At 30.4% G+C, this 65,254-nt stretch overlaps 8 protein-coding genes across 8 annotated transcripts; 1 reads left to right on the forward strand and 7 right to left on the reverse strand.

Moving 5' to 3' along the window:
• Positions 1-321: 321 nt before the first annotated feature.
• LOC127258271 (PWWP domain-containing protein 6-like) lies at positions 322-2,873 on the reverse strand. The gene has a single exon (XM_051285065.1). The coding sequence runs from the start codon at positions 2,871-2,873 to the stop codon at positions 615-617; it is 2,259 nt and encodes a 752-aa protein (XP_051141022.1). The 3' UTR covers positions 322-614.
• An 842-nt stretch (positions 2,874-3,715) lies between these two features.
• LOC127258272 (50S ribosomal protein L12, chloroplastic-like) lies at positions 3,716-4,415 on the reverse strand. The gene has a single exon (XM_051285066.1). The coding sequence runs from the start codon at positions 4,374-4,376 to the stop codon at positions 3,807-3,809; it is 570 nt and encodes a 189-aa protein (XP_051141023.1). The 5' UTR covers positions 4,377-4,415; the 3' UTR covers positions 3,716-3,806.
• Positions 4,416-8,424: 4,009 nt separating this feature from the next.
• Positions 8,425-11,889, reverse strand: LOC127258379 (MYB-like transcription factor EOBII). Its single transcript, XM_051285193.1, has 3 exons — positions 11,757-11,889; positions 11,481-11,610; positions 8,425-9,008 (listed from the first exon to the last, which is right to left on the reverse strand). The coding sequence occupies exons 1-3, from the start codon at positions 11,833-11,835 to the stop codon at positions 8,573-8,575; spliced, it is 645 nt and encodes a 214-aa protein (XP_051141150.1). The 5' UTR covers positions 11,836-11,889; the 3' UTR covers positions 8,425-8,572.
• A 10,736-nt stretch (positions 11,890-22,625) lies between these two features.
• Positions 22,626-27,156, reverse strand: LOC127257973 (polygalacturonase At1g48100). The gene is made up of 4 exons (XM_051284583.1): positions 26,769-27,156; positions 25,578-25,757; positions 25,279-25,486; positions 22,626-23,333 (listed from the first exon to the last, which is right to left on the reverse strand). The coding sequence occupies exons 1-4, from the start codon at positions 27,117-27,119 to the stop codon at positions 22,744-22,746; spliced, it is 1,329 nt and encodes a 442-aa protein (XP_051140540.1). The 5' UTR covers positions 27,120-27,156; the 3' UTR covers positions 22,626-22,743.
• Positions 27,157-33,194: 6,038 nt separating this feature from the next.
• On the reverse strand, positions 33,195-38,307 carry LOC127257972 (ATP-dependent RNA helicase-like protein DB10). The gene is made up of 8 exons (XM_051284582.1): positions 38,061-38,307; positions 37,263-37,615; positions 36,987-37,127; positions 36,420-36,488; positions 35,643-35,912; positions 34,810-35,160; positions 34,358-34,635; positions 33,195-34,075 (listed from the first exon to the last, which is right to left on the reverse strand). The coding sequence occupies exons 2-8, from the start codon at positions 37,569-37,571 to the stop codon at positions 33,496-33,498; spliced, it is 1,998 nt and encodes a 665-aa protein (XP_051140539.1). The 5' UTR covers positions 37,572-37,615; positions 38,061-38,307; the 3' UTR covers positions 33,195-33,495.
• A 2,198-nt stretch (positions 38,308-40,505) lies between these two features.
• LOC127258081 (transcription factor MYB98) lies at positions 40,506-43,495 on the forward strand. The gene is made up of 4 exons (XM_051284722.1): positions 40,506-41,529; positions 41,680-41,806; positions 42,953-43,120; positions 43,163-43,495. The coding sequence occupies exons 1-4, from the start codon at positions 40,862-40,864 to the stop codon at positions 43,493-43,495; spliced, it is 1,296 nt and encodes a 431-aa protein (XP_051140679.1). The 5' UTR covers positions 40,506-40,861.
• A 657-nt stretch (positions 43,496-44,152) lies between these two features.
• On the reverse strand, positions 44,153-45,317 carry LOC127258092 (glutaredoxin). The gene is made up of 4 exons (XM_051284740.1): positions 45,150-45,317; positions 44,882-44,970; positions 44,501-44,599; positions 44,153-44,421 (listed from the first exon to the last, which is right to left on the reverse strand). The coding sequence occupies exons 1-4, from the start codon at positions 45,203-45,205 to the stop codon at positions 44,342-44,344; spliced, it is 324 nt and encodes a 107-aa protein (XP_051140697.1). The 5' UTR covers positions 45,206-45,317; the 3' UTR covers positions 44,153-44,341.
• Positions 45,318-47,195: 1,878 nt separating this feature from the next.
• On the reverse strand, positions 47,196-50,673 carry LOC127258091 (isocitrate dehydrogenase [NADP]-like). Its single transcript, XM_051284739.1, has 15 exons — positions 50,344-50,673; positions 50,208-50,251; positions 50,006-50,115; positions 49,366-49,403; positions 49,219-49,296; positions 49,048-49,101; positions 48,868-48,969; positions 48,695-48,783; positions 48,506-48,609; positions 48,338-48,406; positions 48,130-48,245; positions 47,999-48,033; positions 47,766-47,908; positions 47,571-47,693; positions 47,196-47,470 (listed from the first exon to the last, which is right to left on the reverse strand). Exons 1-15 carry the CDS (start codon positions 50,597-50,599, stop codon positions 47,389-47,391), a joined length of 1,443 nt encoding a protein of 480 aa, XP_051140696.1. The 5' UTR covers positions 50,600-50,673; the 3' UTR covers positions 47,196-47,388.
• Positions 50,674-65,254: the final 14,581 nt, after the last annotated feature.

The raw sequence follows: 65,254 nt of genomic DNA on the forward strand, positions 1-65,254 counted from the left end.
AGGAAGCCTATTTTCAAGCAAAACTAATTGCACCACTACCAACATGTTTCAATCACTTTCCCTGATGATAATGGTATTTCCAAGCTCACTGATACTATATTATAGGATTCTCTCTGCATAATCTCCGGTAATATGTTAATTCCATGTTTATTACTCTTCTCAAGGCTGTGATGGCATAGCTACCATTTATGCCTCCCCTCTCAAAAGCCTGAACCAAAAAGACAAGGTGACTTTCATCTTTCCGTATCTTTTGTGCAAATGCCATGCTAGAGTGGCCATTCCTGGATCATTAGCCTAAAATTCTTTGTTTCAGTAGGCTTATCCTGAGATGGCCAACAAACCAATTTCCACACGTGGTGAAGAAGCTCGAGAGTCTTGCAGTTGCAGGTGAAAGAGGATATTCATCCAGGCAAGTAAAATTTCATTTCCTAGGATCAGATTAACTGTTGCAGGATAACACTACTACTAACTGCTGTCCTATTACTACATCATGCGGCAATTCTAACACTGAGAGATGCAAAAAGCCAAAAGTTAAGAGGCGTAGCCAAAGTTAACACTAACCTACATAGAGATATCTGTTGCTCCAGGAAGGTTTGGGCAATTTTGAACATTCTTTAAGACGACGAATTCGCCTCCAAGACTCCCACCACCTTCACACCGAGTGTTTCCAGAGTCTCTAGGAGATTCTTCAAAGCATCCTTCAAGTCAGACTCAGCATCTGGCGAAAATTTTGGGTGATTGTCCAGAATTCTGATCATTCCGTCAAGTTTTTTCCTGATAACTTGAACATCAGACCAACAAATATCTTCCTCTGTTACTTGGCAGCAGTCCTTTTTCTCAGTAACCTCCTTACAAGGAGATGGATTCTTCAGATGATTCCCACCCAAAGTGTACTGCAACGAATAGTCCACGACATTCTTGACACCAAAAGGCCTCTGATTTATTGATGACTTGAAGGCATCCTCTGCGTCCGAGCCCTTCATATAAACAATCTTTACAGAGTTCGAATCCGTTGCCACAGTGGTTTCCTCTACGCTCAAAGCCCCAAACTGCCTGTACAGCTTCACAACATGTTCCTTTGATGGCAAAGGAAATTCAGGTGAGAAAGTCAGGGTAAGGCAAGATGATGCATTTTCATCTCTTTTCTCCTCGTCATATCTTATCATAGAAACCTCTGAAGCTTTCCTTGAAATTTTTGATTTCCTTTCAGTCTTCACCGCCTTACTAGTTTTGGGGCCTGATTTTGCATTTCTGTGTTCTAGACCAGCTTCTTGATTCCTTATAGATCCTTTCCTCTTCCTGTTTGTTTTGCATTTCTGAAACAGCTTATAGTCCGGCCCGTATAAGTATGATGAGCTTCTAAATGCAGAAGCAAATGCCTGTACCATGTCGAGCGAACCCGCCCTGCTTAAATAAAGAGCATCTAGTGCAGCAGACTCGAGTTCTGACAGCAATCCATCCGCAGGTACGTCGACAACATCAGATTCATCAAAACTCATCTTCTTACACTTCTTGGCTGCAGGTGAAGGATTCACAGTAGCAGATGCGTTATGAAGAATTCCATCAACATGAAATTCAGAAACAGGTGAAGTTGCTGAAAGGCCTCCGGAAGCTTTCTTGATATGGCTCTCCGAAGAATCTACCTTAGAAATTCTCGACTTGCTGACCTGCGATTGAGGGCTCGTATAAGGAGGAGATAAGTATTTACTCTTCTTCCTTTCCCTAGTTGAAGATAACTTCTGAGCACCTGCAGAAGTATCAGCTTCATCTTTCTCCCGTTTCCCAGATAAGGTACCTTTGTTTGCACAATTCCCATTTCCGATCCCTCCATTTAGTACACTCCCAGTTCTTACTTCACGGGATTCAGACCCTTCTTTCAAAGAATCCTTGTCAACTTCTTTACCCTCTTTAACAGCATATTGGTTCTTCATGGGCTTCACTTTGACATTGTCATCCACAAGTCCAGAAACTCTTCTTTTCTTCCTTCTATGACTACTCTTGTCGTCTGATAAGACCGACACCGTACCATTCTCCAACCTCTGTATAGGGACATCAATTGTGAAACTAAAATCAGTAGAATCTTTGTCCGTTTTTTCGCCATTCTCCCCCATGCTAATATGAAGGGATTCGCAGCACTTAGGCAACCGATAACCACCTTTCGCCTGGTAGAACACAGACAGCCAACTTCTTAAGACTGCAAACTCAAGCTCATTCTCAACCATAACACCTCTAGCAATCAAAACCACCTTAGAGAGTATATCCTCAGGACTATAGTTAGCCACAGAAAGCCTACTTATATCCACCTCGGGCGCAAGAACTCCTTCTTTGACGCCGGCATTTGACACCACTGGTTTAGCAAGCCTATCTCTAATCTCTACTGGCAGGCATTTACATGTCATCTTCAACTCCACAACTCGACAAACCTCGTCGACAGCACTCTTTACGGCAATGGCGAAGCTCCTGGAACTACCATCAACTGACAACTCTTTGAAATTTTCGACCAAATGTTTCAACTGATTAGGTAAGCACCAAGAACAAGAACCATCTCCGAAAAATGCTACTAAGAGACGACCCTCAATGCCGTGTTTAAGTGCAAATTCAGAGGCATCCTGTGGGTCGTAGATCTGTCCTGGCAACCATGGATGAGACTTCATTTTGGCCCATACAAAGTCACCCACTTTAAAGCCATGTTCATCATCTAGTTTCACGACATTCCCATCTCCTTTATCCTCGACATCTTTGACCTTTTCATTGATGTTCACAAGTGCACTACATGAAGGGATGTCTTCATTAAGACCAGCAAAGGAATGAACCTTAACCATATCTACCACAACGTTGTTGGAACTCCCTACTCCAATGTTCTCTGCCTCCATATCTTAATTATTCTGCCATTGATTTCAAAAAATAAAACAAAATGAAATTCTCTGGTGCATCTATAGCGAACAAAAACAGTTCAGATTGTCCGCCGAAGCGGGAAAAGCTTGAAGTTGGGAAACAACAAATGTAAAATTTGACCCTCCAAATCGAGTTTTAAAAAAGAAAAAAATGTAAAATCTTCAGACACATTCAATCACATATATGGATAGATACTTACGAATGTAGTAGTACTTACCAAAATGTTAAAGGAACCTCTTTTCAAGCAGTGAAATTTAGAGAAGCATAATCACCAAGCTTGCATCGGCAGGGAGGGAGCTCGCAAAAACTAGGGTTTTAAAAGAGAGGCGAGGAATTCAAATGAGAGCGGAAGCGGAGCGTCGGAGTGTGTTTTTTTGAGATAGAAACATTTTTACTCAAAATAAATGCATGCTGGGAAGCCTGCCTTGAAAGCACTATTTTCTGCAGGAGGTACTTTTTGAACTGTTAATTTAATTTAAATTTTTAATTATTTACACCGGCGATAGTGTAGTTTTAATACGTACTCGCCCGCCGCTGCGTGGATCTATATCTGCAGACTAGAGAGATGGCGCGTGCATTTCAACCTTTCTCGTCGCGCGTGGACCCGTCCGTGACTGGACGGACGGTGATTGACAGCTGCCGGTTCACATTCCGGTTCAGAGCAGGGTTTGGGCATTGTTTCCGAGAACTGTGCAAGGTTTTCTCGAAATTGGTTTTTTTTTTTTTTAAAGGTAAATTTATTGCAACTTTGGTATGACAAACTTGAATAATATTGGTAAGTATTGGGTTTGCATATGCCCAAAATAGTTTAGAGAATATATATACGTAAGGGTGTAATTCATTGTGCATAATGTGATGAGTAAATTACACACAGGATGTTACAAAATTCCTACCAGTTTTTGTGTTTTGTGTTAAGCAATGGTGACCTTCGCGCCGGCTTCTTCTAGCTGCTTTTTGGCTTCCTCCGCCTCCTCCTTGGAAACCGCTTCCTTGAATTTCTTCGGCGTTCCTTCGATCAAATCCTTGGCTTCCTTGAGAGGTAAATTTGTGAGAGCTCTAACTACTTTAATTGTTGCAATTCTCGCATTGCTCGGAACCTCCTCGATCACCACGTCGAACTCTGTCTTCTCTTCGACGACGGCAGGCGCTTCGGCCGAAGCAGGCGCCGCGGCGACGGCGGCGACTGGTGCGAAGGAGGCAGCAGAGACGCCGAGCTTATCCTGGAGGTACTCAACGAGCTTCTGAGCATCAGCTAGGGTTAGATTCGAGATCTGGTCGCCTAGCTCGACGACTTTCTCCGGAGCATCGACTGCGGCGATTGGACGGATGGAGGCGACGCGGCGGCGGCGGAGGCGGAAAATATCGGTGGAGATAATTGAGAATTCGATCGATTGGTTGCGAAATTGCGGTTCCGTATGAGCGGTTGAAGGCTTTTGATAACAGGGAGAGCCGAGAGCGAAGGAGGATAGAGCAGACGCCATTGGATGAGCTCAGTATAAGATTGCAAAATGAAGAAGATAAGGCTACTGCAGCAAATAAAATTCGAGCTCTTAAACGAATTTACAAAAATACCCTCCGAGGATTAACATTGGGCCGGCCCAATTTCAATGCCTAAGATCCAAGCGGAAGCCCAATTTGAAAGTGGCCCAATTAGAAGCCCAACAGAAAAATTAATTAAATGCGATGAAAACTTTCGTTTTATTTTATTAAAAAAGAAAAAGAAATCGTTAGAGTCTCATTTGCATGCGGTCATATATAGCCGACACGACATGTGATTCATATTTATCTTTCACGTGCTACTCTATCCCTTTCATTTTCCACAACAAACACGTGGGGAAATAAAACGAATGGCTCACATTTGAGTAGGTTTATAAGGATTTTAATTTAATATTTTTTTAAAAAAATTATATATATCTCGAAGAAACGATTGAGACTAGTACATATTCAAAGTGTCTTTGGTTAAATTGAATAGTGTTGGGGTTAATCAATATAATGGAGGTTCCAAAAGGGTTTTATTTTACTTTAGAGTTTTATAAAGTGGTAGGCAAAAAAGCCCACAAGTGAGAGTTTCTTGAATTTGTGTGGTCAGCAGAACTCCAAATTAAATGGCGTGTGATTAATTAATGATTTGATTCAAATGTGAGTTTAATGTAAAATTAATTAATTAGTTAAAGTAGCTAGGGGGTGGGGGGTGGGGGGTGGGGGGGGGGGGGGTAGACATTCATAGTGACGCGCGAGTTAGTTAGGCATATGGAGGAGTAGTGGAAGTAGAGATGATATGATATGTTTGCATGGAGATATTATATGAAGATATATGTATATATAATATATATATATATATAGAGAGAGAGAGAGAGAGAGAGAGAGAGAGAGAGAGAGAGAGAGAGGGTTTGGGCAAGCAAAGGGATAGTCGTATGAAGAAAGCAAATATTGATTTTTGCCAAAATAGGTTTGCAAACTTTCCACGTGCCTATTTACACTCACTCCTATTAGGTATTTGTTTCCCCCATGCATCCTTTTTATAATGAGTATATCTATTTTATGCTATCTCCGTCACATTTACAATATCTGATACACTATAGATACGATATTTTAAAAGGGATGTAATTAGTAGATAATTAAGAATATATTAGTGAAAATAATTATCCTATAATATAAATAATTATAAATTAAGATTAAGATAACTAATTTGTTTAATTAAAATTTTAAAAAAATTAATTAAAAAATTTAAAAATGAGATTAAAGTGTGTAATTATTTTCCAAAAAAGAAAAGTGATATGGAATGTGGGACGAACAAAAACGACAACATGAACATGGTACGTGGGACGGATGAGTATAAAATTAGAAAAGACCACTTTAAATTGAGAATGAAAAAATACAAACAAACACCGCCCGGCCTTGTAAGTTGTAATCATTATTCTGTTTCACCCACATAGCCACATACATCTATGAAGGGCTGTATGGATGAAAACGTGCAAGTGAATAATACTGCACGCAGTAAAATATCCGAAACGCGTGGAGTTAAAATATCGCAAGCATATTATTTATTGCACATGATACATATAATTATAATACTTACTATGTTTCTTTACCCAAATTTGTCTTAATTTTACTATTTGAATTATGCGTTGTTCAGAAAAAATACATATATATTTTTTTCATAAAATATTTCATAAAATATTAATTTAATATCAAAATCAAACCAAATTTTTTCAAACTCAACCAAAAGAAACACACCTTAAAATATTTCTTATATGTACGTGCATCCATGGATCTCTGCTCATGCCACTCACCAATAAACTTTGTCTACAGATGTCTCATGCGAAAAAAAAAAATACTCTCTCTGTTCCATAATTATGTATCTATTTGCTTTTTGCACGGGGTTTTAAAAATATTAGTATTATATTAGGATGTAGTAGCAATAAAGTAGAAATGACTAAAGTAACCTTATTAGTATTGTGTGATATAAATGTAACGATATTTGTGTAATATATTGTAAGTTGTAAGAGTATTTATAATGTTAGGTAGATCGTACAATTACTAAAAAAGAAAATGAATACTTTGTTATGAGACAGACTAAATAGAAAAATGGATAGTTTATTATGGAACGGATGAAGTATATTTTTTTCGAAAAACGCAGAATTCAAGTAATAAAAATCTGTGATTTTTGGCACAAGAAACATACCCTAAATTCATGTATATATTTTTTTAGAGTTTTTAAAAAATTTTAAATATAGATAAAAAATTAATACTTCATCTATCGTTCAAATCGATGTTTATTTTCCTTTTTAAGTTGTCATAAAAAAATATTTACATTTCCTTTTTAAGTAAAAAAAATATTATACTTTGTATTTTTTTACTATAAAAATAAAAAATTATAATTATTACTCATTTTTATTAAAAAAATTCGTGTCCGATTATATGAGCAGGTTTGTATAACAGAGAGAATATTTGCTTTGACTTTTGTTAAAATATATAAATAATTTTTAATTAATATTAATTAATAAAAATCAAATCTTCAAAAAATTTGTACATGATGAGTAAGAGCCTTATATATTACTATCTCCGTCCCACACCGTGTCTGCTACACTGTAAACACGATATTTTAGGAGGGGTGTAATTAGTAGATAATTAAGAATGTATTAGTGAAAATAATTATCCAATAATATAAATAATTATAAATTAAGATTAAGATAACTAATTAATTTAACTAAAATTTTAAAAAAAATTAAAAAGTTTAAAATAAGATTAAAGTGTGTAATCATTTTCAAAAAAAAGGAAAGTGACATGGTATGTGGGACGGACAGAAACGGCAACGTGGACATAGTACGTGGGACGGAGGGAGTACTACATTAGACACCTATTTTCTTTCAACTATTTTCAAACAATTCAAATTTTCAATCGTCTAGTAAGGAATGACCGGGTAGCGTTAATAGTGAATTTGTAATCGTGAAGTCATGGGTTCAAACCCCAACGCCTAGTTTGCAGGTTATTAAATTTGGTCGAAATTTATTCGGTGCGCACTTTCGGATAGCAACGGCGGTTCCCACATTATTAAAAAAATAAAAAAATTCAATAAATCTTAAGCAACCATTTCATAGGTTGATAAACTATTCAAGATTTGGACACTTTCCCAATATATATTTGATATAATAAACTCTTTTTGTCTACACTAGTAAATATTTTATTTGTCATTTTAGTATATTCAAATTAATTTTATTATTTTTTTAAAAAATAATTCTAAATTAAATATTAAATACTTAGGGGTGGACATGGTTTGGATATTTGCAAATATGTCGGTATTTGATATCCGAACCGAACCGAACAAATACCCGAAACCGCGAATCGTATTCGAATCGAAAATTTCAGTTAACTGAAAATATTTGTAATATTTGCAAATAATTCGAACATAACAGAAATTAAAAAAATAATATATTAAAAAATAATTAAAATTTTAATTAAATCAAAATATTTGCAAATATTTCAAATATCCGAACCGAAACCGAATTGAATATAATTATTAATATAAATTTTAAAATATAATAACATAAATATATAAATAAATTCGGAAACCGAAACCGAACCGAATCAAACCGAACAAATATCAAATATGCAGTATTTGTATTCGAACCGAATTTATTCAATTAACTGAAAATTCGATTCAACGATTCTGACGGTTCGATTTTTTTAACCACCGAAGTTGCTACAATTTTTAAAAAGGTGTACGGAAATACAAAGCAACATACCATAGACAGCCAGTTGATAAGGTCGGTTGATGAAGTCATTATTAACTGAGTGTTGTCGTAATCTAAATACTATATTGTACTATTAAACTACACGTCAACAAAAATGAAAAAGTACAATACTTGATTAGACCCACTTAGGTAACCTATAAATTAATCCATAATTAGCTTCCCAAATCTCAAAATTAATTAATTAATAACCCAATCATTTTGGATGTGATCATTCAAATTATGCATCATATTATCTTTATATATATATATATATATTCATATACAATCAGTGCATCGATCATATACAGCACAAACACAGAAACTACATATAAAAACTCTCTACCAAAACAAAAAGCAAAAATAAAAACTATAAAAGATTTGATTAATTAATTAATTAACTATAATCAAGCTTAATTAATTTTTTCCATAATCCATAATAAAATCTACTCTCCATTAAGCAAGTGCATAGGCCAAAGATCGTCGTCCATGCTCCAAAGGCTCAACTGATCGTTCAAGTTCGATTGGTCCGTCGCCGTCGGAAAATTCGCCGCCGCGCAGCTCTGAAACGCAGCTCCGGCTGCGGCGGCGTCCATGCTTCCGGCGGCGGCCTCCAAGGAAGAGAACGATTGGTCGACGGCATGGTCGGCCCCGCCGTAGGAGATGTGGCTGCAGTGGCTTGTGCTGGGCTGATCATTTGTGTTAATTCTCTGATAATCATGGTCGCCGGCGACGGCGACGGCGACGGCGCCGGCGCTTTGCGCTGCGGTGTTTGGATCCGCGTGTTCGCCGTGCTTCATGTGCTTTTGAATTCGGGTCCTCCAATAATTCTTTATTTCATTATCGGTCCTTCCGGGAAGATATTTTGCAATTTTCGACCACCTTCATTCATAGCATAATATAGAATATATGAGAAATGAATTAATTGACCTAAAAATTAGGTGGAGATAGGAAAAATGGGAGTGGGGCCATGTAGCAACTAAAAACATTGCATTTTGAAGATGATTAGAGAGTGCATGTTCTATGGTTGAAATTTAACATATCTATATAATAATTAAATATAAATTTAAATTAAATTTGGGCATATCCTACTACTAATTTTCTCATTACAAAAAAAATAACATATTTATAACGAAATTTCATCCCTAAAGTTCAAGTAGCTAACGTCATTAGTAACGAAAAAAATAGATTTAGTGACAAAAAAATTTTGTTACAAAAATGATTTTTTCTTGTAGTGTCTCCTCGTGCCCTCCTCCCTCGTAGGAAAAATATGTATGTTAGATTATCAATTTTATTATGTGAATATTACATTGTAGTTAATTTGTGACTTTGGTTCTAAAAATATATGTAGTGATCTAAATTTACAGGATTAAAATATTTATGAGCCAATTGTAACTTGGACGACTAAGATACAATATAGTAGTGACATAATGGAACTATTCATCATGTATATATATCTATAAAAAAATTTCCCTGCAATCATATACAAGCAAGGTGTTGTTTAGCTTGAAAATATATAATATTTCTTTTTTATTTATTATGGTTGATATTGTTTTTTTTTTTTTTTTATTCAGAAAAAGTTGTAAATTAAAAATATAGAAAAATAATCCCAAGCCCCTGTTAACAGTCCCTTAATGATTTGCTTTCATGTTGTGACAAAATGATAAAAACATATATATTTTTACCATGATACATGTAATATGATAGTATATAATTAAACGAAAGACATGATCACTTTATGGCCATGTATATATATATATATATATATATTGTAATTATTTTCAAGTGGTTCTTCTACTAATAAATTAATAACACACAAACATGAAATCATGCAAAAAGTTCAACCTCAAACATAAATGTGTGTATCTGTACAACACTTGATGTTTAGTTTCTTTCACCTTTATTCTACAAAACCCCCCTTGAAAATGACTACTAATATCTATATATATATATTACTATGGCCATGCTCATGATACATATACATAAATGTGTGTGTGTGTATTTGATGTTTTTGTGATGTTAAATTGACCCTTTTTTTTTAACTTTTGTTTTGAGGGTGGGAGAGGGGTTTTAGGTAAACAAAAAAAAAAAAAAATATATATATATATATATATATATAATAATTATGAGGAAAGAATAATAAGTAGTGAAAGCAGAAAGAATTTAATTTAGGCAAGTTGGGGAGGTTTTACTATTTATCCAGAAAGGTTACGACAATGCATGGGAGCCAACAGCTGCTTACTACACTAAGGTAGGTGCTCGTCCTTGTCACACCATCTACACCGTTCCCCAATACTAATCGACGGTGGAGATCGGCCCGGGCGCGGAGCTCCCGGGAGCGGCCAAGAATGAGTCGACATAGCCAACAAGTGGGGAAGTGCATGTGTTGATAATGTTATATGTGACTTGATGAAAAGGGACTTTCTATTTTCGGAAAAATTCTATCCCTTACATCATCACTCCCTTCTTTATTCACAACGTGTTTCTCTCTCTCTCTAACTCTCTAACCCTCTCTCTCTCTCTCTCTCTTAGTTTTTAAATTCATCTTTTCTTCCTCATCTTTATCAAGATTCTGTTTACACTAACAAATATTATTTCAGAAGGGAAACTATGTGTAAGCTCATGTAAAAATCTTACATGATCATTTTCATTTGGGTGAAAAAAAAAATAATTATTATTATTATTTCTTTAAGAATTTGAACATATATAGATCATCTACCTTAATTAGCACAAATGGGATCGTTGAAAATTAGTCAAATAATACTATTCGAAAAATATATAGAGAGAAAATTTAATTTGGTGGCCAAGATCGAAGTGCAAAACTAATTAAGTTCATTATATAAACAATTGATGAATAATTTGCAGCCAATCATCTGAATTTCCTCACGTTTAGAATTTCTGTATATAGCCTTTATTTTACCCATGCCTCGATAAAAATAATACTATTCTGTTTCAAATATATCACAAATTAATTTTACCATGTTGCCAAATTATACATAAGACAATAAATAATTTGTGGCTCACTTTTTCTCCCCACTGAAAAGTAAGTTTATGATATATTGATATTCCCATAAATAAATAAATAAATAAAGTAAGTTTATGATATATTGATATTCCCATAAATTAAAAAGAAAAAAAGAAAAAAAAAAAACTAAGTTTATGATATGCATGCATACGGTTGGATCAATTTCTTGGCAGAGAATGAGCCCTATTTTTTGCTAAATTTATTTAGCTTATTTATTTCCTTCGTTTGCTACTTTTTCCTTTTGCAACTTAATAACAAAAATCACATATAAAATAAAAATAAAACAAAAATAAAATAAAATAAAAATAATATAATGATTATATATATACCTGTTTCCCCATTTAGCATGCAACTCCATGATCAAATGCTGCTCCTCCGGCGTGATATTTCCGCGCCTAACGTCTGGCCGGAGGTAGTTCAGCCATCGCAGCCGGCAGCTTTTTCCCGTGCGCTTTAACCCTAAACATGTTTAATATACATATATATGTATATTCTTATTAGGGTTTTCTTTAAATAAATTGTAAGAGATTAATGAATTAGGGTTTTTATCGAATTGTATGGACACACACACATATATATATATATGTATATAAATTGAAAATTACCGGCAGATCGAGCGAGGGAGTTCCAAACACCTTCGCCGTGATTAGCGATGTAATTTATAAGAATGAGATCTTCTTCCATAGTCCATGGCCCTTTCCTCACTTCAACTTCTTGATGGTGATGATGATGATGATGTTGATGAGATTTGCATGCTTTCTTGTCCATTCATTAGATGATCAAGAGATTTAGAGTGAGAAATAAAAGAGAGAGAGAGAGAGAGAGAGAAAAAAAAAAAAAAGAAAAAGAAAGAAAGATATTTTTTGGAGATAAAATAATAATGGAAGGGTGAGCTCAATTTATAGAACTTGTGTAGGATAATTTTCTCAATCTTTTGATTGCCTCTTATAATTAAGGATTGCCCTCTAAATGTGCTTTTAACCTAACTTCAATTCAAGATTTAAATTACTTCTTTAATTTGAGATGATTTACAATACACACATACATACATAAATATATATATATTAAAATATTTATGTAACATTATTTATAGGCATATTTGTAAATTCTAGGGACTTTATTACAGCGGGACACAAACCGTAATACGACGTCGTTTACTGTGAACGTGCAGTGGCCACCACTACTTTACCCAATTATTACTATCTGCTTAGTCCTCTCTCTAAATATTTATATGTACCCTGTGGCTTATCTTATTTCTAATTAAATTTAAAAAAAATAAAATTAATTATATATATAGTAAAAAATTTTGACATGACACCCACACAAAAAATTTATCTGCAACTGTAGCGTGACAAGTGAGCTATAAAAAAATATTTAAAAATGTTGTGATATTGACGTTTCTGTGTACGTAACATGATGATCATCGATCTCCAGTGCATATATGTAAATATGTACAGCATATGCTTATTTACCATAATTGGACATATGAATAATTATTTTTAATCGATTTCCAAAACTTATTTCCACTTCAAGAAATGTATTTATTCTTAAATCAATTTTTTTTTTTTTTTTTAAAAACTACACATAATATATATGATTAACTTACTAGCTCAATAAAAGTAACAATTAGTATAAATTTATTTATCTGTATCTTTTTATTGTTTTGATAATATTACATGTAAATCATCGTGTGATGTAAAAATTTAAATATAAAATTTACGTCTTATTTAATGTTATGAATAAGGAATTGGAGTCGGCTTGTTTAATTTACTGTGTATTCTTACATGTTCTTTAGAATTCATATGTTTTTGTTAAAATTATATCATTAATTTTTTTATTCAAAATATCTTAAGAATAGTATTTTTATTTTTATTTTTGAAACGATTACACTCTTAAATTATGGAAGAAAAAAGTTTAAAATTTTAAATTAGCCTGGACTAGGTCTATATGACTATATGCAGGGCCGGGCTCGGACGAAAGGGGCGTCCGTCCAGTCCAGGACCCAATCTAAATTGGGACTCATTATTTAATTATATTATATATACATTATTTATATATATAAGTTTTATTAAAAAAATTAGAGTAAATCATTTATATATATTTAGAGGTCTTTTATTTTTGTTTTAATTATTTTTTTTGCACTAAAAAGATAATAAATATTAGACAAAATTACTATTACTATTATTATTAGGCAAGATTACCAATAACTCCTTTATAATTTCGAAACTCAATGTAAATCCTCTATATACTTTAAAAATTGCATGAACCTCTTATACTTTAAAAAATGTTCTATGAAACTCATTTATATATATATATATATATTTTTTATGATGAGAAGATGATTTTTCATCTATATTTTTTGCATGGTGAGGATTTCATATAGCGTTTGTTAAATATAAAGGAGCGTTACGCAATTTGTACAATATGTGAAAAATTTATGTTAAGTTTCGAAATTAAATTTATGATATAAAAAATGTTTTTTTTTATTTATATTTTATTATAGGTAAAAAATATTATATATATATATATATTTAAGAGTCTCTGACTTTTATTTCGCACCGGGCCCTTCGAAAGTCAGGAAGGGTCCTGACTATACGGAACACTTAAATTGAATATATGAAGTTTAGTTTTAAGAAATCCAAATTAATTTGAATGGACAAAACAATGGGAATTTAACACAAACCTAATTATCTAGAAATAATTGTACTAATTATTAGCACTTATAAAGTAATGAAAAGTGACGTGCAAAAAAGGCTAATTAATTTTAATTAATTGTGACACTGTGGCTTAATTAAGTTAAAGGTTTGACTTAATTCCAAACGGAGATTGTACCAAATTTAGACCACTTCCATACTTCCAATAAATTAATTTTACAATTTTTAATGCAACCATATACAGATAATTAGTAAATCATTTAATTTTATAAATTATGGCCATATTTTTAAGTAGTTTATTTTTATGTTTTAGATTATTACAAAATAGAAGAGTATTAATCAATTTGCTGCTTTACATTCGATGATTTTTAGAACGCCACACAACAGTAAAAAAAAAATAAATAAATAAAAAATAATGTTTTAGAAAAATTTCAACAAAACTAAATAAAATTTAATATTTTTTTACTATAAAAAATAAAATTTAAAGATTAAAAGTATAAATCAATCGTACGGATAAATTTTTTATTATTTTTTATTATTTTTTACATTACAATATAAAAAATTAAGAGAAACAAATTACTATAAAATATACAATTTTTATTATTTTTTACATAAAAAAATACGTATATTTTGAGAGTTGGGGGTCAGTTCTCCTTAATCCTGGTATAGTTCGTAGTGAGTAATCATCAATTAATTTAATTGACATATTATCCACTGAAATTATTTGAAATAAAGTATAGCCGATATATGTAGTTAATTATGTCTAAATTAGGAGATGGTGAGGGAAAAGGACAAATTGAGTGTAGTAATTATGATTTCTTGTCTGGACTTAAGCTATTAATAACCAACTCAAGTCTTGGAGTGACTGATTCCTAACCTATTTAATTAATTAATATATTTGTGTGTGGTTGAGTTTGAATTTTGCTAAATTGGTTTCATGGAAAGAATTCTATTTGGAGGAAAATAATAACGACTTTTAAGAATAGGTTACGTTGTAGATTAAGGTTAATTAATTAATTAATTAATTGCCTGATTTGATAGGCCGCATATGCAATGCAATGCAGTAGTAGTAGATGTTATCCTGATTAAGACTTTCTTAATATCATAATAATAATAATAATAATAATTAAAAATTATATGAAGACAAGTAATTAAACAAACCTTAAATGACATTTGATAATTAATTGTGAAATTGATATCAAAAGCCCAAGGAACGTTGTGGGCTGAAAGTTGCAGACCATGACCCTCCAGCAATGAAAAGCCCATCATACTTATTTGGGATTTGCCATTTGGATTTCTGAATCATTTCTTATTATTATTATTATTATTATTATTATTATGGTATAATAGTATTTTCTTTTTTAAGTATTGGAGCGTGATTACATAGTCTACCAACGGTGTGTTTTTGAATTTTGAGTCACAAATTTAAATAGTAAAAATTTTGAATTTGAATAGTTGTACAATGTAATATAAATAGGTGTTGATGTGATGTTTTGAATGTAAAATTAATTTTTAGTATAATATAAAAATAAAAAAATAGGTGTTTGATTTGATGTTTTTTGAAAAAAAAAATGGGATGAACAGTGTATTTGGGGGAGAATCCCAAACAAACACACCCTAAATACAATATTTTCAGGGTGTGTTTGTCTCGGGGTTTGGATTTTGGATTGAGATTTGAATAGTAAATTTTTCAATGTGAATAGTTGTATGATGTGATATAAATAGATGTTGATGTGATGTTTTGAATGTAAAATTGATTTTTAGTATAATATAAAAATAAAAAATAGGTGTTTGATTTGATATTTTGGGGAAAAAAAATTTGAATGAATAGTAAAGTTTGAAAAAAATCCCCCAAACAAACACACCCTATGTATCCTACATATATATATTTTTAATTATGAGAAAAAATAATATTGACTATGTTCATCCAATATTTTTATGAAATGATTTTTTTTTGTGTGTGTGGTAGGAGAATTGAGAAAAATATAAAATATGTTATTTTAAATTGAATATTTACCTTTTTGACATTTTTAATGACTTTTTATAATGAATATTTGAAATTTTTTTTATATAAAATATTTTGTATTTATTATTATTGTTTTTAGATAATCACAATTAAAAAATGATGATGGAAGGAAAGAACGAACATATCATATCTGTTTTTTTTTTTTTCAAGTGTTTCGATAGATAAATATTTAAAAATTAAGGAACAATTACGGGCAACTAGTAAAAAATTATTTGCTGATAAAAATGAAAAAAATAACCAAATATAAAATTAGAGAAGAAAGGAGATTTGCATTTCAGATGCATGACTTTTCTAGATTAACCAAGGGAATCTGTACATGAGAGAGGTTAAATACAATTGATGGAATCTAATAAGTATTCCCGTAACAAATCAGTATAATAAACTAACAAACTAATGTACACGTGTATAGTCATATCTAGATTTATCCATAATATGTATCATCACTCCGATTCCTCTGTTGGGCCTCCTCTGCTTCTTGGGTATATTGTTGAATGGGCTTGTTGTAGATCACTCAAGTAGCAACTTCATTCATCACTCCCCCTCTCCCCCCCCCCCCCCCCAAGCGAAAATGGGCTGTAAGAGGCCAGATTCAGCTTGGAGCGAGACAAAGTGAAAGCGGATGAGGACAAGGCTTCCGTGGAAACATCTGCAAGTTGCTGAGATGAGGAAACGTAGATGGGATCAATAAGACCAACAACATAGTGATCACGCACAAAATGACAGTCGGTGTCCACATATTTGGTGCGTTCATGGTGGATTAGATTGTTGACCATGTGTATACATGTCATGTTATCACAGTAGAGAGGAATGGGAAGAGTTTGGGGCAACTTAAAATCACGCAATAGGTAGGTAATCCATAGGAGCTAAGCTACAACGGAGGTAAGAGCACGATATTTGGCCTCCGCTGAGGAACGAGCAATGGTGGTATGCTTCTTTGTCTTCCAAGAGACCAAACAAGGGCCTAGAAAGATACAATAACCCGTGAGAGAGTGACGAGAATCAAAACAACTAGCCCAATCTGCATCAACAAAGGCAAGGAGAGTAGGAGATACAGTAGCAGGAAACTCCAAGTGATGGTGCATAGATCCATAAAGATATCGGTGCACTCTCAGGGCTGCCTTCCAGTGCTCACTAGTGCGAGCTGACATAAATTGAGATAATTGTTGGACAACATAGAAAATGTCTAGTCGTGTCATGGTGAGGTATAGAAGACGACCAACTAACCAACGATACTTCTCTGGATTTTATAGACGAACGCCTCTATTTTCTGCAGTTTCGAGCCAGTGGCAGCTGGAGTTGCATAAGGGTTGGAGTCTTGGAGGCCAGCTTCATGAAGAATATCTTTGAGATAACGGTGTTGAGACACAGTAATGCGAGCATGCGTGTGAATAATCTGAATTCCAATGAAGCAATCAGCTGGTCCAAGATTCTTTATAGTGAATGTCTGATGCAGGAAGTCCTTAAGAGCAGTAATGGCTTGAGAATCATTCCCTGTAATTAGAATATCGTCTATATAGACAACAAGTGCTGTAAAGGAACCTTTAGAGGAACAAGTAAACAAGCACATGTCATGACTTAAACTGCACATAACCGAACATAAGGAGCTTGGATGTGAATTTTTTGTACCACTGTCGTGGTTCTTGCTTAAGTCCATATAAGAATTTTCGTAGCTTGCACATCTGTCCATGAGGGATGTTGCTGCCTGGTAGAGGTTGCATGTATATAATTTCATAAAGATATCCATGAAGAAATGCATTATTGATGTCGAGTTGATGGATGGTCCACCTATTCATCGAAGATATGCTCAAAAGTAATCTTACGGTAACTGGCTTGGCAACATGAGCAAAAGATTCATTGTAATCTTTGCCTGGTATTTGTAAATAGCCTTGAGCAATCAATCGAGCCTTACAACGTTGAAAGCTCCCATCTGCATTTCGCTTGACTTTGAAAATCCATCTGCATGAAATTGGTTTTAGTCCATTGGGCAGAGGAGTAATTTCCCAAGTCTGGTTACGCTCAAGAGCATCAAGTTTTTCTTCCATGGCTGTTCTCCAGGTAGCATCTTGTTGTGCCTGTGCAAAGGATTTACGTTCCTGCAAGTTAACATTATAGATAACATGCCAAATATGCTTAAGGGAGTGAGAGAATGTGGTAACATAGTCCTGTAGCTAGACAGGGGCTTTGTGAGTTCGCTTGGTATAATGAGAGATATAAGGAGTGGATTCAGATGAAAGAGAAGAAATGTTAGGGGTGGTTGCTATGTCGGATGCAAGTTGATATAAAATGGGAGATATATCTGTATAGGATGGTGAAACAGATAAGGGTTCCTGTATTGGATCATAGGATTGGTCTGGCAGCTCAGATTGTGTGGAAAAAGAAGAGGCAGGTGATAATCTGATGAGTAATGGGGAATGCACATGAGCAGGTTGGTCATAATAATCTATATGAGGTATAGGTTGAGGAGAAGATGGTGAGAGGATAGAGTCAGAAACATAACCAGGGGCAAAAGGAAAAATAGTTTCATGAAAGATAACATCCCTAGCTATTAGTCTCTTTCTATGCTCAAGATCAAAGAGCTTGAAGCCCTTTTGGCCAGCTGGAAAGCCAAGAAATATGCATCTAACAACCCGGGGATAAAGTTTTCTTTTATGGGGGAATATGTTGGTTGCATAACAAAGACAAACAAATATCTTCAAGTTGGAGTAGTCAGGCTTTTTGTGGTGAAGTTTCTGAAATGAAGTGGGCCATTTCAGAACTGAGGAAAGAGTTTTATTGATCAGGTAAGTAGCATGTAGGACAACCCCTCCCCAAAAATATGTAGGAAGAGAGGCTTGAAACTGGATAGCTCGAGTAAGTTGGAGGAGATGTTTGTGTTTTATTTTAACCTTACCATTCTGTTGAGGTGTGAAAGGATATGAATGATGATGAATAATGCCATGACCTTGATATAGAGCTTGACATTTATGGTTAAGAAATTTAGAACCATTGTCGGTTCTAATACATTTAATGGAAGAGTTATATTGGTTTCTTATCAACAAGATAAAGGTTTCAATATGATAATGAAGATCATGTTTATTAGATAAGAGATAGGTCCAAGTAGTTCTAGAATAATCATCCACAATGGTTAAAAAATAATGACAACCATTTAGAGTAGGAGTTTTATAGAGACCCCATATGTTCATATGTATCAATTCGAAAAGACTGTTGGTTGTGGAACGGCTCTTATTAAAAGGTAATCTAACTTGCTTGGCCCTATGACAGGTATCACAAGGTTTGCAAGAAAAAGAGTTGCACAGGTTCAGATGTTCAAGGGTGTCTAAAGAACTATGGCCTAACCTACAGTGCCACAACCAACAGAGATTAGAAGTAGCAGAGATTGAGGAGTTTATGCTGTGAGAGAGAGGGTGCATGTAGAGGCTTCTTTCCAGCTTTCCAGTGGCCAAAGTTTGCTTAGAGCTCTGGTCTTGTATAACACAATGCGAAGGTGTGAAAATTAGATTATGAGATGTATTATTTAATAAGGCACTCACGGACAGAAGATTGAATTTAAATGAAGGAACATAGTAAACATTATGCAGGGTGAGCTAAGGGTGAAAAATGACAGAACCAACTTTGGTAGTTGTAATCTGTGTTCCATCAGGGAGCATTATTTTAGGCATGTGATTTAAGTGTGTGAGAGAGGTGAATAAGGATTGGTTCGAGCATATATGACACGTAACTCCGGTGTCCACAAGCCAAGAATCACCATCCAAATGCACTGGACAAACAACATGAGTCATACCTGAGTAATTTAGAGCAGAGTTGGCATATTCTGTTGGAGCTTCAGACTGAATGATTGTAGTCTGGTTAGAATTCAGTAGCTTTTGCATCTCTGTTTTAATAGACTTAATCAGATCAATGAGCTCAGAGTCCTTACTGGGAGATTTGTTTGGCTCCTTCTTATCCACCACAGCTGCAATGGAATGTTTTTTCTTGTTATCAGTGCCTTCTTTGTACCAATCTGGAATGAAAGCAAGTTTTTTTATTGTGTCCCTTCTTTGTGCAGTATTCGCATATCTAGCTTCACTTGTCAACTTGGTTCTTCTTCCTAACAAACAGCTTATGACCAGTGTCTTTCACAACTAACATAGCACTATGTTCAAGTGCAATGTGAATTTCACGTTGTTTCTCGAATTGCAGCAGTAATGAGTAAACCTTGCTCATGGTTGGAAAAGGATCCATGATCAATATTTGTCCTCTTGCTGCATCATAACTATCATTAAGGCCAGTGAGAAATTGGATCACCAAATCTCTATTCATCTTGACCAGAAGTCTTGTGTTTAGATCACAACTACATGAGTTTCCACATTTGCACTCAATATGAGGATCAACAGTCGGCCATTCCTCCCACAGTTCTTGCAGTTTGGTTGCATAGATTGCAAGGGAATCATGACCTTGCTTAAGAAAGTTAAGGGACTGCTTGAGTTGGAATATGAGCGAGACATTGGACTGACCGAATTTCTCTTTCAAACTTTCCCACAGATTTTTGGCTGTAGAGATGAAAATGAAAGCACCTTGTAGATCAGTGATCTGTCGCGCGGTCAATCAAATATTTCACCTACTCCGTGATCACAATTTAATGTAATATAGGGGAAGTGATCGTCTCCACAGGGATTCTGTGATTCACTCTTTCGTGTTCTAATGCAGTAAATAAAGAGGGAATTTTCTTTTATTATCTATCTAATGAAAATAAAATAACAAAGCAATTAAATTAAGGGGGAACTGACTATCAAAGGGATGCCTGGCTCAAGGGATGATGCAGTTATGACACTTGTGTTTTGTCATTAATTCAATAAAATTAATTCTTATTAAAGTATCAATAAATTGGTTATAGTTATCAACAAGCTCTGACAACCAATTTTTCCTTACAGTGTAGGTAATTAAGGTACGACGGTTAACTTACCCTAATTAAGCAAATAAACTTAGGTGCGCCCATAAGAATATTGCTTAACCGCATTGTAATCTAGAAAAACCCAATTCAAAACAATCACTACCCAGGAGGAGCAATTATATTTGATTGTCTAACCCCCGGGAATGAAATATTCAACCCGGTTATCACCTATTCAAGTGCGAATACAATTACGGATATCCTACCTGAATTGAACTTTAGATTATTAGACTAATTTAAATATCGGTACCAAAATATTCAATCAATCTAACAATCACAAACGCTATTCTCAGAATTAGACAAATCTTGATAATCAAAAAGAACTTTTATAAAGAAAATCAAGAATCTCCAAAACAAAAGAACCAAAACATTATCACCCCTCAAACCAGAAAAGTATCTACTTCATAATCAAATAACAAAGAATAAAAGAGAAACATGAAGTCATAGTGGGATGGGGAAATCTTCTCTTTCGATTTGCTCCTGCGTGATCTATGAATCTATCAGTCTCCTGCTCCTGTGCGTTTCTGCCCTAGCCGTTCCCAAATAGGCGTGTCTTTTTTTCTTCTTATTTGATTTTTGCCATAATTATTTTGTAGATGGGCTTTTGGGTCTTTAATTAATTTTATTTCCTTTTTTCTGCCAATTATGCCAAATTTAATATTTGTCCTCTGCACACAGCAAATAAACAATTCGCATATAAATTAGGTAGAATTCAATCAAAATCACCCAAATATCGCATATGATATGAATATAAAACGCATGCGATTTCTAACTATCAATCAGCTGAAATGGAATTAATAATCCATCCCCTGATAAGGGCATTCACCTCCATCCTGGTATCATACTCAAGAGAAGTTGGTTCTGGCTTTGGTTGCTTGCCTGTGAGAAAACCAGTCTTCCCTTTGGCCATTAAGGCATTCTTGACGCGGTGACTCGGTGAAATAATTGTTGGTTGTAAGAGGTGTTGAGGATAATGTTAGGTGTGATTGATCACCACTAGATAACTGCAAAGCTTTGGGCAAGGTTTTTTGAACAGTCATGGCTTGGGCTGCCAATCTAGCAAATGTTTCTGCAGTATCTTGAGGAACCCGAGTAGGAGGTTTGTTGGGTGATTCCATTAATGAATCACTAGATGAAATGAGAGGAACGACTATTGCTCTGATACCATGATAATAAAAAAGAAGAAATAATGAGATATGGTCCCATAGCAAATCAGTATAACAAACTAACAAACTAATGTACACATGTATAGTGATATCTAGATTTATCCATAATCTGTATCATCACTTCAATTCTTCTGTTGGCTTCTTCTGTTGAGCCTCTTTTGCTTCTTGGGTATATTGTTGAATGGGCTTGTTGTAGATCACTCCAGCAGCAACTTCATTCATCACAATAATACAATTGTAGTAGTGAACTCATGTACTTGAATCCTCAACCCTGTTACATGTTTTATTTCATCTTGATATACTTTATTTATTTTTTCATACAAAATTAAGAATAAACTAAATTAAACTTGTTAACTACACTTGTAAAATAATATTTCACTCACAATATTTCAATACTTACCAAATTTACTTTCATTTTTTTTTTTCATTTGCCCGTTAAATTAATCCTATTATTAATTTTGATAAAATCAAACATTCAATATTTAACAATTATTTTTTATTTAACACTTATTTACCATAATTGTTACTGTTTCTATTACGTCCTCTATCTTCATTTCATTTAATTACTAACTAAATTTTACCATTAACTATCTTTTTACTTTTCTTAATATTTTAATAAAATATTCATTGTCAATTCCAAATTAACTAATTTTTACCGAAGAAATATATATATATATATATATTATATCACCACCTTCACCTATACGGCTATACCTACCGGGAGATGTATACTACTACTACTAAAAATCATTAATTCTAACATTATAGTACAGCACAACCCTCACAAGCCACAAATACACCGTACAGAATACATACAAATCAACACGAACTAAAACCGCCGGCGGCCGCCGGGGGTTTCTTCTCCGGCAGCAGACAACCGATCCGCGGCACCGTCGCGGTCTGCAGCGTCCCGTACGCCTTCCAGCAGAAGGGCCCCTCGTCGTCATCGGCGGCCTTTCCGGCGGCCGGCGTCAGGTTTATGCCGGCCATGGTAATTCCGGCGCAGGGGTGGGAGTCGCTGCACGCGAGGCGCACGGGACTGGCGCCGGTGTAGGTGCCCTGAATGTTCTGGTAGGCGACGCCGGCGACGGCGACGGCGGAGGTCTTGTTCCGGCAGGAGTGGGAGTTGCAATAGTACTGGTCGATCTGAATGGGCGTGACGACCTGGGCCACCTGTATGTTGGCGAAGATGATCCCCTGCACGAGGCCCGACCCGCCCTGCCACGTCTTGATCCGGACGCCCGTCATGGTGCCCTGCATGGCCGTGTCACGGACCGTCACGTTGGACACGCACGCCCTCGTGCCGTCCTTTCCCAGCCCGCCGATGCTGATCCCGTGGCCCGGCCCGCAGTTGACGTTGTGGACGTACACGCCTGAGCACCCTGTCTGTATCGAGATGCAGTCGTCTCCTATAAATATACATAACCTTCATTTATTTTCGTCCATATATCACAGTATATATATATATATATATCTCTACATTTTGATATTGGATCAGCAGTTCTATTTTTGCCCAGCTCCACATAGTCCTGGCTCAGTTTACCGGTAAGATTTTACTTAAGGATTTTACTATTCTATATATTTTTTTTTTCTCCAAAACTATCAATTCAAAGAATAAATTTTTATTTATTTTATTACACTAAAATCTAATTTTACATTCAAATCATCACATCAACACATATTTATATCACATCAAATAACTATTTCAATTCAAAATTTTATTATTTTAAAATCAAAATTCAAAACCAAAACCTCACAAGTGGCTGAAGATTTTGTGTTAATCCGGTCAAATCAACATCATATTCACTTGATCAACAACTTATTTGATATATACATACTAAATGTGTATGTATATGTGATATACATAAATTTTGTATTTATAAAAGGTTTCAATTACTCTACCCACTGAATTATTGCCTCTCGTGTATTGATCAATCACATTATTATTACTACTTTATTTTTCTATGTTGATATTTGAATATTAATTATTATATCGAAATATAGTATAAATTAAGAAAAAGTTACAAAAATACTATCATCAGTGTTTTATAATACTAATAGAATGACAATTGTAATTATACAAATATAAAAGTATTTTTAATGTTAATACAATGACGTAAAAGATAAATATAGCCTTAAAGGCGAACGGAGAGAGTATTATTTTTGTTTTAAAAATATATGTGACGGAATGTGATTAGTCGGTACACAATAGACATAATTCATTCGGATAAGGTAACTAAATCGGGGCGGTGATTCTCTCCCTTACATTTTGTATCAAATTAGATATTTTTTTATAAAATATAAAATTAAATAATTAATTTTTTTTTTAATTTTTAAAATTCAAAAACTTTTACAATGTATTTTTCCAACAAACAAATTTTGATACATTATTAAGATTATAAAAAATATAATATATTAAAAATAATAAAATTCAGAACATATTATTTATTATTATTATTACTAATAGCCTCTTTATACCTAATACTGTAAAAAAACACATTAAGCTAGGCGGAAAAAAGACATAAAAAAAAAAAGACATAAAAAAAAAAAAAAAAACACAACAATTTTTTGTGTTTTTTTTATTTATTGTTATTCTAAAAATATATATATATATATCTAATTGTCAAAATATCATTTTAGAGAGAGAGGGGAGAGACAGAATATGCCACTATGTCTCTATGCTATTTACTTACTTCCTCCGTCCTATGTAATATAGGTATATTACCGTAGACACAAGAATTTAGGTAAAGTATAATTAGTAAATAATTAAGAAATATATTAGTAAAAATAATTATTATTTAGTAAAAATTATTATAGATTAAAATTAAGATAAGTAAATAGTTTAATTAAAATTAAGAAAATTATAAAATTTAAAATTTAAAACGCGATTAAAGTACATAATTATATTTCCAAAAATAAAAAAGATAAGTTATGTGGGACGGACGAAAATAGAAAATAGGGACAAATTATGTGGGACGGAGGGAGTATTTATTAATATGCTTTTTTATATGATTTATTTGAATATAAATTTATGATATATATATTACTTCCTTCAAGTCCTATGATAAAGTATTTATTTTTTTATTTTGGTCTATCCCATAACAAAGTATCAATTTTTTTTTTGTAAATGTACTATCTACCTAATATTAAAAATACCTTTACAACTTCCAATATATTATATAAATATCATTATATTTATATCACATAATACTAACAAAGTCATTTTAGTTATTTTTATTTTATTCCTACTATATCTTAATATAATACTAATATTTTTAAAACTTCGTGCAAAAAGCAAATGAATACAATGTTATGGGACGGAGAAAGTATTAGATAATGTGGCGAGATATGTACCGCAGGAAAGAGATGCAGTGTGGATGAGGACATTTTGGGAATTCTGGAGGTGGATTCCGTCGGTGTTGGGGCTGTCTCCAGGGGACGAAACGCTGATGCCGTACACATGGACGTCTTGACAGCTGTCGAACTTCAGGTGCGTCTGAGGGCTGTTTTGTATTTTCACACCTGTAACGGTTATGTCTGTGCTCCCGTAGAACCGAACCGCCTGGATCCATTGGATAATTCCATTCCACATCACTCTCATCACATTTTTATTACTACAAAATAATAATATATATATATATTGTACTACTCACTGTGGGCTTTGTGCTAGGCATTTTTCCGGCGGCGGCGCCGCCCCACCAGACGGATCCGCGGCCGTCGATTGTTCCTTTGCCCTGGATTGTGATTCCTCTGAGCTCTGTAAATTCTAGCCACTGCACCAGACCTGATTTCCATGATCCAGACTTGGTTGGAGCTATTATATTCCCATCTACCTGCACTAATATTAATATAAATATTAATTTTAATTAATCAATTAATTAAATTCAGACTATCCGTTTATCATCAATTTCATCAAAAACAGGCAAATTAGTAGAAATGGTTACACGGACATATAACCATAGCAATTGTGTAAAATAAAAACAAATGCTCCCTCCGTCCCAAAAGTATAGTCTTATTGGATTCAATACAGAATTTAAAAAATATTGATATTATATGAATAGTCGGTAAAAAGTAAGGATAAATGACTTTTTTTGCCCGAGTATATTAGTATAAAAATAGTGGCAATTGTGTAATAATAATAAAAAAAATAAGAATAATTTAATGGTGATATTGTTATTTATGGAAATAAGACTATTGTTTTAGAACGGACAAAAATGGTAAACAAGACTATTGTATTGGGACGGAGGGAGTACATATTTGTTGTATTGAAATTAATTGTATTATGTATTGCGGGAAACTATGTTATGTGTTATAATTCATGTGTTGTCATTTGCATTATAGTAATATAATTCATGTATTGTTTGTCTTTATATTGTTGTTAGTATGTCATATAATATTATGTTTGTTTGAGATTATCAATAGTTATATTATATTGACATAATTTATATTTTACTCTTTTCATATTTACTTTTGTTGTCGGTCATTATATTTAATATTAGAAACATTCTTATATTTTTATAATTTTCTGTATAAATATTATTTTATTAGTATTATAAGATATTAATAAAAATAGTTTTGTAATTTTTTCTTTATTTATTCTGCATTTTGATATAATAATTAGTATTCAAATACTAATACCAAAAAAAAAAAAAAAATGAAACCCTTATTATTCAATAATATGTTTGCCATATATGATGCGTTGATTATCCTTATATTATGTGCTGTGGATTCACGTGCTATATTTATATTATATTAGATATTTTAAATAATATTTTTTGTATTGGTATATTTTACTTATATTGTGTGCTGTCAAATTAATTAATATGAAAAAATAATTAAGTTACCTGGAAGACAAGACTGTGCGAGCAGCCCCGGCCGGAGAAGGAAACCTGCCTGACCAGAAACACGAACCCCGCCGGAACCACCACCGTGGATCCTTTTCCGGTGCAAGCATCTGCCCACGCCGCCGCGAACGCATTCGTGTCGTCGGAAACTCCATCCCCTTTTGCTCCGTAGCTTCTCACACTTAAGGAAGCGCCGCCGCCGGGGGTAGGAACCACCGGCGGCGGTGGTGGAGGAGGAGGAGGGCTGCGCTTTGGCTGCTTGGAGTGTTTCCGGTGCTTTTTGCCGTCGCCGGCCGGCAGAAGGCACACCAGGAACGTGACATAAACGAGAACCTTAAGAATGTTCTTCATTGCATATGTTTGTATGTATATATGTATGTATCTATCAGGTGTGTTAATTAGTTGTTATTGTTGCAATTCCATCAGCCCTGTTATTTATAGTGTGCTCAGAATGATGTTTCCACGGGTGTGTACGTGTTTGTTTGTGCTTTATTGGGGGGTTTTCGATAATTTTTTTTTTTCTTTCAAAAAAAAAAATTAAAAAATGAGAACTGGGGTGTGTTCACGAATTTTATTTTAAGCTTTTTAGTTTCACATTGTTGAATTTTGTATAAAAAGAAATTGTATATATGGAATATTTTCATTAAAAATGAGAATTGGGGACAATACTTTTTACTATACAATATCATCTATCACAATAAAAATAAAATAAATTAAAATATCCAAATACAGCCAAGATGTAAATAAAAACAAACACAGAGATATACTTTGTGTGCATACATATATATATACATGAGGTGAACAGTAGTTATTACACTGATATTTTTTTTTTTATTCTTAATTCAAATTAATTGCGTATCGTATGGACAATTGCTAAGAATACTAAGTATCCATCCAATTGCGTTACTAAAATGCTAAGGTTTTCATTTAAATTTATTGTCATATTAATATATGCATGCATTTTATTATGGTAAAGTGGACTTACTGTTAATTCTTGATCCAATCATCTCCATATATATATTTTTGTATGTTATGATATCATATGTGTTGGTTCTCAATTCTTGATTAATTAATTAATTGTGGACTATAATATAGTATATGATATATATACGTAATTTGTAGACAACAAGAATAATAATAATAATAATAATATAATAATAATGTATATATTGTCAATGATCACACAGTACTGTGAATTTAAACTTGTTTTAATAATATATTTCAATATGCTATTTAAATTTTACGGAAAAAATTATTTTTGGTCCCAATATAATCAAAATTCATCAATTTTGGTCCAAATATAAAAATTTTATCAATTTTGGTCCCAATATAATCAAAATTCATCATTTTTTGTCCAAATATAACCAAAACTCATCATTTTTTTTCCCAATATAAAATTTTTATCAATTTTAGTCTCAAAATTTCATCATTTTTTTATCACAATATAATCAAACATTATTTTTTTTGGTCCCACACTGTCAACAAACCGACGGAAAATGCTGACGTGAAAAGAAATCAAACCTTATATTTTTTTGGTTCCACCCTCAACAAACCGACGGAAAATGTTGCAAGATTGTGCAATTTCTTCAAATATAAATATAAGGTTTGATTTTTTTTTCACGTCAGTATTTTATGTTGATGTGTTGACGGTGTGGGACCAAAAAAAATAATGTTTGATTAAAAAATGATGAATTTTGATTATATTGAGACTAAAAATGATAAAAATTTTAATTGAGACAAAAAATAATGAATTTTGGTTATATTGAAATCAAAATTGATAAGATTTTTATATTGGGACCAAAATTGATGAATTTTTACTATATTGGGACAAAAATAATTTTTTCTCTAAATTTTATTTGTGGGATTTCAATTCTTGGTTCCTTTCTAAGTATTTTATTATTCATTCCATTTTATTTATAAGAGGGTATCATGATCAACCATGTATCGTGGGATTTGCATGTAATATTTATGTGTTTATATATACATAAATATATATATAGAGAGAGAGAGAGAGAGATGACTATAGGCAGGAATTATTACTATAAGAATTAGAAAAAGAATAATTAAATGGATTTCCCAAGATGTAGAATCCATAAATCGTGCAATCAATTGTGTTTTGCTATGGAATATGCATGTGATAATTTAAAGAAACAAATCTGCCAACGAAGACTTAATTGTTGCACATATATATATATATATATATTAGAGCTGGCACGACATGAAATAATTGGATTTGGGTTAAAGATTTCAATCCGATTATGTATACGGGTTGACACGAACCTGACACGATAATAAACGAATCGTGTTAGGATTGAGACTCTCAACTCGAACCCGACACGACAACCCGATTATAATATATTAATATTGATTAATATATGTATTATATATGTAAAATAATCATAATTTATTAATTTTCTCATAAATTAATTTAAACTAAGTTCAATTTTAAATAATTCAACCTAATTTACGCTCAAATCAATAAAAACTAACGTAACATGACAACACAACATAAATTTATTTAATTTGAATCAAGAAATTCGACTTAATTATGTATACGGGTCAACACGAGTCAACCCGCACCCGACACAATAATAAACTGGGTCAACACGAACCCGAAACGATAATAAACAGGTTGGGTTATGATTGAGTAATTTAACCTGTTTAAAGTATTCAACCTGATACGAACCCGACACGAATCGACCCATTGTCAGCTCTAATATATATATACATACATGCATGCATGTGTTTACAAATTAATTTCCAATCGAGATTAAAATTGATCAATCTTGATCTCTGTATTACTTTCACAATAATCTCATAAATTAATGCATAAGATGTATTTCATTACATAAATTAATCATACCCATGTGTCTAAATGTGTATTTTATTCATCAATTTTATAACAAAGTTGAAATACAATTTAAGGGGTCAAACCACATCAAAATAAATATATTATTTCAAAAAAATGAACTTGGCAATTATACCTTATGTAACGTAGTTTTTTCATTTAAATAAAAATATATGGATATATATATATTATTCAATATGTCACTTATCTTACTTACATGAGGTTATATTTAAGATGTGAAAATAAAATGAAGTTACATTGTTGACAAACTAATAAAATTTTTTACTTTGGAAGAAAATAAAAGCCATTGAATGCGGCATGGGATGTGGTAAATTGTTGACTTGGATCATGCAAATTATTCTATTAATCAATTGATCGGAATTTATAATTCAATTTTATATTTTTTTATAATTTTATATGTATATGTGACTATATAATACAGCATCCACATGTGATGTGATGATTGCATAATAATTAATTTGCATCTCTAAATATAAATATTTTTTTAGCCTGTGGGCTTAACAAAGTAAATGTGAATTTATATATATATATATATATATATATAGAGAGAGAGAGAGGTAAAATTGTTTATAATTCCCGAAATTCAGCGTAAAATCTTCTTATATTTTAAAAATTGCATGGTACTCTTTATATTTTAAGAAACGTTGCATGAAACCCTACCACCATGAAAAGATGATTTCATATCTATATATTTTGCATGGCGGGAGGAGGGGAGTTTCATGCAATGTTTTTGAAAGTATAAGAAAGCGTCATGTAATTTTTTAAAAGTAAAATGGGTATTTATGCTAAGTTTCGAAACCATATAATGGTTTCATGCAATATTTTTTCAAGTATAAGGCGGCGTTATGCAATTTTTAATGTAGATAGAGAGATTTATGTTGAGTTTAGAAACTACAAATTTTGCCTGATTAATTATTTGTGTGTAAGTGAGATATTTGTGTGGATCAAATTTGATTTAATTGACGGGTGATGATGATTAAATTAAAGAATTCAAAGACAGGATCTATGTTAGCCTTGGAATTATGTAATAATGGATACATTTATTGTAGGCATAGTGTAGCTTGCAAGAATACTTCAATTCTGTATTTGTTATTAGGGACATGTGAATGTACATTAATTGGCTAATAACTAAAATTATATATTGATCATAATTATTGAGCTAAATTAGACTTGCAAGTCTCATCATCCACAATTCAAATAAATAAATAAATAAATAAAATCAATCAAGATGTAGTATTCTTGTTGTTATTATTTGTATATTAATTTATTCCATTTATGAGATTGTCATCAATTTTAAATAAGATCTTAGTCGATCGTATTGCGTTGGGCTGAACAATAACGGTGGCCCATTATCGGCCCAATATAGAATTTGTACGGAATGCACTTGCATACATTTTACCTCACGGATGATTTTACATTGTAAGTTAAAAGTAAATTTACGAATTCCTAAGGTCGTCCTTTCGATTTTGGATTTTTACCGTCATCAAGACTGTTTATAAATTTCTTCTCGACCCTTCTCTGTCATGCCTCGATTTTGGTTAAATATTTACGATGAAATAGTGTCGAAAGTTCTGCTCCAACAACAGATACCTCAAACTTCTTTGTCCTATTAATGAAAGAGGCCTGCAACAAGTAGGATTTCTATTTTTCTACTAATGCAATAGCAGCTCAGACCATCTGACGTCTATCAAACTAAGCTCTGGGCAGCCGCAAATAGGGTGGGCATGGTTCGACTATTTGCAAATATCCGAGTATTTGATATTTGAATCGAATCGAATAAATACCCGAAATCGCAAACTGTATCTAAATCGAACATTTTGATTAACCAAATTTTCAGTTAACTAAAAATATTTGCAATATTTATAAATAATTTTAACCGAACCGAAATTAAGAAAATAATATATTAAAAAATAATTAAAATTCTAATTAAATCAAAATATTTGTAAATATTCTAAATATTCGAATCAAGTAAACGAACCGAAACCGAATATGATTATTATTATAAATTTTAAAATATAATAATATAAATATGAACCGAACAAAAAAAAAAAATACTCCCTCCATCCCACCTGAAATGATACCTTTAGGTTGTGGCACTGAATTTAAGGTAATGTAATTTAGTGAGTTAAAGTAGGTAGTTTAGTGAACTAATGATGATAGTTTATATTATAAGTTTATTAATTTTTTTATATAGATAATATTGCTAATAATTTTATATATTATTTAAATTTTAATAATATTTAATACTTTTATTTTATTTTAAAATCTAATAAATTTAAATGTTTAGTAAAAAAAAATTAACAATGAAAATGTTATATAGTATTAAAATTAAATTAGTTTTAATAGGAAAAGTTTTATATTGTGTTTTATATTTTCTGTGTAATAAACTTTAATTATTTAACTTATAATTTTAACATAATCGTATTATTTCAAATTTAATAATAAAAATACAATATCAAATCATAACTATGAAATCATTTCAGCGACAATTTTAACACAACATAATAAACCATTCCATATTTGATAATAAAAACATAATTTCAACAATAATAAAACTAGAAAAAATCATTCTAACCATAATTTTAACATAATAAGTTGTTTCAAATTTGATAATAACAAAATTATACAGCATCAATTGTAGCAAAAAGATACCGGATAGAGTATAACAAATCACAAATACAACATCAACCAGTCAATTGCAGTAACAAAAAAAAAAACAATCTGGATGTGAAATTCTGTCAAATACTCCCCAAATTTTGATTTCCCTCCTAATAGTTTCCCGCCAAAATTACATATGTTGTAAACTACACCAAGGGGACCATAAAAAATTTAACCTTTGCACTGCCATTCACAAAAAAATACAGAAAGATTAGTCAAGATGCAATAGAGTAGAGAATGGATAAAAAGACAATCTAGTGGTCTCGGAATCAAAGTCTATTACTCCTCCCTTCGACATCCTCGGCAGCGAGGTGGTGGCGGCTGACCAAGACCCATAAAAAATCGGATTAGGGGGGTTAGAATCCATGGCGAAATCGACTACGGCTTTCATTATGAATGAAGAAGAATTGCGAAGTTGACTAGAGCTTTTGTTGGGGGAGGAAAAAGAATTGCAAAGCTGTTAGAATTTGTATGATTTAATTATTTGTTTTAATCATATTATGGGTTTGGGTGAGTTTGTTTATTTATATATTGAAAATAAAATATTTTATATTAATAATTGAATAAGATAATTAATTTTAATGATTATTGTTAATTATGTTTTGATTTGATAAGCTTTACTTAAAAATAAAAAAGAATCATTTAAGGTGGGACAACAAAAAAAATGAAATAGTATCATTTCATATGGGACGGAGAGAGTATAAAAAACCGAAATCGAACTGAACAAATATCAAATATGCAATATTTATATCCGAACAAAATTTGCTCCGTTAACCAAAAATTCGGTTCGATTTTTTTTTCCACCCCTAGCCGCAAACCCTTTCCGGCAACGGCAACGGCAACCTGAGAAATACGACAACAAACGCATGCAGCAACCAAGTTGGAAACACTACAAAAAATTACTTGGTAGGTAGGTAGTAAAATGTTGCAATAATAGGTAGGATCCTTCAGGGATACAAATCATAATTCGAGATGACACATTAATAATAATAAGGTACTAGTAGAGATGTACTAGTGACAAATGATGTATATCCTTACTCCATAGTCTGCAATGCTACAACAAAAAATCAACATCGACATAACAGGCTGACTCTGGCCGTCTGATCAGGATCTCAACCATTTGGGTGATGCCATCCCATCATATCAATCATTCATTCTTCATTTCACTTTTTCTTAATTAACCAAATCCAATCCAATCAATCAATAATCCCGGGAGGGGCGGCTCTTATCCATCATAATAGAAGATTCATGGAAGCCGCCGCTCCGTCTAGGAACCGGGCTACGGCTGCGGTGTCGATCACCCCATCCTCCTCCTCCTCCTCTATGAGGAGGACTCCTGCTGCGGCTCCGGCTTTTGCCTCCTTTCATGCTATCATGGAAGCTTCCATTTACACTTCCACCAACACCCATACCAACATGGGATGATGATGAAGGTGGGGGCATACCCCAACTGCCACCGCCGCCTCTTCCTCCTCCAATCCTGCCATTGTTGTAAGAATCATAGCGGCCCCCACCACGCCCTCCTCCATCACGCCCACCGGGGCCTGAACCCCATCGTTTTGCCCTTCCCATCCCAGCCCCACGTGAGGCCATGTCACGAACTTCAGCAGGAACACGTTGATTGGCTCCTTCCAAAACTTTGACGAGGTCAGATGCATGCCTCATGTCCTGGTCGCACAGGAATGTGTAAGCCAGTCCTGTGGCACCAGCACGCCCAGTTCTACCAATTCTGTGAACGTAGTCCTCTATTCCAGTTGGGAAGTCGTAGTTTATAACCACCCTGTTATGACAGAGAACCACTGAATGAGATGAAGTAACAATATACGCAACCACTTTCTCTAAGCTGTGAAACTTGGAATGCTATACTGCAAACAACTCATCTAAACAATGTATAGTATATATGATTGCAATCAAGTGGAGAAATATATAGTCGTATGTCTGTCTCATTTGGCTTGCACTACTACTATTATATAGTTGTTCACTTAGATTCTGGCTAAGGATAAAAAGCATTCATACTTGATCATATGTTACGAGATGAGATGATTTAAAAGTAATAACCAACCTGATATCCTTGATGTCGAGACCACGTGCAGCAACATCAGTGGCCACAAGCACTGGGGACCTTCCAGATCGAAACTGGTTCAATACATAGTCCCTTTCACCCTGAGATTTATCTCCATGGATAGCAGCAGCTCCAAATTGCCGGGTTAGATGACCTGCAAGTTGGTCACACATTTTCTTCGTAGAGCAGAAAATGATTATCTTTGAACCCGGATCTTGAGTTCTTAATATCTGCTCCAGGCGCCTGCGCTTGTCCATAGACGATAGCACTTCAATATGCTGTGGCACAGGGTAAGCATTAGCAGAAGTCCGTATCGCAAAAAAATTGTGAACATATCAATAAAAGTCAATATGGTGAAAACTATGAAAACATATTTCCCATAGTGTACTGTTTAGTGGAGGATAATCATCAATAAACAATCAAAATCCAGTAGTAATCATTTGAAAACACACCTGGGTTATGGCTTTGTTTGCAACAAGCTCATCAACATTTCCAATATTAACTTGAACAGGATTGACTAGTAAATCAGCCGCAATTTTTCGCACCTCCTTTGGCCATGTTGCAGTGTACATTAGGGTTTGCCTACGAGAGGGCACCTCCTTCACAATTTTCCTTATCTGAGGTTCAAAACCCATATCCAGCATCCTATCTGCCTCATCTAAAACCAAGTATGAAACTTGGTGTAGGCTAACTCTCCTCATCTCCAGAATATCATTTAAACGACCAGGTGTAGCCACAACAATATCTACACCCCGATCAAGATCTTTTAGCTGAGGACCTTTAGGAGCCCCTCCATACAAACACTTCATCAAACAAAGATTTAAATCAAATCAGCAAAATACACTTGAGGAACTTGGAAAAGATTATTGCAAGGGCATATTAAAGACTAGTAACAACTAGAGAGACAATACAAGACAGTTTGGACACTCTATTGTTACCAAAGCTTGTAATTTCAGTATTTATTAAGCTATAGAAGGAAAGGAATATACTTCCAAAAAAATGCAAAAGGGCTTAAATACCAAGAAAACAACTAAATCATCTGGGCATTTACTGATGGAAAGAATAGCCTGCCATCACATTTGAACTTGCAGGAGCAAATATATGATGACCTTAGAATTTTGACCCAAAATATTCTCTGCAACACCAACCCTCTTAACAACATGAACTATTGAACTGCCATAATTATTGAAAATATGGATATTTGTTTTAAGTAAATTGTATAAAGCATATACATACTAAAATAAAAAGATTGCATAGGAAGAATATGGATATGAAGAAGTTGTACCGTGCAAGATATCCTAGAAGATCTTCCAAACTTGACAGCTTCATCCTGTATCTGAGTTGCCAACTCTCTTGTTGGAGACAGTACCAAGACTGTGGGTCCTAATTTTGGATTATTACGATGTTGCTTCAGATGCATAAAACCCGGAACTAAGTAACCCAGTGTCTTCCCAGATCCTGTCTTGGCAATGGCCACTATATCACGACCTTGTAGAGCAATTGGCCAGGACTGAGCCTGTATTGGAGTAGGAGCGGAAAATCCGGCATATTGAACCTGTAAAATGTAACAGAAACCCACAACCTCGTAAGCACACCAGCACTCCAAAAGTTCTGATTGATTTCTTTTGGATTTATTCAAGTGGCCAAGGAAAGAAGAAGCATCATCCTCCATGAAGTAAGGCACTGCTTGCAGAAGCAAGCAATTGTAGGAGGACGCCTCTTCTTCTATTCAGACTAAGGGGCAGACTGAATCGCAACAACAGAAGTCCCAGTCCATCTTGGATGATTCTGAAAGCCCCTCAGATATATTGGTCCACCAAAAATGGCTCCAAAAACATGCAAGGAAACCCCCAGAGGAGGGCAGCACAGCGTACGACATTTAGCTCCTCCTGGAGCAAATATCGCACCTGCGACAAAAAAGTTCATATGGAAAAGTTGAGCATGAGCCACAGTGGACCTCAATTGCTATTTTTAGAATCATGGTAAAGTGTAATTTGATGCAATTCACCTAATAATTTATAGTTATATCACATGGGATTACGCACAGCAATACATTCCTTACCTCCCTTAGAATTTCTGAAGGGAAACCAGTGACTTCAAATGATGTGAGAGGTTGAGGAACATTATCTCCCTACCACAACATAAAAACAAAACATAAAATGAGTTTAAATTCACAATAACTTAGAAATAAAAAGTAGAAACTTGCGGAAGTAACATAACAGTTGCAGATAAGAAGGGGAAAAGGTGCAGAGGAAAGTAAATGATCTACACAGTGAATAGAAACTATGCCCAAGTTTCAAACAACCATACAGCACAACAAGTCAAAAAGAATGGAGAAACATCTGATCTTCCAGGATCATAATTCGTAATTTCCATGTAAACCGCTGCATGTTCAATTACTCCAAAAAACCAAACCAGCATAATCAGAAAATTAACAAGCAAAGCGAAACTACATTCCTTGTTCAGCATTTGAGGATTCGGACATATTAGGTTACATGTAATCATGTATTAGAATTGAATGTTCATTTTGACAAAAAGATTAAAAGGAAAAAATCAATCAGAATAACAGAAACAGATTAAAAAGGAAAAAAGAAAAAAAAAGTGTGCATGCAATTTCATAGATGCTCACAGTTACAGAAATTTCATGCCGCCGACGATAAGCTTCAGCAGAGAAATCAGTTTCTACATCTCTGGAGGCATAAGGCCCATGCCCAGCCCTGCTTTTAATATCTGCTTCGCTGAGTGAATATTCTGATCTGCCTCTGGTGGCCTTAACATAAAGAATATAACAAAACTATATAAATTAAATCAAATGTCTTAAGAGGAATAGTTTAAATTAGTCTTGAAAGTAATGTGTTCATGTGATACAAAAAAATTACAAATATAGAAGGAATGTTTCAGATACCTCAAAATTCCCTGCATCAGAAGCAACCTTATGTGAGACACCATCAATAGCTTTGTTATATCTATCATTATCAACACCATTGTCATTGGTAAAGCCTTTGGGGGACTTCTGGACGGAAGAACTCAACAATTTATGGGAAGGTGCAATGCTTGTGTAAAGAGATGCAACAGGTCTCTCATATTGTGTTATGTTAGTCTCTGGATTCCAGAAGTAGAGATATCCAGTCTTATCATCAACCAATCCTTTCCATGGTTTAGGTAGTGTGGGATCCTCAGGGGCATAGCGTATGCCAGTAGCAGCAGCTGCCATACTTTAAGCCTCCCAACAAATAGCCTGGCAGATCTTTTATAGCCCTGGCAGATATAATATGCTTTAAGATAACATAGAAGGGTTTAAAAGAAATCTGAAAAAACCTACGTAATAAGGTGCACGGCGATGCTATTCAATATGATCATCAGCAAAATCCACAATATATATGTAGTTTTTTTCCAACAAAACAGCAGAAAAACTTGCCCAAGAAATAAAACACCACAAGGACACATGAAACCATTTTATCGGAAATACGAACAATCAGATACAGCCTAAATTCTAAGCATATTACCTACAGCAAGCGCCGCCTAAATGACGAAATAAATCACATGAATCAAATGCCAGAAAAACCAAAATAATCACTTTCAAAATTTCCGATCTGAAACCCTAGACAAACTCAATATCTATTCACGCCGAAATAACACGAAAATTCTCAAAAATTCACCGTAGATCTAAATAATCAACGAAGAGCATAAACAAACAACCAACCAAACAGAAGTTTAGGGCAAATTCGAAGAAATTTGCCAAGAATCTCCTCTTCCCTTTTTTTCGGAATAAATTTGGTACACAAGGAAAAAAGCTCTTCCACTCCGCCGCGCTCTCTCTCTTTCTCTCTCTCCTCTCTCTCGTAACCGACCTCGCAGATGTATGTGTATATATGTAGAGGGAGAGGGAGAAGGAGGCGACGGAGATCTACGCTTCCGAAAGCCCAGAAGCGTAGGCGAGCAACAAATGAGAGGGCAGGAGATATTTAGAGCAATTCAATTTATATTACCAAATAATAATAATAATAATAATTAATTAATTAAACACGAGTTTGTGGAGATGTTTCTGTAATTCAATTTTTAAAATTTTATTTAATTTTGTATTTATTAAAAATAAATATTTTCTTTTTTTTTATAAACTGTCGTATTAAATATTATTTTAATATTTTTTAAAAATTTTGTTGAATTTAAATTGTATTTAATCTACAGTTTTAAAAGCTAGAGGTATTCGATCAATTTTTTGAAATTTTATAGTATCTAATAATCTATAAATTTTAAAAATTAGTTGATTTTATTAATTTTAAGTAGATATTTTGATAAATTCTTATTATTATTATTATTATTATTATTATAACATAGTCGCATTTGGCTCGCGTGGATTGACTCGTTTAAGTCTGCATTTTAATCAGCCTAAAATATTAAAATTCAACCATAAGTGTGGAGGGTCAATTCGACCGACTTAACTCATTTTGACAGCTCTACTCGCTACCTTTAGTATATCATTGTGGAAGTAGGCCAATATTTTTATTGGCAAATAGAAAAATGTGTTTAAAAAATGTGTAAAAAACACACTATTAATTTTTTTTAAAAAAAACAAAAAACTATATTTATTTTCTTAAACTAGTTTTCGAATAAAACTGTTAGAAACAAAAAATTGTTCGTGTAATATATTAATTCAAGTTTATTTTAATAATATAATTAATCTCATAAATTCGAATAATTTCAATATTTCAGAATAATAATAAAAATTATATAATATTTTTACAAATTATATAAATAAACAGTTTTAAATTAAAATAAAATATTGTATAATATATATTATTTATATATTATTAGACAATAAAAACATATAAAAATAAATAATTATTATAAATTTGTAAAATTGTAAGGTAATGGAGCTGAGGTGATGATGCTATAGCGAATGTTAAAAAAAAAGAAGTTTGAATGTTGATGTGTATATGGTGTGGATGAGAGATATAAAAAATTGTATAATAATATTTATTAATATTATTATAATATTTTAAATAAATTGTTGTGAATTCTATAAAATAGTAAATGTAATGTATTAAAGGTAATTACTATGAACGACGATAAATAAAATAATTTGAATATTGAAATAAATATTATCCATTGCTCTTGCAACAATAAATTAAAAGCAATAAATTTATTTAAAAAGCAATATTCTACTCTACATGAAAATAGTAAACTGTACCATTAAAAAAAATTAATAAATAATAAATAAATAAAATCTCAAGGATGATTTATATCAGTGAAATTTTATTGGGTAAATTTACATATTTTTTTTTAAAATTAATCATAATTACTAAATGGTGACACAAATTGTAATTAGTAGAGGGTGACATAAATTGTAATTAATCGGAATTAGTAAAGGATGACATAAATTGTAATTAATCGTAATTTTAATTAAATAGTAAAGACATAAATATAATTTATTAGCCACTAAATTTCCACATAAAAAATTGTAATTTAAATTTGAGTCTTAAATTGGAGTTTGACTCTTGAAATGCTGGTCTTTAGTACAATATTTATAATGATCAATTATGAATATTATATCCCACTTTTATTTTTATTTTATTTTTTTCTAATTTTAAGAAAATCAAACCATATAATAAAAAATATGATATTGTTTTCCTCCCATTATAATAATTTTGTAGTAAGACATGAAAAATAATATTTTGTATTAATTATTAATTTTTTGCTAGTGAATAAAATTTATCATTTTTGTCCGTCTCAAAACAATAATCTTATTTCTATAAATAACCATATTACTATAAAACTACCCTTACTTTTTCATTTTTATTACATAATTGTCACTACTTTTAACACTGATACACTCACAAGTTTTTTATCTATATTTTTTACCGACTACCAATATAAAATCAATATTTCTTAAATTTCGTGTCCAACTCAATTAAAATTATAGTTCTAGAACAGAGGGAAATAATTGTGTTTCTTTGGATTAAATTTAATGAAATTTAATTTGAATTTGATATTAAAATAATATTTGATTAAATATTTTATAAAAAAAAATGCAAAATCAAATAGATGAGCATTAAATGAATGAGCAAACATATATAGCATAAAATATCAAAATTTCAATCCTTTGATAGTCAAAAATTTAAATCAAAAGGCAATGGAAAAGGCAAAAACCAATATTATTAACGTTGTCAATCTGCTGAAATAATTCGTTTCTAATATAAATAAATAAATAAATAAATAATAATAATAATAATAATAATAATAATAATAATAACAATAATATCCATAGAGCAGCTTGATGGTCTCTCGTAGCTTCCCCACCGTCGATCCTCCCCACCCTTCAGATCAACGGTCCTCATTCAATCCCATTAATCCTCCACTACATACATATATACTGACACAGTCACCACTTCATCTTCTCCATTCTCCACACACAGACACACACACACAGAAATATGTATACAATATCTATATATGTATATATACATATACATACATGTACATATATATTGAAGGGCTAATTGCATGGATCTCGACACATGTTCTTCATCTCAGTGCAGAGGCAATCATCAAAATCAAAATCTTCATCTTCATCTTCATCCTGATATTTACAAATATCAAACTCCTCCAAATCTCCATGAAAATCCGTACTCTTCGTCATCATCTTCTTCCCTTTTACAGAATCTCGATGATCACAGCCACTTCAATTTCATGGCAGAACCACCACCACCACCCAGCCAGGCAGGAGCAGTACTGTACGATCCATTGGATCACCAAAACCCTAATCAATTGATCAATAATATCCAATTGCAGTACCCTTATAATTTCCCTCAGATCAATATCATAAACCCTAATCACCATCAAAGCTCGACCACTGCTTATTTCCACGATTCAGATCATCATGCTTCTATGGAAGCTCTGCAGTATCAGCGGCCGTTGGATCTGCAGATGATGATGATGATGATGAGCTCCCCGCCAGATTATCATCATAATCAGCGCATCATTGATCATGATTCCTGCACCTTCACGATAATACCAGATCGTGTTGATAATAATAATAAAAATAATATTACTATTAATAATGGTAATAATAACAATGTTTCTGCTGCAAATGATCAGAAGGCTAAGAGGAAGAGATTTGTGGATAAAAAGTCTGAAATAATTAAAGGCCAGTGGACGTCTGATGAAGATAGGTACTGTAAATATGTATATATATACATACATTTTTGTCTGATTATATATTGTAGTTTCATCTTTAATTATTTCATATCAGAAATTTTATTTTCAAATTATTACCAAGCAAATTAATTCATGAATTGGCATTGTAATTGATTTCTTGTAAGATTGCTGGTGGAGTTGGTGGAGAAGCATGGAGTGAGAAAATGGTCATCCATAGCCAAAATGCTTCCTGGGAGAATTGGGAAGCAGTGCAGAGAAAGATGGCATAATCATTTAAAGCCTAACATTAAGGTTAATCTTTTTATTTTTCTATATAAATTTTCAATTGATAATTATATAAGTTAAACATTTGATATGTGACACTCTTTGTGATTTATTTATTTATTTTTTTTTTATATGTATGTCAATCATCTAATATTGCAATTCGGTATAGAAAGAAAATTAGTTAATCATGAATTGATGAAGGGTTATGATATTTCTACTTTGGTGTACTTAATTTACATAAACGATTCATATCTCCAAAGGTAACATATCCCATCCATTCTTTTTAATTTCCCAATTTTGATTTTTCCTAAAAGACAGGCTTTGACGATCTGTAGATTGGCATTTTAGTTTTGGAGTAATAAGCTTCATGCCAAAATGTGAAATTTGGTGTGTTTCTTTTTTAGCTGGTTTGAAAATTTTTAATTTGAATTTGATATTAAAATAATATATCCAAAAAAAAAGAATATCGTATATTAATATAAAAATAATGTCATTTGTGTAATATATTTGAAAATTGTAAAATTGTAAGTGTATTAATTATGTTCAATGTAGTAGAATTACTAAATTATGAAATATAATCATTTGTTTGGACTAAAATCCAAAATGGTATCCTTATTGGACGGATGGACTATTATTTTTTGAAAAAAATACTGAGACTAAATAGTAAAATTTAGAATGTTATGTTTTGGACAATAATTGACATAATATATATGGAAATAGTTACGGTACTGATTTAAAAAATGTGTCTACGCCCATAATATATACAAAAATTGTGTAATAAAAGTAGGTACTACTTATTCACAATTACATGCTTGTTTGCATAAGAATATGTTATTTGCTAAAATTAGTGTTGTATTAGACTATATTATTTACTTCATGTGTTGTAGTTGTATTGTATTAGCACATAAAATATATTATCTGTAATAATATTCAGCACAATAAATTCAGCATTGTAATTGTGGTCGTATATATAGATTCTATATATATATATATATATGTATGTATATCAAATTGGTAGTTAGGTAGAGGGAACCAACCCATTGAAGTTCTTCAAAAAAAATAAAATAAAATTAGAAATCCTTAATCACTAACTTGACTCCATAGGAGATTAACATGGAGCTTCTTCTCAAAGGTTGATTGACCAATTTATTTAAGGCTTTTTAATGCACGCAGAAAGACCGGTGGTCGGAGGAAGAAGACAAGAAACTGATCGAGGCCCACCGGCAGCTGGGCAACCGGTGGGCGGAGATTGCCCGGAGCCTCCCGGGGAGGAGCGAGAACACCATCAAGAACCACTGGAACGCCACCAAGAGAAGGCACCTCTCATCCCAGCGTCGCACGGCCATTGCCATTTCTTCTTCATCTCCTCCGTCCCTGTCTAAGTCATCTTCCAGCCCGACTCCCGCATCTGCTTTACAAGACTACATCAAGACTCTCCTCGATAATTCTAACTCCGCCGACACCGTGAAGAACGCCTCATCAGGCCACTCTGCATCCACCTCCCCAGCTCATCACAGTAAATTGAAGCAGGAAGTGGACAATATTGAAATTGATCAAGATCAAGATCAAGAAAGGTCGATCGAGTCAATAATGGCGCAGAGTAATGTTACTCAGGCTGATAGCAGTTGCGATCAGCAGCAACAACACCACAACATGACTTCTGAGTTGCAGAAAGAGATGGATTTCATGGAGATGCTCTCTTTCACCTACATTTAGTAAGATAACTCGATGCACACACAACGTAAATGTAAAGGAGTTTCAAGTTTCGCCTTGGCGGGCTTAGCTGGTTTGGTAAGCTTTCTAAGTTTTTGATCTAAGTACAAAATGATAAGTTGAGTGTTTCCGATTACATTACATATATAATGTATGATGAATCATACTTTTTTTTTTTTGTGTGAGAATAATGATGTACTGCTCTTACATATATATTGGGTGGGCAAGATTTGTTGATTCTTGATCCAGCAACAAAGAAGACATTTCCATGGTTGGAAAAAGCTCAGAGCCAAGACTACGATCAGCATTCTGGTATGTTCGGTTAAAGGATTCTATCCAAATTTTACAATTCATCGAATCTTCCCTCCCCCCCCAAAGACATCAAATCAAATACATGTTTGTTATTTTTTATATTATACTAAAAATCAAGTTTACATTCAAAACATTACATCGACATCTTTTTATATCACATCATACAACTATTCCAATTCAAAATTTTTATCTTTCAAATCCAACTCAAAATCCAAACCACCGAACAAACACACCCTAAATGTTTTTCGGCAACTAAGATAACTAAGCTAAGGGAAAACAGAGATTGGTGGTGGTTGAATCTGATCAAGGCTAGGATGAAATGAATCCACACAATTCATATGTGTAACATTAAAGAAAACATTAATATATTTCATATAACAAACATTTGAAAGATGTCTACATTCCAAACTCTTGATCAAAGACTTCAATTTCAAGACAAACACAAGCACTTATAGCCATAGCAACACAAAGTTGTTAGGGATTTATTACCACAATAGCAAACCTTATTTTTTACCAACATAGCAATTGACAAGCAGTCTAAGCAGAGGCTGTCGCAACAGCGCCAGCATCAGTCAGCAACGGGACAAGCTTCCCTTGATTGTGCAATCCTGTCGTCGCTGCAAAGGATGGCCAACATGTCAATTGATATCTAAAAGAAAAAACTTGAACTGTTAACAAGAATGGTTAATCTCTTACTATCACAGCCACCAATGTGCTTCCCACCAATGAATACATTAGGGACCGTGCGCTGTTTGGTCCATTCATACAGAGCTGCTTGAATTTCGTTTCCATCACCTTCAGATTTACAGATATAAGATTTTTAAAGTATAATAAATCGAATTGAGAAAGAATAAAGCTTACACTATTTCTTCACACTTTAAAACATAAGGATTAAATTTTCTCATGCTTGAGATCCATAACATGATTGAAGTAGCATAGAATTGATAATTTAAAAATGATTCCAGATTTTACAAAATAGATAAGAACTAAACAACATTAAATCCAGTCAGAGAAAGCGACAATTAAACAAACAAATAAATTCCTTTCAAAATCACGCAGTTAGAAGAAAGATCAAACCCTCGGTATCCAATTCAATGGCCTTGAAGGAGGCGCCGAGCTGCCCCAATAATTTCTTCACGTCCTTGCAGAATGGACAGTAGGATTTGCTGCAACCACCAACGGAAAAATCAGATCGCGCGCTTATTCAAATTCACAAACCACAATCCCACGCAGAAAAAAAAAAGAAGAAAAAAGCAGCGTAATCCCCTCTCTCACACACAAAAGCCATTAAACCACAGAGCAGCTGTAGCACAAAATCGAAAACAGATCTATAGAGAGGGAAAACCTGAAAACGACGACGGAGTTCTCCGAAACGATACCCTTAGCCTTTTCAAGCGCCATGTCGTCGCCCTTCCGCGTTCAAATTGGTCGTAGAAAGAGAAGTGAGATGGAGCAAAGAGCTATGGCATACGCGTGGGAGAGATACATGTACATAAATAAATAAATAAATACAGTGTGAAACGAAGCGTGTAGACGGGAGCGCGTTGAAAATGGAAAGCGCAATTATTTTAAAACAGGCCGGGCCCAACATTGTTTACAAGGGCCCAATTTAGCATTTGCTTTTTATCTATATTTATCCGCGACTAAAAGTTACAAGTAATATAAATATCAGACAAAAAATAAAATAAAGGTATTATAAAAAAATAATAAAATAAATTTAAAAATACTAATAAAAAATTTTATTATTGTCTCCATCCCAATCAATTTAAGATAAAAAAAAATAAAAAATTTAATTAGTTAATAAATTATAATATTATTTTATTATACTTTTATATGAGTAATATATTATTGATAGTTTTAATACATATGATTAAAATAAATTTAGAATATGTAATTAAATATTTTAAATATTATTTATATATCAATAAAATATATACAATATGAATATCATTCTGTAAAAAATAAAATTTTAAATAATATAAATAAATAAAAATATATTTATTAATTTATAATTAAGATAAAACTAATTTTATAAAAAAAAAAAATAGAAGTGTTAAATGTAGATAAAAATATTTGTTTGTTAAAGAGATATAGAAATAAAGAGGTTTTGAATGGGTCCTTATATGTTATTAAGTTAATTAAATTGATTTATCTTTGTTAAGTATATGTAAATTTAGTAAATTTTACTAAAAATTGAAAGTATTTGTTAACATATAAGTATTTTATTCTAACTAAAAATATATGTTAGTTACATATAAATAATTTTCTTATAAAGTTATTTTATTTATTTTTTAAACAAAATTAAATATAATTTAAATTTAGGCTCATAATCAATTCACATTCCACAATAGTCTTTTCATAAATACATATTAGTACCCAAAAGTGCGCCATTCGTCTAAATCCCGGCAGCAAAATGCCTATAATTTATTTTAGAGCAAAAATTATTTTTGTCATATTCAATATTATAATTATTAATTTTAGTTTCATTCAAAATTTTTTATTAATTTTGGTCTCACTCAAATAAAAATTTATAAATTTAGTCCAAAGATGTGACTCAGAAGGTAACTCACGACCATGTTGATTACCCTGCACTTTTGAACACGGCCGTGTTTCTGACTGTGTTCTTCTGAACATAACCATGTTTCTATTCATGTTCTCAACCATATTCTTGCACATATTCTCAACACAATCATATTTAAGTCATGTTCATAACCTTCTTCTCAACACAACCATATTTTAAGTCAGAACCATATATATATATATAGATATATATATTTATAATTCAACAAAAATATTTTTTATAATTATTTCATAATATAAAAAATAATCATTTTTAATATTTAAAAAAAAATTACAAAAAAAAATATAAATGTTAAAATATTTAAAATATTTGATATTTTTGAAAAAAATAAATAAATTTAAGAATAATAAAACAAGAATCAAAACCTTAGAAATAAACAGAGTCAGTGTTTCAAAGTCGACCTGAGTAATTAAACAATTTTGTCCACATAACAAACTAATAAATCTATTCAATGGTTGAATCGTTAGTTCTGTGCAAAGCCTATATAACCTGTAGGATAACAATGACCGTTCACCTGCCCAAAATTTGACTGTATATGCATGTAGATGTAGTCCACACTCCAAATTGCACTGTCTTACTTGTTGAGTCTAAGACTCCATACAACAATGGCGATTTCCTTCATAAAACTATTTCTTCTGGGATATATATATATATAAAAGATAAGATATGTACACCTTCAAATGTCAAAATAAACCTTATTATTTTATTAAATAAATCAGATACAATTTTCATGAATATATATTGTCGAGTAACGACAGCATCAACATTTTTTCTCCAATAATAATAACAAATAAACCAATACTGAAAAGATAAGAAAAATGATAGTATTTCATATTTATACTGCAACTTCACCATCAATATACAAATATAAGTTATCCGCAAAAACAAGAGCAATCTGTTGAAGAATATAGCATCAAATGGTTACTAAAAGTAGTCAATGGAAGGGCTAAAGCAAAACCAATACCAGGTTTCCAAATGGCAAAAGGTTGTCTGAGTAAAACCTTTAAACAAGAAGCTTTGAGTTGAGATTCTGGGCGACGGCATCGATGAATTCTTCGGTGCTCAAGTAAAATTCCCGCGACACCCTACGCATCAACGGTATTCCTTAGAAACGTGCAAGAACGAGATATAGATAGCGTGTTGCTACTCTAGTAAACAAGTGCAGAGACATATGCTTTAGTTTACTTTGGCCCGTGAATGAGGATAGCAAGGTCTTTTGTCATCTTGCCCGATTCCACGGTCTCAATGCACGCTGCTTCTAGCTTGTGAGCAAAGCATAGCAACTTTTCATTTCCGTCGAGCTTCGCCCTGAAAGAAATGTTTTGTAATGACATGTAACGATGTTTTGGAGAACACATTTTCATGTTCTAGAAAACAAACCTGTGTTCTAATCCTCTTGTCCAAGCAAATATAGAAGCAATGCTGTTTGTGCTAGTTTCTTCGCCCTTTTGATGCAGTCTAAAGTGACGGGTTACAGTCCCATGTGCGGCCTCTGCTTCTAATGTTTTGCCGTCACCAGAAAGCTATCAAGCAGACACAACCCAAACAACGGTAAAATTGTCTGAATATTATATATGTGTAAATCTATATAAAAATGATGACGTAGAACTAACCAATACAGAAGTCATGAGTCCAAGAGAACCAAATCCTGCACATAGCACATGTAGGTCAGCCAGGTCAGCTGATCTTTACAGCATAGTTAACACATTTTGACACTATTAATTTCAACGTAAACGAGAATCACCTTGAGCAAGTAAATCACTCTGGACATCTCCGTCGTAGTTTTTACAAGCCCATACATATCCACCGCCACTTTTCAGTGCATATGCCACCATGTCATCGATCAATCGATGCTCATACCTATGCAGAAGCAGGGGGACACAATAAATTTTACAGCAATAAACGCAGAGGCACATGTAAATATACAATCCATCGCAGAATAAGCAAAAAACCATATTGAATTTTCTTCAAATTTCTCCTTCCATTTCTCTTCATATACCTCCTGAAATATATCCTTGAACCTGAAAATATTTGAAAAGAGGGTGAGTGTTGTGAGGTATTCCACACATGCTGCAAGTATGATAAGACTCAACCATGGATTATTACGAAACATATGTTACCTGCCATCATATTTCTTAAGAATAGTATTCTTTGTACTCAAGTAGAGAGGCCACCTTTTACCAAATGCCATTGCCATTGATGATTCAGCAAATGCTCGAATAGACTAGTATGTTCTCAAATGATTGTGAAGAAACAAAATGTTATTTGTGTGCGGCAGTGCAAAGCAAATTTATTGGAACAATAAAAACCTGGTCAACATTGTACATAGCAAGCGCCACTCCTGGACCTTTAAAATCGTACACTTCCAGTTCCCGGGGTTCACCTCCATTTTCTGGCTCTGGAAAGGAAATAAGTGGAAGTTACTGCATGGCCCTTGTTATTTTAGACTATAGTTATCATATGCCAAAGATTATCAGCATACCAAAAACCATTTTAAGCTTCCCTGGTCCTTCTACAACAGTGTCAGTAGCACGATATTGATCACCAAATGCATGTCTACCAATACAAATAGGTTTAGTCCACCCTGCAAAATGAGATTAAAACAACTAAAAGACTGTTCATATGCCACTTTATTCAATAATTATAAAAATAAAAGCATTACCATGGACAATTCTGGGTATATTTTCGCACAAAATAGGCTCCCGGAAAACAGTTCCTAGGATAGAGATTGCATATAACAATACGTTATGTGAGTAAGATATTTAATAATCAGAAAATGCATAAAAGTCTCTTGGAACAAAGATGGCACAACACACGGTTTTTACATACAGACCATTTAAAATATTCCTGATTGTTCCATTGGGGCTTCTCCACATTTCCTTTAGTCCAAATTCCTTAACTCTGCCCTTATCTGAAACAAAACAATAAGGTTTCTCTCTGTTTGACATCTGTTACGAGGTCAAAATTGGGAATCACTAACCTGGAGTAATTGTAGCACACTTTATAGCAACATTATACCTGGAAATAACACAAATGAGAGGACAAAACCAATGAAAGTTAGCTTCAAGTGTACTGCACTAAAATTCAATAATTCACCATCTCGCAAAAGGAATTACTGCTTTCTTACGAGTGTGCGATTAACTGTTAATAAACATCTATTAGTTTCGATTGGATTCTATATGTAATAATCTGCATATTACAGACTCGCTACTTCACAAAACGCCTAGCCCAAAAGTGTGTATATTGCCAAGTATCTATACAACAAATTGCTCTACTCTGAAAACTTACTAGACCTTAAGAAAACAATTAATCTTGCTTTTACACAACCATTCTACTTTGCAATCATGGGGGTGATAAGACTTCCAATGAGTACAACCATTCCGTGATCCCAAACATGGTGTCCACCAATTCCTCTAAACCGTGATAGATTTAAAGAAGTAACATATTAGCTCGATTAATAGAGTCATTTCAGCTGAAATTATAAAAGATATTACAACCATCGTGATAAGAATCATTACATTGCTTTAGTAACCACAAATTTAGGCATTCAAAAACATCTTAACAGAATCAACAGAGAAGTGACAAACATTTAGCCACAAATAGGAATCCTGCAAACTTACTCAAGTGCTGCTTCCGCACTCTCAATAGTAACTTTGTCATTGGTGGCATCACGATTCAAAATCCCCAAGTCGAAATACTTTATATCCAACTCCAGATAAGGAAATATCAACTGCATTCACGCGAAAGCAATGCAATGAGTTACCAATATTCAATCCAACTATACACGATCAACAAAAAAACAGTGCAAAATAGGGTGAAGACCTTATCTTTTATCATCGTCCAAATCACTCGCGTCATTTCATCACCTAAACTCCTCAATACACAAAGTGAAATTAAGAAACCAAAATCGAGTAAAATCAGTCAAATCTTTCTTCGAAAACAACAAAAAAAAGCATACCATCCATTTCAACTACGGGATTCTGAACTTGAACTTTATCAACGGAGGCCGCCGCCGCGGCAAAACAACGAAAGGAAGCATTGGGAAACCGAGCGGGCAGAGAGGCACTGCTCGACAAAAACGATCCAGGCGAAAGTACCAAACTACGAGAAATTGGCAATCTAGGGTATCCAAGGGCAACACGAGGTGGCGATGCGTTAGTCGCAGCGGAGACGATCATGGCGGTGGACCGGAGGCGGAGGCGGTGCGCGAGCATTTTTGTTGGACGGACCGTGGGTTTATAGCCTGAGGGGTTTTGCAGTTTGGACGGCAGAATTAAGTGATAAAACTAATAGTGTGTGTTTGGGGTTTTTGGATTTTGAAATGCGAGAATTTGAATAGGCGTGTGTGATGTGATATAAATAAGTGTTTGACTACAATATTTTGAATGTAAAATTGATTTTTATTATAATATAAAAAATAAAAGATATGTGCTTAATTTGATATTTTAAGGAAAAAAGAATGGGATGAATAATATAAATCCAATCCCTCAAACAAACACAAGATCTAGAGTGATAAACCCTTCGACGCCGTTAAATCGGACGGCGAAAAACCGTCCATCCATACGCTGTCGTTTCGTACAAGCCATGAATAGAGTGAGTTTGTTCATTTGTATGATTGGTATTTGAAATTGAAATCTAGATCACTTTTTACACTTAAATATTATATTAAAACATTATTTAAATAAAACCTTTAAATTTAATATATTATTTTACATTAATTTCAAATAATTCAAATAAACAAGAATGTACTTAGCATAAAGAAATAGAAATAGAAAAATACAAATATTTTTATTCATTTTCTTTTATGAATCTTTTTGAATTTTAAACGGGCCTACAAATCTATTCAAACTCTCAACAAATTTCTAAATTTTTGGGTGAGATTTCTCAAGGCATAACGACGGACGGGGAAGATTGACACCACTCAAAAAATTGAAATTTTAGAAATGAATTATTTTTCTTTTTTTATTTTATTTTAAAATGAAAAATATTGCATTCTTTTTTATTTTCATTTTTATAAATTTAATATTTATAATTTTTATAAGATGTATTATTAAATTTAATGAAAAATTACATTCAAACTACAATTAAAATAAAAACATTAAATTATTTTTAAAAAACTAAATAAATCCACAAATTCTCAGTTTAAGTTCACTATTCTTTTCATTTTTAAATATTTATATTATACTCCGTTGTCCCACCTCTTACCTCTTGTATCCAATTTAATTGAACATTAGAAAATTTAAGTAAATTTTAATTAGTAAATAATTAATAACTGTATTAATAAAAATAATTATTATATAATAAAATTAATTATAAATTGTGATTAAAATAAATAGTATAATTAAAATTAAAAAATTATAAGTTATGAAATTTAATATATAATTAAAATGTATAATTATATTTTCTAAAAAGAAAATGACAAATAAGGTGGAACTGAAATAAAAATAGTGGACAAATAAAGTAGGACATGGAGATTACTGTTTTTTTATAATAATACATTAGCGTTTAAACCCGTGCTATGCACGGATGTTTATATTTAAATTTAATTATTATATTATTTTTATATAATTTTAATATTTAAAATAAATCAAAATATATATATGTAAAATAATTATATAATCTAATATATTTATATTTTACTATTTTAGTGGTTGTATTTTTTAATGAAATTTTTTCTATAATTTCACTAATGTTTTTATTTTAAATATTAGAAGAAAATGCAAATAATTAATTACTACAAATATTAAAAATAAAAATAAAATTATTTTTAATTATAATTTTATTGTATAGAAAAAAACTCATACAAGAAAATGATGATTGATCATATTAACTAAAATATATATATAAATATACTCCATAAAATAAAATTAAAAAGGTGTAAAACTCCAATTTATATTCAATTTCATAAACTTTTAAATTATAAGTGATATGATCTTCATAATCTATCAAATATCATTTATAATAAATAAATAAATATTTTGCATAAAATCACTTAATATAATAATAAATTAATAAACTAATAATATACAATAGATATATAAATCATAATATCAAACTATCCATATTTATAATTACAAAAATCTTTAATCCAAATTTTCAATAATAATTATCAATTTTTAAATTTAAAATAAATGAAAAAAAATTAAATTATATGTAAATATATGTATAATAAAATCATCCGACCAATATATGTATAATAAAATCATCCGACCAAATTAGCATTTATAGTTGAAGTTTACAATTGAAAATATCACTAACAATTATCCAAATCTTTTTTATTTGAAATTAAATTATATATAAAATTATTATAAATTTTGTTATTGAAAAATAACCATTTAAAAATTAACTAAAACTATTTAAAATATCCAAATATATAATTAAATATGTCAATATAAAAATAAACAAAATTTTTTTTATATAAAATTATAAATACAAATATATATATTTTTTTATTTTTTATGAAAATTATATCAAATTAATTAACAACATCAAAATTAAACTTTTAAACAAATTTAAAATAAATATGTAAATATAAATAAATAAAATAATATATTATACAATATTATAAAATAATTATAATTTTATCGTATTAATATATTTTTAATTTTTTCCTTTTTTAATGAAAATAAATAACAACATAAATATATTTATAAAAAATATATTCACATTATTTGATGATTGAAATTATCTTCAAATTGCAACTTTCAATATCCATACCTCCGATGACCAAAACAAAATAAATAAATTGAAATTATAATAATGGAATAAAGACAATTTAGAAATAAATGTGATAAAAATAAAGAATATTAAACAAATAAATTATAATAGAGAAAAATCGAATTCAAAATTTCAACTCAACTCATGCTAATAACTTGGTCTATCTCAAAAGTAGTATAATCTAATTACATGAGTGAATTTTTTGATTCTACATAAAAGAAAACAATAAAAAATATAATTAGAATGAATAAGAAAAAAATAGAAAAAAAAAAGAAAGAAATGAAAAAATTAATTTAAAAAATAGATCGAAATTATCTTCAGCCGATGATGAACAAATGTAATTAAATAAAGAGAATACTAAACAAATAAATTATAACAGAGAAAAATCGAATTCAAAGTTTCAACTCATGCGAATAACTTAGTCCATTCCAAAAGTAGTTTATTCCAATAACAACAGTGAATTTCTTGATTCTACATTTAAAAAGGAAAAAAAAAAACATTATTTGATTGAATGAATGAAAATAAAATTGAAAAAAAAATGAAAAAAAAATGAAAAAATTAATTTGAAAAATAGATTGAAATTATCTTCAGAGACGAAAATTTTTTCATACCGAGTACTACCATACTTTAAAAAAATCGAATAAAACTGTATATCCATAAACATACTTAAAATAATTATAAAAATTTTAAAAATAAAAATATATAAGAAACCTCAAAATTCTGAAATTGCAGGAATTTCAAAACACCTTTTGCTATAGTTATATATAGGATTTCTCGTTATTTTGCATTACTTACAAAATTTTCTATATCACACACATAAAAAAAATATCTTTCAAACTATTTCACTAAACAAATAAATTCAAACTAATGGTGCGTTTGACAAATAGCTGATAAATGTTAGTTAATTTAATTAGCTGGTTTGACTAGCTGATTCAATTAGCAGATTGTATCAATGTGTTTGGTAAAACAACTGTTTGACATTAGTTGTTTATACATAAAATGACTATTAAAGACATTGATATGTTATTTTTTTAAATATTTAATTTTGTTGATTTTGATTTGAAATTTATGAGAATTTTTTTTTATTAATTATTGAAAATTATAAAAATATTATAAAATATTTATTTTTATTTTATTATTTAGATTTGAGAAAATTATTTTACTAAAAAATAATAATTTTTTATTAAAATTATGTAAAATATCAAATATATTTTATTATATTAATTATTGTTTTAATATATATAAATAAATTAATAACTTTTATTTTTTTTATTTGATTTAGTTTTAACATTTTATATATTTTACAAATAAAATAATTTATATGTAATAATTAACAATAGTAATTATTTAAATTTATAAAAATAAAAATATAATTTAATAAATTAAATATATTAAAAATAATTAATAAATACTGCTATAAAAATATATTTATATGTATAAAATAAATAATTAAGTTTTAAGGGTAAATAAGAAATAACTAAAATTAAAATGAAAAAAAGCTCTTTCAAAATGTTGGATAGATGAGCTTTTCAGAAATTAGTTTTTTGAGTCCAAAAAGCTCTTTAAAAAAACTAATTTACCAAACACTTAAATTAACTTAAATTAACTTTTTGACCGGTCAAACAACTAAAAGTTGTTCAATAAACTAAAAACTTTTCAAAAAAAGTGTTTCTCAAACATCTTCTAACTGGTCGTATTATTACAATAATATAATTAAAATATAAGAATATTGTTTATTAGATCATGTACACTTACTGAGAAAAAAAAAAAAAAAAAAACTGAATGCTTAAATTGAGCTTGAACCAATCAATGTAAAAAAATTGAAAAATTAATATAGGATGAAATGAATTTTATATATTATACTTTTAGGTAATATTTTTAAGAGATGTGTATATAACAAACACACTATTAACACTCTTTAAATAAGTTTCGAGAATTGTAAAGTTTGTTGGTTTGTACTTATATTCAACATTATATCTAAGTAATGGGTTTAGTCACTTATATTTTTTTATTGTAACGATTTCTCATGATTATTATTTAAAAAATATGTAATTTACACATGACAATTTAATAGAAAATATTACTTTTTTTAATATTAGTACAATTTTTTTATATTTAACGTATAAAAAAAAAAACATATCCATAAAAAAACACAAAGTGAACAAGGTTAAAACAATAAATTAGACTATTTAAGATTAGAAAAATTATAGATATAAAATTTAAAATTTGTAATCTTTTTTAGTAAAAAATAATAATAATAAAGCAAAAGAGCGATATGAACAACTGAAACAACAATATAAACAAAAGATATGAAATATAGAAAATAATAAAAAATCAAATACGTAAACAAATTTCTAATTTACTATAACTTTAATTAAAATATAAATATAAAAAATTACTACAAATATAATTACTTTTTTATTATAAATATAATTTATAAATTAGTTCAAAAGAATCAATTTGTAATAAAAATAATATAAAATTTTTCAAAAATACAATATTTCAACGAGCTGATTAAAATAAACAGTTCAACAAACTCTATAAGGTAAATTATTTTTGGCCTAAGTCTTAGAGATCAATGAATTTTAACTGTCCAGGACAAATATACTATTTCACTCATACTCCCAAGGAAACTATGCTACCTTAAATGACGTTTTTCCCTTTGAACGTTGAATTATGCGCGACCCATGCTGCCAAGTAGAAGATTTTACCAATTCCAATAAAAGATAAAAGGACGTATGAACGAAATTGAAAGTTATGAAAGTTGCAATTGCTTCAACTATTTAACCGCCTAATTGTTTCAATTGCTATTTAATTTTCAAAATAATTATTGGGTAAAATTACTTCCTTGTATTTTAATAAAAATACACAAAATACTCTATATTTTATTTATTGTGTGAAACCTCTTTGTGTTAACGTAAAATTTGCATGAAACACCATCATTGTCCAAAACTGATGTTTGGTTATAAATAAAACCTAAATTAAACAAATTTTATACAAATATAAAATATAAAATATCTTAAATAATTTTTTGAATAAAATAAATAATTGATCATTAATTTATTTTAATAATTTTTGTAAAAATCAAATAACGCATAATTATTTGACCACGTTCCTTTGGAGCGTATTAATACTAGTCAAATTCCACTGTAAATATCATATTTTTCTATGCATTTGTTCATTCTTTTGTAAGCACTCTTCAAAATTCAAATGGTAAGGAGTTCTTTTCAACCGTTTAGCACAACGGTTAGAAGACTCTATGGAAGCTCTCTACTCCTTACATCTCTTAGCCGCCACCAAAATTCTTTTCCGACAAATTTTTATTCCTGTTTCCAGTAGATTAAATATAGGAAGATCACTGCTTTCTTTAGAAATAAGATATGATCTTTATTTTTTTTATTTGATCCACAGACATATCTATATTCATACGTGAGTTATTTAAATTAGGTTTTTGATAAAATTGTAGAAGAACGATATAATAGTTAACTATTTATGTATATGATCGCATCGCGTTAATAACATAGATTAAGTGGTTCGTAGTATTTAAGTATACAAGAACGTTATCAGCTTGTTTAATTTGTGATCAGATTTTAATTTCGACTGAAGAGAAATATCAAAGGGGGTAGACCACTAATGAAATAGACTAAGTAATAATTAACTAGGCATAGGTGTTTGTTTATCGGGTCACAAAGATGATCAGTAACAATAACTTCTCTTTTTAAATAATGTTTTTACTTAGGAAATGAAATTCCATTGTAATTTCAAGTAAAATATCAATTGAGTAAAAAATCAGATTTTTATCTGCCAGTAAAAAATAATATATATATATATATACAAGTTAAACAACTCTAATTTCAATTTTATTTTTATCCAATATCTATTGTCAGCTCTATGTCATAAACATATAATTTTCTTTCAATATTTTCATAGCTTTACTTTTCATTTATCAATATCATATCAATATATTATTTAAAATTCAAATTCAAATTCAAATTAAAAGGTCAATTTCAAAAATTGTATATTTTTATTAAAATTTGTGTAAAATCATAGTCAACCTAGTGTAAAATGCAAAAAAGACACTCAAAGTGTAAAGCAATACATGAGTGTGTTTGTCTAATTTTTATACTTTTAGTTAGTTATTGTGCTGTAAATATAGGATTTGTTCGTTCAATAACAATTTTTTTGATTAATATTACAAAACATAAAATATATATATAAAATTTATAATATGTAATATATTATATTATTTGGTCAAAGCCAAGTCATATTGATTTTGATGAAATTCGCAAACTAATTTGAAATAACTATCAAATCATCACACAATATATAACATATTATCAATTTAGCACATTAATTCGAAATAATTAGTAAGTCGTTGCAAGACAAATAGCATATCTTGTATTACATAAAAATATATGTTGTTTGAATAATATCCTATGCTGAAATTAACATATATTGTACTACATGCAATTATATAATATGTTATACTATATATTGTATTAAATTTTGCTGTGTGAGTTATATATTGTATTGCATTATATACTTTGTTTATTGTACTATCTGCTATAATCAAAATTCTATTGTGCTGAAATATGATTATATAATTTTCTATTAAAATATTTGTCATATATTATATTAATATGTGTTAATTTTTGTATAAACACTTGTTGATTGAATCAAAATATATTGTGTTAAAATCATAATTATATTTTACTATATATAATTATATAATTCGCTATTAAACTATTTATTATATATTATATTAATATGTGGTGTTTCTTTTATGGTAACGAAAGCAATTATATTTCCTCCGTCCCAACCAATTATGCAGCATTTCATTTTTTTAGTTGTCCTATTCAATCTTTCCGTTTTCCAAAAAAGTAAAAATTAACAAATTTTAATTAAAATTAAATTTAGTTAATTCAAAACAATCTATTTAATATTTTACTCGAAATTATTTTAATTTTTTTTTAATTATGTTTAATTAGAACTGATAAAAATAAATATGATCCAAAAATTTGAACTCGACTCGGACATGATATGAAAAATCGGACTTAGGTCGGACGTAGCTGAAATTTTATAAAAAATAAAATTAATTTAAAATTTTAATATTTTTTAAATATTCGTAATTAATAAATTCTAACGATGTATTTGGGTTTAGAATTTTGGATTTTGATTTTGCATAAATAATAATAAAAAATTAAGTTGAACACTTTTTTGATTTAATATAATATGTATTAATACCATATTTCGAATGTGAAATTTAATCTTTGATATAATATAAAAATGATAAATCGAAGTTTAATTTAGATATTTTTAGAAAAAAAAAAATTGGTAAATAGATTCTAAAGGTGTGTTTAGTTAGAGTTTGAATTTTTAATAATATTTTTTATAAAAAATTTAAATAGGTTGTTTGACGTAATATAAATATATATTAGGATGATATGTTGAATTTAATATTATTTTTACTATAACATAAAAAAAGGAGTTTAATATGATATTTTGGAAGGAAAAAAATCAAAAAATAAAATCCAACGGTGTATTTTATTGGAGGTTTAAATTTTGAATTTGGATTTTGAATAGTAAGATTTTTTAATTTAAATATTCTTTTATGTTATATAAATAGTCATTGATATGATATTTTGTGTATAAAATTGATTTTTAGTAGTATAATATAAAAATTAAAAACTAAGAATTTGAATTAATATTTTTGAAGAAAAAAATTCAATGAATAAGCTTAATTATGTATTTGGTTGGTATTTGAATTTGAGTATTGATAGTAAAAATTTTTAATTTGAATCATTATTACATATTACATGAATATATATTAATGTGATATTTAAATAAAAAAATATTTTTTAATATAACATAAAAAAAAAAAAATTAATTTAAACAAACCATTTTGTTTTCTCACAACATAACAAATCTCAAAGGCCATAGCATGATTTAAGATAGTCATCGCCTCTTGGAACTGCCGATGTAATTTTCATAGGATGTTTAAAGTTTGAATATTAAAATTTTTAATTTGAATAATTATTTAATATTTATATTAATATGAATTGATGTGAAATTATTTTTTTTTAAAAAAGTAGTGAATAGTAAAAATTTTGGGTGAGCTCAATCAAACACAATTTTTTTTTTAATTTATATTTTTAGTAAATAATTTGTTAAGTAATTTAAATTCTTTTTTTTTTTAAAAAAAATAGTATTATTACAAATAATTACGTAATTATCTATCTAAATGCAAAAGTTATTTATGTTAAAATTATTTAATATTTATTTTGCTCATAAAATAATAAATAAATTAATATATCTTACTCTATTACAATTTTTATATCAATTAAATTAAATATAATTAATTTTTTTAATACACACCTTTTTTTAATAATTGTGTTAACAAAAAAAATGGCTTAATTACATGGGACCGAAGAATATTACTCCTCCGTCCCACATTTTATATCCACTTTTTCATTTTCATCCGTCCAATTTATTTTTTTATTTTTTATTTTTGAAAGAGAATTATATACTTTAATTTTATTTTAAAAAATTTAATTTATAATTTTTTTTAATTTTTATTATAATAACTAGTTATTTTAATCTTAATTTATAATTATTTTTATTATATAATAATTATTTTTATTAATATATTTTTAATTATTTACTAATTATATCTCTCATAAATTACTATGTTTACGGTGAAACAGACAAAATGTCCGGGACAAAGGGTATATAGTATCAGTGAACCTACTCTATGTAAAGGCAACAATTTTCTTCTTTCGGCAGCCGATTCTTTTGAATTTAATCTTGCCAAATGCCACGATGTCATAATATTAATATTATTTTATTTTATTTTTATTTATGTTGTTGTACAGATGGCACCGGTCTTCCACTTGTTTTGAGGGGGGCATTAATACATCCACTATTGCCAATTAAAAATTATAAGTACGATGGCTGTGTTCTTACAAAATTATTACTTCCTCCGGTCCAGGTATCATGTCCACGTTGTTGATTCTGTTTGTTCAATATATCATTTCATTTTTTTTAAAAAAAATGATTATACACTTTAATCTATTTTAAATTTTTTAATTTTATTCTTTTAAAATTTTAATTAAACTAATTAGTTGTTTTAATCTTAATTTATAATTATTTATATTACAAAATAATTATTTTTACTAATACAGTTTTAATTATCTACTAATTACATCCCTCCTAAAATACCGTATAGCAGATAGTATGTGGGACAGAGAGAGTATTTTTTATTTATATTCTTAACAATAAGAATAAATAATATAAAATATTTTATAAAATTAATAAAATAAAAAATTAAATATTAATTTAAAAAGGTCTAATGAAAAGAAATATTTAATATTTATTACAAAAATTAAATATTTAATTTAAAATAATATAACATATTTTATATTATTTATATAATTTTTTATATTATACATAAAAAAAAAAAAAAAATAATCAATCTAAAACGGAGCCTATATATATTTGTCAATTAATTATGATGTTTTGATGGATGCCATACCTAATAAATACTTTCTCTACTTGACCGATATAAAGTAGTATTATTTTTAGGATAAATTATATAATATTCCTTTGTGTTTTTAGTAAAAATATATAAGATATAAGAAACCTATTAATATAAAGTTTGTACGAAACACTCTCATTATCTAAAATTAATGATTTGTTTTAAATAAATATCTAAATTACATAAATTTTATACAAATATAAAATATAAAATATCTTAAATAATTTTTGTGAATAAAATAATAAATAAATATCTTATGCATTTTTATTAAAATATAAGGGGTTATATGATGTACACTTATTTTTTATTTTTTTAAATATATATTGTTTTAGTAAATTAATTACACTTAATATTATAAATACTTTTAAAATTGGAGTATTTATTTACACTGGTATTAATATATCTAATTATAATACAATGACAACAAAATTTTCATACATAAAAACTAGCACGAAATTATTATATTTAAGTTTAATTGTTATATTATTTTTATCTAATTTTATAAATATTTAAAAGAAATAATATATATCTTCAATTAAAAAATATATAAACAATAATACTACTATGATTATACTTTTTATCATCTTAATATTATATTTCTTCTATAAATTATCATTTTTTATATTTTTTTATTAAATTTTTTATTTTATATGCATGGATGCTATATTATAAACATTTATTCAAATAATATTTTAGCTATATGACTCATTGACACTCACTATAAAAAAATATATATATATTTTTTAATTTTAAAAATTAACTTATAAATATTTCTAAAATATAACAATAAATTAACTATAATATACAATAGAATTAATAAAAACTTTCAGTAAATAAAATAAAAACATCTTATTAAATTAGTATTTAAGTTTACAATTGAAAATGTCAGCAACAATTATCAAAATTTTTTATTTGAAATTAAATATAAAAATTAAATTATATATAAATTATTATAAATTTTTTAAATTAAATAAAAATTTAAAAATTTGAAACGGACTAAAACTATTTAGAATAATTAAAATAATATAAATAAAATATTCTAAATAACTTAGCTGAAATTTTGTGTTCAAGTTCCGACAATGATTAAGCGGGAACAAGAAAAACAATAAAAAAAAATAATTAAGTAAATAGAAAAAAATAAAAATCCAAAGATTAAAGAAAAATACTCAAACAAATGTAAGATTGATTCGCAAGAAGAATATAGAAAATAAATGTGAAAAATAAATCTACAAATTAGAGAGAAATACTCAAATAACTCGTAAGAAGAATATGCAAAATAATTGTGAAAATGTGTGAAAGAAAAACAAATAAAAAAGAAATCTTACAAAAACTAATTTTTGAAGAAAATTTATCTAAATAAATTATCAAGTTTTTAAAAACTATATATACACACTAACACCTAAAATAAAGAATGAAAAAAACCGTATAAAAATAACTGCATAATAAAAATTGAAAATGTTTATTTATTTTATTCTTAAAAAAGCTATTATTCCGTTGATGTATTTTTTCAACAAACAAAAAGTAAAATTCAAAGATGTGGAAAATATCTTTAAACTTGATTAATTAGTGTCTGAGATTAGGAATCTCTAACTGCACGGTACATAAAAAAAATTTAACTGGAAATAAAATGCTGAAAATTTAAAGTGGTGATCCCCAAATCTGACTTTGCTTTGTTGAAGTTGATTGAAGATAATTTCTCCAAAAAAATCCAAATCCTTAAATATCCCTTGAGAAACTATACTGGAAACCGTCGCCCGAACGGTTACAATGTCTCTTTTCAACCGTCTGCTAACCCTTCTCCTGCTGACACGTGTCCTCAACCGACCACAGTATCATTCTCACTTACTCTCAACAATATCTAACTCCCTGGACCGACCGCAGACTTTCCACTTCTTTGACCCGACCGCAAATCTTCCGCCTTATTGATCCAATTGCAAACCTCCCGACTTGCAGACCATCCACCTTGTTAGTACAGCCGCAAACCTCCCGACTTAGAGACCATCCACCTTGTTAGTCCAGCCGCAAACCTCCCGACTTAGAGACCATCCGACTTATTGGTCCAGCCGTAAACCTCCCGACTTAGATACCATCCGACTTATTGGTCCAGCCGCAGACTTCCCGACTTAAAGACCATCCGACTTATTGGTCCAGCCGCAGACCTCCCAACTTAAAAAACCATCCGACCTGCGGACCTCCCAATCTGAAGACTTTTCGACTTGCGGACTTCCCGACCTGAGGACCTTCCGACCTGCAGACCTCCTGACCTGAGGACCGTCCGACCTGTGGATTTTCCGTCCTTAGGACTTTCCGTCCTGCGGACTTTTAGACCTAAGGATTTTTCGACTTGCGGACCTCCCGACCTGAGACCTCCCGACTTGTGGACTTTCCGTCCTGAGGACTTTCCGACCTGAGGTCTTCCGACCTGCGGACTTTCTGACTTGAGAACCTTCCGACCTGCGGACCTTCCGACCCGCTATTTCCTTAGAAATATATCCATTTTATATGAGTTTCCTACGGTGCCCCTTGGCCAGCTCGATCAACTCGATCGCTAGGCCCATTTTCCTTTTTTACCTTGAATTTTTTAACTTAATTCTAAATTTCATACGTAACATATTCAAAGAATATATCACACATAATTTTGGATATTTATAAATACTAAGATTTATAATTGATAAGAAAATAATAGTTATTTAAAATATTTTTGGTTAAAGTATAAAACAAAAGTTTAATTATTAAATATTGTTAATTAAAAATAAATTTGTTAAAAATTCTAAAATCACTGTAATTCTTTTGAATTATCCAAATATACGACTATAGAAAATATTATAAAATTAAAAATATATAATAAAATAATAAGTTCTCAAACAAGTTAAGAAGAATACAATTATATTTAATATAGACTTTAAAAACTGTAAAAAAGTTAAAAATAAAAATAAAAATAAAATTTAAAAAATATGAGATTGTAGAAATTTCAAGACCATTTTCTATAGATATATATATAGGATAAGATAGGTGGCAATGATCTAAAAAATTCAACATAATGTTGAGAGGGCATACACAATATAAATATATAAATACAAACAATATATGAAAGTATTAAATAAATGCGCATATTTATATTGGATGAATACATTTCATGGTTGGATGAATACATTTCATTAACCAATTTTAAAATTGTGTTATTTGTTCAGGTAAATTATATAATATTTTCTTGTCTTAGAGTAAAAATACATAAAATATTATGTGTTTTATTTATTACGTGAAACTCTTTTGTATTAATATAAAGTTTGCATGAAACACCTCCTTGTTCAAAATTAATATTTGGTTCAAAATAAAATCTAACTTATGCAAGTTTTATATAAATAAAAAACGTAAAATGTTTTAAATAAGTTTTTCAATAAAATAAATAAATAATAGATTAAATCATTTATTTTTATAATTTTTATAAAAATCAGATAACAATTTGTCACTCAAAATTATACGACGAATAATTAATCAATTGTTTATTTATTTATTTTATTAAAAAAATATTTGAAATATTTTACGTTTCTTATTTGTATAAAATTTACGTAATTTAGGTTTTTATTTATAATCAAATATCAGTTTTGGATAAGAAAGTATTTGATGCAAACTCTATATTCACACAAATATTTCACTCAATAAATAAAACACTGCATTTTTATTAAAATATAAATGAGTGTTATATAATCTACCATATTTTTTTACTATGATACATGGTGGCTATTCTATATTAACATAATAAAAATACAACACACGTGAATTAACAACACATGATATATATGTTATATATATATATGCTGATAGCATATAATAACGAGATAGACACCACACACTATAAATACAACATATGATGTGTTAAATAAAAGCATGTAGCTATACTGCATGCATTTTATATGCAGAAATTAATTGTAAATTATATTCATTCCCGTTTTACATAATTTGCTCATATTTTTTTATTTTTGTCTGTCTTACATAATTTGTCTTTTTTTTTTTGAAAAATTGATTATACACTTTAATCATATTTGAAAATTTAATTTTTTTAATCTTAATTAAACTATTTATTAGTTATCTTAGTCTTAATTTATAATTATTTTTAGTAAATAATAAATATTTTTATAAATACACTTCGTAATTACTTACTAATTATGACATTTAATGTTTGTTCTATATTAACATGATATACAAATATGTATACCACATAACTGAACATCATATGTCATAATCAAAGATTATATGTACAGTTGATTTCGGCACGTGAAGTTATTTGTACAATATATCTATATCCTTTTATTTAAAACAACATATAGTGTGAATTGTGGTAATCATAAAGTTCGATTAAAAAAACAAAAAAACTTCTAATTATCATTTAAACAATATTATTTCCAATTTTTTTTAAAAAAATCCAATGTGAGGCGGTACATTTTTATTTATTTCCTCGGTCCCGTGTAATATGGGTCTATTATTGTAGACACGAGAATTTAGGTAAGGTATAATTAGTAAGTAATTAAGAAATATATTAGTAAAAATAATTATTATTTAGTAAAAATAAATTATAGATTAAGATTAAGATAACTAAATAATTTAATTAAGATTAAAA

This window comes from Andrographis paniculata, unplaced genomic scaffold (genome assembly GCF_009805555.1).
Source record: "Andrographis paniculata isolate CXL003 unplaced genomic scaffold, ASM980555v1 Contig59END, whole genome shotgun sequence".
Taxonomy (NCBI): Eukaryota; Viridiplantae; Streptophyta; class Magnoliopsida; order Lamiales; family Acanthaceae; genus Andrographis; species Andrographis paniculata.

Excerpts from the sequence above, each read along its gene's own strand:
- LOC127258091 (XM_051284739.1), bottom strand. The coding sequence starts at position 50,599 with ATGCTCGCGCACCGCCTCCGCCTCCGGTCCACCGCCATGATCGTCTCC. Across the intron at positions 48,970-49,047 it reads TATACCCAGAATTGTCCATG|GGTGGACTAAACCTATTTGT; the intron begins GTAATGCTTTTA and ends CTCATTTTGCAG. Across the intron at positions 48,034-48,129 it reads GAGTGATTTACTTGCTCAAG|GATTTGGTTCTCTTGGACTC; the intron begins GTGATTCTCGTT and ends TGCTATGTGCAG.
- LOC127258271 (XM_051285065.1), bottom strand. The coding sequence starts at position 2,873 with ATGGAGGCAGAGAACATTGGAGTAGGGAGTTCCAACAACGTTGTGGTA.
- LOC127258092 (XM_051284740.1), bottom strand. The coding sequence starts at position 45,205 with ATGGCGCTTGAAAAGGCTAAGGGTATCGTTTCGGAGAACTCCGTCGTC. Across the intron at positions 44,971-45,149 it reads AACTCCGTCGTCGTTTTCAG|CAAATCCTACTGTCCATTCT; the intron begins GTTTTCCCTCTC and ends TGGTGGTTGCAG. Across the intron at positions 44,600-44,881 it reads CATTGAATTGGATACCGAGG|GTGATGGAAACGAAATTCAA; the intron begins GTTTGATCTTTC and ends GTAAATCTGAAG.
- LOC127257972 (XM_051284582.1), bottom strand. The coding sequence starts at position 37,571 with ATGGCAGCTGCTGCTACTGGCATACGCTATGCCCCTGAGGATCCCACA. Across the intron at positions 35,161-35,642 it reads CTTCTAGGATATCTTGCACG|TGTTTGTATGGAGGGGCTCC; the intron begins GTACAACTTCTT and ends TGTTTGATGAAG. Across the intron at positions 34,636-34,809 it reads CAAACAAAGCCATAACCCAG|CATATTGAAGTGCTATCGTC; the intron begins GTGTGTTTTCAA and ends CCTGTGCCACAG.
- LOC127258272 (XM_051285066.1), bottom strand. The coding sequence starts at position 4,376 with ATGGCGTCTGCTCTATCCTCCTTCGCTCTCGGCTCTCCCTGTTATCAA.
- LOC127258081 (XM_051284722.1), top strand. The coding sequence starts at position 40,862 with ATGGATCTCGACACATGTTCTTCATCTCAGTGCAGAGGCAATCATCAA. Across the intron at positions 41,530-41,679 it reads TGGACGTCTGATGAAGATAG|ATTGCTGGTGGAGTTGGTGG; the intron begins GTACTGTAAATA and ends ATTTCTTGTAAG. Across the intron at positions 43,121-43,162 it reads TCTCATCCCAGCGTCGCACG|TCATCTTCCAGCCCGACTCC; the intron begins GCCATTGCCATT and ends TCCCTGTCTAAG.
- LOC127258379 (XM_051285193.1), bottom strand. The coding sequence starts at position 11,835 with ATGGAAGAAGATCTCATTCTTATAAATTACATCGCTAATCACGGCGAA. Across the intron at positions 11,611-11,756 it reads CTCCCTCGCTCGATCTGCCG|GGTTAAAGCGCACGGGAAAA; the intron begins GTAATTTTCAAT and ends AAACATGTTTAG. Across the intron at positions 9,009-11,480 it reads CATGCTAAATGGGGAAACAG|GTGGTCGAAAATTGCAAAAT; the intron begins GTATATATATAA and ends CTATGAATGAAG.
- LOC127257973 (XM_051284583.1), bottom strand. The coding sequence starts at position 27,119 with ATGAAGAACATTCTTAAGGTTCTCGTTTATGTCACGTTCCTGGTGTGC. Across the intron at positions 25,758-26,768 it reads CGCACAGTCTTGTCTTCCAG|GTAGATGGGAATATAATAGC; the intron begins GTAACTTAATTA and ends ATATTAGTGCAG. Across the intron at positions 25,487-25,577 it reads TGCCTAGCACAAAGCCCACA|GCGGTTCGGTTCTACGGGAG; the intron begins GTGAGTAGTACA and ends CAATGGATCCAG.